The sequence below is a fragment of the Metopolophium dirhodum genome, unplaced genomic scaffold, assembly GCF_019925205.1.
Source record: "Metopolophium dirhodum isolate CAU unplaced genomic scaffold, ASM1992520v1 scaffold6, whole genome shotgun sequence".
Taxonomy (NCBI): domain Eukaryota; kingdom Metazoa; phylum Arthropoda; class Insecta; order Hemiptera; family Aphididae; genus Metopolophium; species Metopolophium dirhodum.
The window spans coordinates 165828-237916 of record NW_026869950.1 but is presented as its reverse complement, the minus strand read 5'-3'; the positions used below and the strand labels follow the sequence as shown (position 1 = coordinate 237916).

At 28.2% G+C, this 72089-nt stretch overlaps 3 protein-coding genes and 1 pseudogene across 3 annotated transcripts; 3 read left to right on the top strand and 1 right to left on the bottom strand.

The window, feature by feature from the left end:
• The first annotated feature begins 11422 nt into the window (after positions 1 to 11422).
• On the top strand, positions 11423 to 12088 carry LOC132953515 (uncharacterized; annotated as a pseudogene).
• Positions 12089 to 35770: 23682 nt separating this feature from the next.
• Positions 35771 to 41733, top strand: LOC132953529 (MATH and LRR domain-containing protein PFE0570w-like). The gene is given in 7 exon segments (XM_061025915.1): positions 35771 to 36622; positions 39208 to 39248; positions 40687 to 40780; positions 40868 to 40954; positions 41010 to 41206; positions 41557 to 41620; positions 41623 to 41733. Coding segments are annotated over 7 exon segments (1266 nt in total). The 5' UTR covers positions 35771 to 35950.
• Positions 41734 to 52373: 10640 nt separating this feature from the next.
• LOC132953525 (uncharacterized) lies at positions 52374 to 54877 on the top strand. The gene is made up of 3 exons (XM_061025911.1): positions 52374 to 52539; positions 52627 to 53173; positions 53259 to 54877. Exons 1-3 carry the CDS (start codon positions 52423 to 52425, stop codon positions 54734 to 54736), a joined length of 2142 nt encoding a protein of 713 aa, XP_060881894.1. The 5' UTR covers positions 52374 to 52422; the 3' UTR covers positions 54737 to 54877.
• Positions 54878 to 56439: 1562 nt separating this feature from the next.
• LOC132953524 (zinc finger MYM-type protein 1-like) lies at positions 56440 to 63671 on the bottom strand. The gene is made up of 10 exons (XM_061025910.1): positions 63524 to 63671; positions 62673 to 62729; positions 61985 to 62600; positions 60760 to 61895; positions 60534 to 60701; positions 60239 to 60452; positions 58721 to 58962; positions 57018 to 57164; positions 56809 to 56930; positions 56440 to 56496 (listed from the first exon to the last, which is right to left on the bottom strand). Exons 1-10 carry the CDS (start codon positions 63669 to 63671, stop codon positions 56440 to 56442), a joined length of 2907 nt encoding a protein of 968 aa, XP_060881893.1.
• Between the last annotated feature and the right edge of the window lie 8418 nt (positions 63672 to 72089).

Here is a 72089-nt window from a genome sequence, read left to right as displayed (position 1 = left end):
TAAAAATTTTTCTTTTTAAATCTAAGATTTGAAATGTAATACAAGATTATCCATAAGTTTATCTACCTTTATCAAAAAAAAAATATTTACAAAAAAGTCAAATTAAATTTTTATGATCGTTTGAAATTCATATTTGTACAACATTTGATATTCACTCTATTTCTCATGTAACGATTTTCTTATTTTGTTGTAATTAAAAAACGAATGACTGTAAAATACTTTAAAATTTCACTGAATAATTATATTAGCATTTTCTATACACGATATATCGTTCTAATAGCAGTTGATAAATATTAAAAATACATGGAAACAATTTTTTTTTATAAGCATTTAAACTTCAAAGAATTTTTATTCATCGATTTTTGATATTTTGTTGTAATTTAGAAACGAATAACTCAGTGTCCACAGGTAAAAACCTTGTTAATTTACCATGTGATATTGGACGATAGAAATACGATATCAAAAATCGGATTTCTTACGATTGTTAAAAAAGTTCTCCTCTACAATTTTTATAATAGGTAGTTTTATTGTAAACCGCTTCAATAAGCCGTATTACTTGAAGAACAAAAGTATAGTTTTTTATTAGTAGGTATGAAATTCGGATACGAATACAAAATATAAAACCGAACAAAATTAAATAATATTTATCATGAAATATAATATAATAATCATTTTCTTATCTGGGTTATTTATAAACTATGTACGGGCGCACGGCTGCGATAGAAAACCCGTTTTGACCTATGGTGCGGTACTGCTGTTATCGCGCGCGGGGTGGTGGTATGAACACCTAGTATCGAGCGCTGCCGCTGCCTATAATGTCATGACGAGCGTAATTAAATGTTTTTTTACCGAAAAACATGGTTTTGTAATTCCAGGAATACGGCTTATTGAAGCGTTTTACAGTATAAATACCTATTACAAAAATTGTAGAGGAGAATTTTTTCTAGAAACGTAAAAAGCCCGATTTTTGATATCTTGTTCCAATCGTCCAATATCGCATGGTAAATTAACACGTTTTTTTAAACTTTTTATCAATTAATTATTTTACTAATTAATAAGAATATCGAAAATCGGGCTTCTTACGTTTCTAGAAAAAATTCTCCTCTACAATTTTTGTAATAGGTATTTATACTGTAAAACGCTTCAATAAGCCGTATTCCTGGAATTACGAAACAATGTTTTTATGCCATATTTTGTCTACTAGTGCGCCCTCTTAATCATTGTAAATGTTTCTAAATGTATTTGTGTTCAATAATTCGTATATAATACGTATATGAACACTGCATTTGTGTTGGTTGACGTTGTGCCGTTGTAAATTATAATTATCTAAAAATAAAAACATAAAGAAGTTATTGAAAATATATCAAATCGTTGTCCTTGTTTATTAAATTATTGTTATTAAAAACCACAATATCTAAAATCTATAAACAGTAGTTAGTTTGATGGAAATATTATTTTAGTAATTTGGACGACGGTCGTAAATTTAGTGAAACTACCGACCGACAGTTTCAATCGCAACATCGTGTATAGGCTGTATAGCTAATATAATGTATTAGCATATATGCAGAGACGAACCTAAGGTGGGTCATTGGAGGTGTTACACCCCCCCCCCCCCCCCTCACAACTCGGCAATATTTGATTTTAGTCGGCAAAATGGAATTTATTTTCACCTGAATTAAACCAATTTTTTTGAGACGAGGAAAGGAAAATTAAATAAATTGTTTAAATGTTAATATTGTTTTAACTCAATATTTTCGTAAGGGGTTATGGAGCGGATTCGCTATTTAAAGTACATCGAGGACTGAGACACGATTGAGCATAAAACACCTTTTTGCATTGCATTTTCAAGCTTAATAAAATCAGTATCACATTTATGTCATCCCTCTTCACCACCCACTCCATAATCAAAAACTCTGGGTCTATGCCACTGCAGTCTGCAAGTATTCATTGTAATAACTAACAAGTAATACATTTAGTACTGCATTTTTTTATTTAGAACGGATTATTTTTGAATAATAATAACAGTAATAATAAGTAATAACAGATCGCCGGGACACGGGGCCTTGCCTTGCTAGAAAGAATAATTCAATTAAAAAATATAATTAGTATTATATATAATATGATATTAAAATATACAATAAGCGATGATCGACGGCCGGAAATAATTAAAAAAATAGCTAGATAAACCACAAAACCAGTCAATACATGTATGGGGAATTTGTCAAAATTAAGTGCGATCGTTGGCCACTAGGAGACACTCAACTGCGGCAAGGCGGTATTAATAAACATTATATTATGCCGCCGCCGCCGCGTAGCCGTTGAGGTTGACCCTTGCCTGAACATCATTCATTCTGCAATTTGGTTTTGGTCACGACGCCTATACAACTGAACACACAAATCGTAAGTACAATGTTGAATATAATTAAAACTATTTTATGAATACTTTAGTATAATAATATGATATATTTAATATTTTACGTACCTTTATACACCGATTAAATTTTAAATAAATATAATGATTTTTAAAAGAATACAATTTTACGAAATACATTTTCTAAAAATTAAAATATTATATATATATATATTTCTTAAGCATTCAATAATTTTATTTTGTAGCTTCGAGATTCCTTCAATTTATGGCAAGTGTTGTATTTTAAATTTAATTTTCCTTGGTTAATTTAAATTCAAATTTATTACATTAATTGTAAATAGGGTAACTAAGTATATATATAAAAAAAAAAACAACAGTATAATACCTAAAGAATAATGTAAACAATTTTTAATTTTAATGGGAACATTTTTTTTTTATTTAAGTTTACTCAATTAATTATTGTTTTATAAGTATAAAAAGCAGGGCCTTGCACCCGATTTAACCCGAACCCCTAACACCCCTAAACACCTTTAAAAAATCAAACACCCGAAACCCGTATAACCCGAATGATTCTGTTTTCAAAACACCCGTGTTAACCAAAACCCGAATAAATATTCGGGTTAACCCGAAATCCCGAATAATTTTTTTTCTCATTCTTCATGCGACATAATATCATTTCGTATGTATTTCTTGTGGTGAGTTCGATTTTGTGGAGTTAAATATTCAACAATAATAATAACAGGGACAATCTAACAAACAATCATAGGTAATTTCTTGAAAATAAAATCCATTAAAATGTTAAATAATTTAATTGATTCTGATTAAAATATTGAGTATTTAATTATTTATCATACCTATTATATGATATAATTTATTACTTTATTACTTTATTATTAAAATAAATCCAAATATAGCCAATAGCAATATAAAATAGACGTGGTCTCAACAAAACTGAAAGTATTGACAGCCGTGACCAAAATACCAAACACTAATAACTATAATAATAACTTGTGTTATTTCATTATTTGCGACGAACTTCCAAAGCGGAATTACCTATGTCCTATAATATCTAATTTAGTAACTCGAATATCGTAATACGCGGCTATATTTATTATTTACCAGTTTTTCGGTTAGGTTAGGTTAAATCACGAAATCATAATTTATATTTTATTTTATTTGTCTATGGCTCAACAGTCAGTATGGCCATCTATTTTAAACATTTTAATATTTTATTATTTATTATATCCATCGACTTGGCATGTGGGAAGTTGTACATTTGTAATTTGTATCACATTCGGTTTACGAGTCTACGACGTGCCTCTCACTATACGTACCTACTCAATTTTCAATTTTATTATTATTTCATCGTACGATTTGTGAATAGGTACCTATATATTTTTTATATTACCTTTTAGTTATAGTATAATAATATTATTCATAATATTTATAAAGATTATTTTTTTTAATTTTTAAGTCATCACAAAATAATCAATACCTATTCTGTTATATAATAGGTACGTAACATTATGCAAAATTAAAATATCAATCTGTTGTGACTGTTGATTTTGCAAAATATACCTATTCATTATGTTTTTGTATTTACTTTTAAATGGGATTAGGCTCTAGCAAGTTAACTATTTTTTGACCACAGAAAGCCTTGTAAACATTTTGATTTTTGATGACTGTTTTTTGTTTGCTTATCAAATAAAATTTTTCTGAATATTTTTAATAAGTACCTACAATTTTTTTTTTTTAAATATGCTAGTATGTTATTTAATTCCAGTACCTATTTAGATTTTAGACATGTTATATAGTAAAAAAAAAATGAGTTACGTGGACTCTAATGCCTATAATAAAACGAATAGGTAGTTAAATAATTACTTTCCCATTGTCTTATTTCTTATAGTTCATAGAAAAAGGTAACCACTGTACATTAATTAACCTAGTTTAGTTAAAAACAAACGTTGCGAATTTGGGTAAAACATTTATATTTTATTATAAATAACATAAACATGAACACTTTGTTTTTTTTTTTTTTTGGGGGGGGGGGGGTCATCAAAAGTTCTGTTTTATCCAGATTTCTCAGCACCCATATTAACCAATATTAACCCGAATAATAACAGTTTTGAAAACCCAAATATTTGTTTAAAATTTTTATTCGGGTGTTTGAACACCCAAATACATCCAGCACCCGAAACCCGAATAAATGATTCGGGTGCAAGGCCCTGATAAAAAGTATATAAATATTGAAATATTTTGTCTCATTTATTATTTAAACTTTATGCCTATAATTTAACTTATGTTTAGATGACAACATATATCTATAACTATGGCGGCGGTAATGGTGGTGGCGGCGGCGGTCGTCGTGGTGGTGGGGGCCGTGGTGGTGGCGGCAGAGGCGGTCGTGGTGGCGCGGGCGGCGGTAAGACTCCCAACAGGAATAGTAAGTATATAATATATTATCATATAATACCAACTAATAGTTTTAGATTCTGAGCGAAGCGATAAATGTATTGATTTTACAATGATGTGTGGTTTTTTTTTATTTTTTATTTTTGTGTCTGTCATCACCTTTTAGGACAGTAAATGTGCTTGGATTTTCTTCAACAGTAATTTTTCTGATAGGAAAGTGAATCTAGTTGGTACTTTGGGGGGGTCAAAAGTAAAAATTTCCCAGTAGTTTTCAAAAGTGACGTGAAAAACAAAAGAAAAATTAAGGAAAACGGGAATTTTTACGCAAAATCTGTTTTCGAGAAAATCGATTGTGGTTTTTGGTGTAACTCTAAAACAAATGACCGTAGGGACATGAAATTTTGACTGAATGTTTATATTAGCATTTTCTATACACGATAAAATTTTGAAAATATAACTTTTTTAAATGTTTACGGACATTGTCAGTTTTCAATTTTTTTATTTTTTTTTTCTATAAATACCAATAAAATTTTATTTGTTGGGTAAAAAAGCGTGAAATTTTAATATAAGGCTCCTGATATATCATTCTAATAGCAGTTGAAAAATATTGAAAATACATAGGCACAATATTTTTTTATCAAATTTATAATTTATTAATTATTTTGTAGTTAGTTAAAAATGTATAAAATGTTTAACTTTTATGGCTAAGGATTTAAAATTTAAAACAAGGCTCCGCGTAAATAGGTTATATATAAATTACTTTATTCACAATAATATCATCAAATATACTTTGTAATATCATAGGCTGACGTTTTTTTTATACAATGATATTATATCATTGAATTCAAATTTAACACCATCCATTACAGTGACCCACTTGTAACCTACTGTACAGCAGAGTGACATCCACTTATCCACCTTTTTATAGTCTAGTTCTATGTACGGAAAATTTATATTGAGATGCATCAATACGTCAATTTTACATGTAATACACCACCTTCACAATGCCTAAAACATGTGTAAATAATTTTTTCTTTAATACTTAGGTATTCAATATTTACTAAGTAGCTAATTAATTGATTTGAATTTTGAACTAATAACCATAATCTTTTATATAATTTATACGTATCACTGTATTCGGGGAAAGGAGGTTTTATCTATCTGTTAACTATCCATTTTTTTAGTAGACCTATACAAAATAACTTATTCAAAATGTTCCTGTATGTACTTTGGTTGCATTAACTTTGTTTTGGTTTCACACAAAGTTAAAATATTGATTTTTTATTTCATGTTTATTATTATAAATTAAACAGTGATGTTATTTAATTATCTAGTTACATTGATCTTCGTACATTATAACATTTTGTTTAAAATATGTTTTATGTCTCCCAATCTAAAGGAATGAAATGATTAATGTTTCTGAAATTGTCTAAATTAAAAAACAAATTAATATTTTATCATGGATAATATGTTTTAATTTCGATTCCTTTGATTTTCTAGAATGCCCCGTTTGTTTCAAGCGGGGCCATACCGCCGCCCAATGTCGTGCCGTGGATGCCGCCGCCACCAGAGACCCGGTCGCTGACGCTGCCGCTCGAGCAGCCAGGGCAGCTTCTGCTGCCGAAGCAGCTATCGCGTATGCCAAAAAACTACAAGAAGAAGCTGCCCTGGCTGCTCAGGAGCAGCAGGGAGAACAACAGCAGGAAGAACAACAGCAGGGAGAACAACAGCAAGAACAAAAAGAAACAAACTGAAGTTAACAAATTATACATAATATGGCATAAATGAACGATTTATTAATAAAACTTAAAACTTGTTAATAAAACTTATGTTAACTATAATTATTTAGTTAATACAATGTATGTATTAATCATATAAATGTAGTAACAAAAATATAATGAGAATACTGTAGTGATCCCACGTACAGTTGAATAGCTGTCAGGTATTAACACTTGAGTTACCATCCGGATATGATTAATATAACAAAATTATAATCGTTGAATTTTGCTAGTACTAACTATTTATTGTAATACTGCTAAGCCTTTCTGCCGATAATCATAGTATTGGGTTTTAAATATATATTATTATAATGTTTGCCTCCAGTACCATGACAAATACACTGATTAATCCAACAAATATTTCAATATGGTTTGTTGGTCTGGGGGAAGGTATAAATGAGTACGCTGTCAGATCACTGAAAATTAGGCCTCTCTAAGATAATATGTACATTAACAGAGATCCTGGGGATACCAAAATATATGCTAAATGCTTGATAGATTTATAAGGTCATCATATATCAGTGCTTCTCAAGCTGGAGGCATGGCTATTTTATTTAAACTATTTTCTTTAGGCTTTAAGAAAAAAGTATACTAAAAACATTAATTTACTATAATTTTAATAATTTATCTGTGTGAAATAGTAGGTACATGTAATTTTTGTATATAATCAAGAAAAAATAATTTGATTTGATTAAGGGGCCTTGACAGTTTTACATTAAATTTAGGGGATCACACGACAAAAAAAAAATGAGAAGCACTGTCCTAGATTAAACTGTAGTATATCTAAATATATATAATATGTATTATATACATATTCAAAAATTAAAGTCAAACATGTACAAGCATGTACAAGCATGTACAAGCATGCTTAAACTCTATACAACTCGGAATCTTATGCCTATTTAGCTGTCAAAACAATAATTTTACCCTAAACCTTATTCATTCAACCTTCGCATTGCATTCACAAAGCTGAAAACACATCTGTCTTCTAGTATTTTTATTTTTATTTTAAAATGCCAAACAAATGCTTTGTGCCTGGTTGCAGGACTGGTTACGCTTCTAAAAAAAATGAAACTGAGAAGATAAAATTAATTTCATTATTTAAGCCTTCAGAGGTAATACTTTTTAGTTGTTTTTATAGACAGTTTAATATATATTCTATTACATTTATTTATGCAGATTAAATTATTTTCAACATCAAATATAATATATATACAAACAATACAAATTTACATAAATCAATGTTTTATTTATATATTGATACTATTTGTAACAGGAGTTCATTGAAGTATGGAATAGAAAAATTGACTAAATTATACATCATAATATTTTATAATTGATGTCTACTTGATAAAAAATATTTAAAACAAAAATACAAATGTAAATTAAAATTATTAGATGCTAACTCCAAAAAAAATAACATTTGAATTCATAGTTTTAAGGCATTTTGCATTTAACAGTATGAAAAATTAGGCCTTCATAGGACAGGAAGCGCGCTCTGGTGTCTATAGGAACTGTGGTAAAAATTTCAATCAAGAGTTTATACGGATAGGGGTTCAGAGTGACGACACCTTATCAATACACCTTGACATAACATCAATAGTTGTTGTATGTACAATATTTAAATTGGTAACCGTCCCTAACCTTAACCACAATTATTTTTAATAATTTGTTATCAACGTTTAATAAACCAAGATTATTGATAAAGAAAGTTTTTTTATGTTATTTTTTTAAATTTGTATTATTTTTTGAAAGTAATTGGAGTCCTGGATAACTACTTGAATATTCATAAAACTGAATATTTTAATGAAATCTACGTACAATTCCCAATAACACTCCAGACATTTCAGCTCTTCCATTAACTTGTTTACCTAGTAAGTCATTATGATTTTGAATATTTTTCATAGAGATCAATTTATAATAATTATTTAATATAATATTTTTAAATATTGTATAGGAATACATGATAGTATTGACTACACTTTTTCTCCTAGAACATCAACATAACTTCCTAGTGAAAAATCTAGATATTTAGATTCTCCTTTGGGTTTCATAAGTCCTTGTAAGATTTAATCAAACAATTTTTTTATATGATTACTAAAATTATATAAATATGATTTAGATTCTTCAGTTTGGTATGAAGAAATACCCAGAAACGTTTTGTACGCCAACAATTGAAGAATGAGAAAGAAACTCAATTTTATCTCGCTGTGTGAAAAACATTTACTGTCACCCAGTAGTACAATCTCAAACAATGTGCAACGCGAGAAACCCTTGTGGACAGGTACACAAATTATATGAAACAATTAGCGTTAACAATCTACTTCTCATAAATCAAGGATAAAATGTGAGTCTATTTTGCAGTCAAAACTTATGATTACAATGTATTTTTAATTATTAATTAATAAATGTTACCAACCATTCAAAAACTGACAAAAACTAGTACTGAAAAAAAGTATTCGAATATGTATTCTGAATATATTTTTTAAGAAGTATTTAAATACTTATTCTGAATATTTTAATTCTCATTTATTCGAATATGTATTCAGAATACAAAATTAAAGTATTCTTTACAAGACTGACTTTAGGTCTTAATAGACAGACACCTAAGGTAACTAAATTTATCTTTTTAATTACTGATTAGGATTATCTATTTAACAAATTTCCACAAATTGTTCTAATCACATTTTTATTTCAGAATTGTAACTTCATCAAAAATGTATTTTGGAGATGTCAACAATTATGATTACCATATTGATTGTACCTTTTATATTGGATTGATCGTTGTTGAAATGTCTAGTGAGTATATTTTTAAACATTCAATATAAATCAAACAAATCAAAACACTTATTGCCGTCCCACTTGAAATATCAGACTGCGGACTGTCAGTTATGCATGAATAAATTAAATAAAAGCACGAACTGGTGTGGTTACAAATTGTGTTTTAAAATTATGTCTAGTGATTTGCATACTTATGTAAATGAGTGTTGGAATTAACTTATTTTACAAGTTACTGTAACAAGACTAGTTTGAAACAGCTAATAAAATTAATTAAATCTGGTATCTTTTTGTGGTTATTTCTTAATTTACTCTGTATATATATATTTTTTCATTAATTCCTAGAAACAATCTCAATAGCATTTTGACAAAACCGTGTAAATTTTTTTTTACATATTATAATACTACACTTGGTACCTATGTGTTGTGTAGAACATTTTCTTAGAATGCAAGAAATATAAAGTTATCCAAAATCTGTGATAATAATCTTATTAGATAGGTGCATTACCTGTTGTTTTAAATATATTATTACATACAAATAACTTCTTTTTTATAGATATTGTTTGAATATTTCATAATTTCTTAAGTGTTTTTATTTTACATTCACACACAAAAGACATTTGTTATAATAGATTACTAAGTAAAACACTAAATGCCGTCCCACTTTGAACCAGACTGCGGACTGTCAGTTATGCATGAATAAATTGAATTAAAAGTCAGATAATATATTAAATGCATTACTGGTGTGGTTACAAATTGTGTTTAAGCTATGTCAGATGATTGTGATGAAATTACTGTTACCACTAGGTTTAACTTATCTTTTGTTACCTAACCTTTCTGTGTAAAGTAATTTACACATACCTACTTATATAACGTATTGAGACATACTGTACCAGACATTTGTCATTATCTATTATTTATCTTATTGTGACTTGGGTAATGTTTTTAACATCTCAATAATTAAGATGTAATGAAAATGTTCATAAAAAAGTAACTCAAATAATTTAATTATAATTTTGATATGCAATTTGTAGCGTGCTTTACTCTATAGTCTAATAATTTCTATATATTTTCATTTCTTCATTTCTGACAGAAAAAACAGTAGAAATCATTGATTTCATAATTATCAATTCTGTCTTTTTTAGGGATGCAATTTATCGCTATCCAGCGGCAACACACAGAACATGACACCCATTCTACACAGTCATCTTCGGGGAGACATCGGTGCTTATTTGAATGTTGGCTACAGTATAAGCATACGTTTGTCATGTCTTCAGAATTTTTTAAGAGATAATTTTTTAAATATTCTCTGTACGTTTGAGGATTAAAGTCTAAACTGAACTCAGAACTGTCCATGATTTTAAATGCGTAGTATATTAAATAAATTCCACAATTAAATGAATCTTTTTGTTGTGGAACGTTTTTTAAAGGGCATAGAATATGTGATAACGGTGGACATTGTTGTCTGTCGCAACCGTACATTACATCTGATTTCAACATTTTACATACCTGTTTGAAACGAGCTATTGCTAATCGACTTTCTGTGTCATATGGATTAAATGGATCCATGATGTAACACTCTTTGGTTTTGAAATTTATAATAACTACTATAAAGTGACGAGTATTAAGTAACCATGGTAGAATAACCGTACTGTCCTGAGTAAAAGTAATTTTGTTATGCACTTCACCAATTTCTCTTTTTTCCAACAGCGATCTTGCACGGTTGACTGATAAAATGTGTGTGTTTTTTAAATCCAGCTTTTTAGCATATGACATCAAACAGATGTCTACAACAAAGTTACACAACCATTCTTCCCCGGACAATGTATCAAAATCTTGGAAGTAAAGGTCGGTCAAGATGTCACAATTTTGTTCTTTATCAAATATGTAACTATAAGTTCCAACTATATAATTATTATTCTCTGCCATTCGTTTGTAGTATGTCAAATCTTTAGGTAGCATATTTTTGTGTAAATCTATAGATTGCACTGATCGTTGAAACGGAGATTTAAGACTGCCAGGTGTCGAAACCGATTTCATTAAAAAAATATCGTCCAATGGCTTACTCAAATCATGTACAACCATGTCGTTGTTAATTGGCTCATCAACAGTGAACCTAGTTTCATTGTCACATTCTATAACCACAACGCTTTTGATACCATCGACCATTTTGGGCGAAATGTTATTTTTATCTGCCGTAATGGTCGAAGACTTTGGGATTTTTAACGACAGTGCTTTGAAAGGACGGTAGTTGGTGTGTTGGAGATGTTTGTGTTGTTTTTCTTTTTTTCCCCAACTTTCTGTTTCGTCTAAATGGTTAAGGCTAGACAATTCTGAAATTTTTCTTTTTCCATTTTCTTTAGTTGTACTCTGTTTAGACTTACTGTCAAAATCAAGCGCACGAGTGCAATTTCCTTTTCTAATATTGTATTTCATTTGTTTGTGTACATTCGTCACACGTTGTCTCATAAGTTTTAAAAACCGGCCGCATTTAAACCTACGGTCGCCTTCTAGTATGTCTTGTTTGACTGTTTTAAACCAAGATTCAACGGTAGCATTACTCTGGCGGATTTCAATGCCATTGTTGATTTTATTATTCATAATAGGCGTCCACAGTGCTAAGAAAGGTACACACTTTGCAATAAACTCGTGTAAATATGATTCATCATAATATTAATTAATGCTTATATTTTCAATATTTACAGACCAATTTAAGACTTCAGATTTAACCTGTTCTTTGATTGACTGAAATCTACAGAACATCATGGAATTACTCGTGTTGGATTCGCATAGAAATTTATTTATTTCCTCCAAGTGATCCTCACCTTCGTTGTTCGATTCATTTGGGAATTGGTATATATCATTACACTTGGCTCTCATTGTAGTAATGGCATTTTTTGTGTCTGCTGTACCATAAGGTGACAACAGTATTACTGAAAATATTTTGAACCATTGTTCAACATCTGTCAAACTGGTTGTGTTAAAAAGTATACATATCCAATCAATAACATGATTTCTTTTGGTTTTTTCTACAGTCTTACAATGGTTTTTCTCAAATTGAAAATATGTGTAGACATGGTTTACTATAATTTTTGTGTAATGATTTGCACATATATTTATGATGGTGACATTAGATCCGTCGTGGTTATCAACCAATACTCTGTAACACCAGTTAAGGTAGTCGAATATGGAAGTAAAACCATTCCATCCTATACACAAAGCATTCATTTGGGCATAACTGAAATCTGTCACTATATTTGTGAATACTGGCCAAGTCAGTTTGTGTTTCAAAACGAATGCTTTAAAAGCGTTCAGCCATTGTGAAATCGCAACAATGTCGTGGGCTGAACTAATCATTTCAACAACGGGACACGTGACACTTGAGTTTCTAGGTAATGGGACATTAACAACTAGAACATAGTACAGAACCCTTTTGCTGTTCTTGTCAATTTTCCTGACCACTGTACCAGTTGCATCCAAATACCCAGTTACTGGTTTTTGTTTTTTAATCAGATTTTTTAGTATGTCCAACTGCTCGTTACTATAACAGTGAACAGACGGTATGCCGACATGTTTTACAAAGTTGTTTTCTTTGTCATTACACATCAATACAATGTCATGAAAATCATCTTTATCATAATCATAAGCACTTAAGGCCTCTGATCTGATTTTTCTGACGACGTCATCTGATTTAATGCCTTGCAAATTACCACAATTCAACTGAGTGGGTGATGCCATGTCAACAGCGTCCGACCTGAAAGAAAACGCTTTAGTCTTTTTCAGCGCTTCTATGTACAAGTCTCGCTGAAATCCTTTTACGTGGTTCGTGAGACCATTGTCATCTGGATTGTGATGGTAATTTAAACCAGAACTATATACTTTCGCCACAAACTTTCCGTTTTGAGGCTGGACTTAAATTCTAAAAAGTTTACAACCCTCATGGCTACAATACATGTACACATTGCAATGATTTTTAAAATATCTAACCCTTTTTGCATTAACAACGCATGTATTGTTCACAGTTCTTATGCGCTTCCTAAACATAATAGGATATTTAGTCTTTTCCAAAAGTTTTTTACCATTAATATGTGTATATAACAAAAGAGACCACTCTTCACACGAAAATGTGAAAATTCCTTCAAAAAACGGACATTCGTCGCTATCGTATGGTTTTGGAAAACAATTTTTTGTTTCCAAAGGCAGCACAACACCAGCCTTAACTGGGGTTTTCTTAAAATAGGCATTTTTAAGGGGACTTGGCACAAGTCCAACATTTTTTCTGCATTCCAATTTACTCGGTGTGACAAAATCAGATTCAACCCTTATGCTTTGTGGTAGAATTGGAGTACTACAAGGTATTAGTGGATTTCTTATCATCCAACTGCAATCACTTTGGGGCGATACACTTGTGTATTCAAGTGAAACGTGGTCTTTATGCACAAGTTCAGGCTCTGTGTGATCAGAATATGAAATGCAATTTTCAATACCAGAATTTTCATTAAAATAAACACTATTTGAATTTATATTGTTTGTGTTATCTGATGGATTACACAAAGACATATTATCAAAGTGTTTTTTAAATTTCCTATACACTTTAGTACGGTTGACATGATTTGCAGCTACTTTAATGTGTTTACATATGGCATTTAGAATTATACTATTGTAATTTAAGAAATCACTAGACGTATAGTTACAATTTTCAATACATTTTATTATTGTACTATTCATTTCTGACCCATCACATAAATCAACATTGTTCTTACTTTCAATACGTTTATGAAGAGTTGAAGTTTTTCTATTGATAGCATTTGCAATTGATTTTTTTAAACTATTATCATTTTCTTTATTAAAGATGATATTGCAAATATTAATTACACAACTGTCAGAAACTGAGACATTTCCAAAATTTAAATTTGGATATTGAGTCTTAATATAATGAGCTACCTCATCCAATTTTTTTTCTAAACTCATTTTAAAGCTTATAAATAATTTTTTTTTGTGTCTGAATTACAAATTTATTCCCACTTTTATCTGCCTGAGGAAGACCTCTACGACTTTTTGCTGTCTGAGTTTACCCTCTTCGACTATTTTGTGTCGGAATTAACAACAATTCGTCGGCACTTTTTGCTGTCTGAGTTTAACCTCTTCGACTATTTTGTGTCGGAATTAACAACAATTCGTCGGCACTTTTTGCTGTCTGAGTTTACCCTCTTCGACTATTTCGTGTCGGAATTAACAACAATTCGTCGGCACTTTTTGCTGTCTGAGTTTACCCTCTTCGACTATTTCATGTCGGAATTAACAACAATTCGTCGGCACTTTTTGCTGTCTGAGTTTACCCTCTTCGACTATTTCGTGTCGGAATTAACAACAATTCGTCGGCACTTTTTGTTGTCTGAGTTTACCCTCTTCGACAACTAATATTATAACTAAAACTACAACTACAACTATACTTAGAACTACTTTTTTTTTTGTTAACTACAACTACCACTGAAAATACTTTTTTTTGGATTTTTTTTTTCTACTTTTTTTTGGGTTTTTTTTTGGGTTTTTTTTTCAACTACAGCTAAAACTAAAACTACAATTTATTTTTATTTTTAATAAAGACTACGACTACGACTACTTTTTTTGGGTTATTTTCTTTTTTTTAAACTACAGCTAAAACTAAAACAACTATTTTCTTTTAAACTACAGCTGCAACTATTTTTTTTTTTTTTTTAGGGGGGGTGGGAGAACCCTGTTTTTTTTTTTTTTATTACAACTATAGCTAAAACTAAAACTACCACTAATACTAACTACAACTATTATGAGAGTTGATGTGATGCTGCTGTAAATAAGGTAAGGCTGCTGTGCGGAAATCGTTTGGAAAAAGCAGGATCACAACACCTGAAAAATATAAAATAGATAGGTTTTAATTTTTAAAATTACAAAAATATATTATATTCAAAAATTATACACTCCTATTTTAATTCGCCATTCAGCTTGTGAATACTGTGACAATAGCAGACATAGTTATTACAATTAAAATAATTTAAGCATACAAATATTAAATAAAGTTGATTATTAATTATTACAAACAGATACAATAATGTCAAATATATTAAGTGTAGATCAGTATGCTATGATAATTAGTTCATATTTTCAAACAAACATAATCTAAGTTAATTTCATAATTTATTCATTCTAAAAAAATAACCACGTCTGTACTGACAAGTAACACTTTTTCAAACATATAAATAAGTATATAAATGTATTTATTTATTTATCAAGTAAAATTGAACTATTATGAAACCTCTCCCTCCATACTAAATTCCAGTCTACAACACTCGTCTGGTTAGGTTACTTTAGACTAGTTTGGTTACATTATTAATTATAATTATTTTTTTTGATAATACATATTTTGAATTCTTTAGCACATATTTTTGTTGTATAAATACCTACTTTGGTTATATAAATACATAAAAATCTGAGCCCTAGTAATTACCATTCTAAGTAATATGCTTTAATAATAATAACATTTTATAAAATGTGTTGCCTTGAACAATATAAATTTGATTCATGATTTTATAATCGTATGTATTAAATCTAAAATGTGAAAAGGATACAACAGTATTGTGTTTAATAACAGATTCAACGATGATTTCTTGTCATAGATCATAATGCTTTGACCAGTAAATGTATGGATAAATGAATTATTCTTGTAATCAAATTAATTTTGTAACAGCATATGCATTTTAATCCGCTATTCATGCTGAAACTCAATTAAAAAATATACATTTCTATAAGCTATAAAGTTACTCATCATATTTTACAGTATCCAATAATCATTTAAAAAGTAACTGTTATTAGTAATTATTCAATGAAATATTAATGTACAATGGATAAATGATCTTCATGTAGTATGCAAAAAACATCTTGGTAATATAATACTTACTGATACATACAAAATTGTATAAAACTATTAAGGATGTGTTGTTTTTTGAGGAAAAACAATTTAAGAGGTATGTCTCCCATATTTCCCGTGGTTTAGGCCTCTTAATTTGTTTTGCACAGGGGTGCAAAATGTCTAAATGCGTCACTGTACATAGTTGAATAGTTCTTAAGCATTACATTCTTATATTAAATTACAAATAAATGTATTAATACCATGTATTAATGTATTTACAATAAATATGGTTCTATAAACTGTGATGTAAACATACGACGGAAAAATCATAATACAGTAATTAGTGCCTCAGGTAACTACTCATCACATAATGAATAAAAGACTTACATTTCCAAACAATGGTTAAACTATTCGGTACAATAGACAGTAGTTTATACATACCTGTTTCCGCAAAAAGTGATGTTTTAAATAATTCAAGATAAATGACATGTTTAAACTCTTATTAGCTAATGTAAAGATAAACAGAACAATGTGTGTTAGATTGTATAGTCTTTAGAGGAATTTTGAATTTATAACCTAACTTTCCATTATTTTAAAATAACTTTTAAAACAATTTACAATTACTGTGTGACATAGGGCGACATCTATTTGACGGTTTCGGTGCAATACTATGGCACCCCTGAACTTATATGAAATGCAACAAAACGTACAAGGTGTCTTATCACTTAGTCGTCCGAGAATTAGTCCCCTAGCTTTGGTCCCCCAACTTCACACACGTAGCTGGTGCGTGCACGCAATGCGAGTAGACGGTGCGATATTTGACCGCACCGCACCTGATTCTAGTTCCCGCAAGCATGGCAAAATTGACGCATTCAAATACGCGAGAAAACGCTTACGATTTTTACTTAGTTACAACTGAAATATCGTGCTGAGAAGACGTATAGTGTTATCAACGTGTCAAGTTAATTAATACTCAGATTTCTGTTTGTGAATATAACTGTAATTTACTATTATGTCGTTAATTCAAGATCAACGAAGCTTACTCTTAATAGAAAATATTTATCTGAAGTATAAATTACTTAAAATGAGGAAAAAGTCCAAGAGATCTTCTCCAAATGTGATTTATAAAGATCGATTTATATTTGGAGAATTCCATCAACTGTATCCACAATTACGAAGAGATAAAATAATGTTTCGTGCATACACTAGAATGACTACAGACACATTTGACTACATTTCTCAACATATAACACCACTTTGTCAAAGAGAGTACACAAATTTTCAAGATCCAATCTCTGTTGAAGAACGACTGTTGATTACTATTAGGTAAATATTACATAGGCAACAGATGTCAAATTATTGACATTCTCATGATTATGGTAATCAAATTAAGTACTTCTATTGAAGATTAATTTTAGTCGATTTTAGTTTTTGGTGTAACTCTAATAAAAAAAAAGATGGGCAAATGGTTGTCGCTCTGCTGTACAGTAGCTTACAAGTGGGTTACTGTAATGGATATTGTTAAATTTGAATTCAATGATAATTGTATTGTATAAGAAAAACGATTCTGAGCGAAGACGGTCAGTCAGTCTACCTATGATATTACAAAGTATATTTGATGATATTATTGTGTATAAAGTAATTTATATATTATAACCTATTTACGCGGAACATTGTTTTAAATTTTAAATTCTTAGCTATAAAATTTGAACATTTTATAAATTTTTAACTACAAAATAATTCCGTGTTTTCTTAATTTTTCTTTTGTTTTTCACTGCGTTTTTGAAAACTACTGGGAAATGACCCTTTTGACTAGAGATGTAAGTGCTGTAAATTTACCAAGTAAATTTTTACCGGTAAAAAAATTTACGTAAATTTTACCAATTTTTTTTACCGGAAAATTATTTTTTACCAAAAAAAAATGTTGTGTGGCCCCTCTGATCAAATTAAATCAAAAACGCCTAGCCTGAATCGTAAAGAGATATCTTTTTTATCAACTGATACTGTGATATAATCATTTGTAATATTGATATACTTGTTATTGTTTATATAGTTTGTTATAGACTATAGTATCAATATTCTGTCACCCCATTTATATACTAGAACATTAAATATCAGTAGGTAATTAGGAAACATTTTATATAGGCAGATCTCAGATACCAAGAAGGCAGATAATGTGATATTGATAATATACTATTATTTAGTTAAGTTTAAATATAAATGTTTTGACTTAAAAAGAAATAAAGGTTATGTAAATTTTGATAGCTAAGTTTAATTTAAATTATTTATTAATTGTAATATGAATAATTAAGTATTCATATTTCATAAAATGTACTAATTACTAATGTCTAATACAGAACAATTTATTATATATAAATTATATATAATTTCAGATACATTTTTTGTTAATTATTGTTATTATTAGAAAGAACTAGATTTAACAAGTAGTTATACAACATTAGTACCTAATACAAATCGTATTTACTAATGTCTAATAGTAAAAAATAACAATGGCTCTAAGATTTAGCTATTTTACCATTTTTACCACATTAATGGTAAATTTACCGATATTTTTTTTTTACGTAAATTCTCCATCTCTACTTTTGACCCCTAAAGTACCAATTAAATTCAATTTCCTTCCAGAAAAGATACTGTTGCAGAAAATCTAATGATTTTTACTGTCCTAAAAGGTGATGACAGAAAAAAAAATTACCTTCATAAATATACACATATCATTGAATGGTATCTTAAAAATGGTTATTTTATTGAAAACATTAAAATCATATTAATAATCTGCTTTTATAAAAGTCAAAATAAAAAATCTACCTACCTTGGTAGTTATTAAATATAATATCATTTGATAATATAAAATAAAAAATATGTTACTTTAAATAGTTTAATACCTCGACAGATATAGGTAGCTCACCTATGTATTTAAAAATTAAAAATAATAATTATTACTGTAGGTAGGTATCTAATAAATAATATAAAAAAAAAGAATAATACTGTTTGTGAAACTCATGAACATTAAGTAATAATTTAGGTATGTAAATAAAAAGTATTTAAAACATATTAATAATATTACCATATTATTAAAAACTAATTAATTATAATTTGGTGGATGATCTGATTGTAATGATAAAGTCTGTTCTGTCGCTAAAGACTGCATAGGATGATTAATAGGTTGGAATGGCATAGGTTGTGATTATTGTATAGGTTGCACATGTATTGGAAATGTTTGATAAGGATAAGTTAAATTATTGTTATTCATAGGTTGAGATGATGGTGTAGATAATTCTCTCATAATCACTTCTTGGATTTGTGTCCTTACTCTCAATTTTTGTAGTGGAGTCATGTTACCGAAATAAGGATGAATGGATTTTAAGAAATACATGTCCTCGTCATCTTTTACTGCATTCTTTGATGAGTCTATAAAAGCTTCAATTTTTGTTTTTAAGTTGTAGTAATTGTTGTTCAAAACACATTTCATCCTGTTGTTTTTTCATTTTTTTTTGTCCACTCGATTTAATTGTTGAGATGTTTAACTCAGAAATAGGCGAATTTCTTCCAGATTGTGTGAAGTTAGTCTGTGCTTCAGTTTGAGGTAATAATGGATCCATAACTTCAAAACTATGTGTCATTTCCTTGTCGAGATCGTCCTCATTTTCTTGATCTTCGTTTGAATCTGATTTTTGTTCGTCTAAATGTCCTAACTCAGTATCCTCGTCACAATCATCGGAAAATGTACCCGACGTATTTCTAGGAGTCTCGACGTCTTTCAAAAATTGCATAGACACAAAATACGACCATTTCCCGTGATATTTTTCTAGGCCATCTTGTGACGATCCTGATTTCGGTTTTTTACTTTTTTAAGTTCTTTATTGAACTGATCTCTTAAGTTTCTCCACCTTTTATTTGCTTCATTGCCTATATAAATTAACATATAGTATACTAAATAACTTTATAATAACTAAAAAGAGTTACAATTAAATTTTTTTTTTTTAAATACGTATAATAAGCAGGAAAAAAACTCAAATTAAATGCAAATTCATGCTATTGAAATATTTCGTGTTGTCGTTGAACATAATATTATTATTATTATATTTATTATTAATTTTTATAACCACATTTATGTATATATTACGAAAATATAATCGTAATAAACTTTAATCATAGTTAAATATTTTATTTCATAGATATCTAGCCACTGGAATTGCGTTCAGACAAATTGCTATGAGTTTCAGAGTTTCTAAAACCAGTGTTAGTTATATTGTTATTGAAGTTTGTCAGGCAATTTGGACTATACTACGTCACGTACACATGCGAAGACCATCTATTACAGATTTTGAAAATACTGCAGATGCATTTTACAATAAGTGGAACTTTCCGAACTGTATAGGTAGCATTGATGGAAAGCATATACGAGTAAAATGTCAAAATAACTCTGGCAGTATGTATTATAACTACAAACAATTTTTTTCAATCGTTCTATTGGCTATTATTGATGCCGACTACCGATTTATGATGATTGATATTGGAGCATATGGTAAGGATAGTGATGGTGGTGTTTTACATAATTCAAAAATATACCATCATATTGAAAAAGGAACATTAAAAGTGCCTAACACGAAATTACTTCCGAATACAACAAATATGGCACCGTTTGTATTTATAGGTGATGAAGCTTTTCCTTTGCGAGAACATTTGTTAAAACCATTTCCGAAAAAAACAATTAGGTGACGAGGACAAATCGTATTATAATTATAGATTATCCAGAGCTAGAATGACAGTTGAATGCGCATTTGGCATAGCGGCATCAAAATTTCGTATTCTGCAAAAATCAATTGAAACGAAAATCGAAAATGCTGACCATATCGTCAAAGCTATTTGTATTTAACATAATGTGATTATTGATCTTTAAAAAAATCAGGTGGATTTAAAAACTATAGAAACTGAAAATGAAATATCAAGTACAAATTATTTGGATAGTATTCGAGGCGGCAGATTTACTAATAGAACATCTCAATCCGTTTTAGAGATATGAAATACATTTGTACAATATTTTAAGCAGAACAAAATATAATTTCAAACTATTTTTATTTTATAACAAAGACAAGACCAACACTGATTATTATTCATTTTTTATTTCATTGACAAAATTATATTATAAAAAATGTATACATAATATATATTTTATAGGTTCATTGTATTAAATTAAGTTTGAAAAAAGTTAAATTATATACTTACCAGTTATTCCTGTGACTTTTGACACTTCTGCCCATGCCTTGCCTGTTATGAGCCTATCTCTATATTTCTTATTTTTTTTATTCCACAAAACAGTGTGTTTTTGGATTTCAGAAATCAACATTTCTGTTTTTTCAATATCTGTGTACGACATAGCCATTAAAAATGTGATTAATTAATAAAAAACAACTTAAGTAATCAAAACAAATATACTATTGGTTGCGACGACGCATGTCGTATGCGGCGAAAAACAAACTATTTTGTATTTCAAACCTGCGACTGCGTTGCGATATCGTGAATTCAACGCATGCGTCGGCAATTAGGACAGACCGATCTATTTCTGAATGTTTGTTATTATTAGAAATCGCACGCGTTCATGCATATCGTAAGTATTAGAGCAATATCGATCAATCACCATTCACCAATGTAAGTTTGGATTAAAAATGATTGCAATTATTAATTTTCGTTATTGTGAAAGAGGTTAGGTATCATTTGACATTTTGAACATACTTTAATCAAAACAACAATTTGTTCATTGATTTGATAAACATATTATATTATAATGTTTATTAGTTCTATTTATAATTGTATTCTAACAATATATGTTTATACATGGAAAACCTGGTGATAACGAGAAATGGAAAATTATTTTTAAATACGTTGTTATGGACGTCTCCAAAACCGAGTTTGTTCGCTAATAAGAAATACGTGGTGTAGGAGTTATCACTAATACTTTATTAATATAATCAGTTGTACAGAATACTTAGATTTAAATAATTAGACTTAAAAGATTAACAGAGGTTCTGCTCGATGGTCTGACAGTACTACACTAACTCTTATACAGACAGCGAGACACGGTAGGGGCTCGCTCGGGCTCAAAACTGTCCACACAGCGAATTCCCTTAGTCCGTGTGACTGCCTGTTCACATATTAATATGCTTACACACTATTCTATATTATACTATTACTATATATCATGCTGTGTATAGCATACAGACAGGGGTTCACAACAACGTAAACCCACTATTAAAATTAAATAATATATTATAGTTGAATTAAACACACCATTGATGAAATTACATGCATGAATAGTTACTTCGTTAAATTTATTTTGTACTATTTAAACATTCTATTATCAAAACAATAATTTGTTTATTAATTTAATAAACTTATTCTGTTCATTCATAATATGATTACTTATTAAATTGAACGAACGAAGATTTTTATTTTAAGTATATCGTTAACACATTCAATAATGCTTTTGTAAATACGATACAATTATTATTATTTTAACAAACGTATAGTGTTAAAAAACGATAAATGTATATTATTAATTTTACTAATGATTTTTGGTTGAGTGTAAATGTCAAATATTTTTCACCCGAGTTTGGAATAATGCGTATGTCATTATCATTACAGCCTAAGGTGCGTACAATAAAATGACCGTCATACGAAAAATTTTGGAAATATACTGGTACAAATGAGGGGTTTTGGGCCGAAAAATTACAATTTAAGCATAAAGCTCTTAAATATTTCCCTGTAAGATGTGAGTGGTCTCTAACTTTAAATACGGTTTCATTATTAAATGATCTTAAACATAGTTCACATTTTTTCGAATTAATATATTGACTTTCTTCCTTTTTTGATAATTTATGCATTGATTTATTAGTATTATATAGATAATAAATTTTGGTAGAAATATCAATTATAGTTAACATAAAATGCTTTGATGCATTTTTGCCTCTATAAATTATTGGATTTTTAGGAATTTGAAATTGTTTTACTAATTTTTTTGGAACGATGCTGTAATCAATTTTAACATATAGCCCATAACTCATGGGCTTATGATAATGGGTGTTTTTAGTATTGACCGTTATGATATTATTAGCGGGTTTTAAAAAGCATTCAAAATCGGCATAAATTACTATAGGAATTCGGTCGGCCCGATTATATTTATTAAAATATATAAATTTGTCATCATGTGGATCAAGCATTACAGGCTTACAAAGTTTATGTTTTTGACAGATTACTTTATGTCTATCAAGACCATGCTGCCCCCATGGCTTGTTTTTATTTGGTTTAACATTAAAAGTCGTAAAACATCGCTTGCAAATAATTATTTTACTTTCGTGTTTTGTTCTTTGTGATCTAATCAGTCGTGAAAAATTACTTATGTAACAATAATGTGTTGTTGGTACATTTGAGAAAAAAAAAACAAATCACAATGATCGGATTTTTCGATATTATTTATGTGAAGTGGGTAAATTTGATTTTTATCATCACAACTATAAACATTAACGGATGTTATTAATTTTTTCAATTTTTTTTATTTGATTAATTGGGTAATCAATACAATTCAAATTAAGCCCACTTTTTTTTCCAAAAAATTAAAATATTTAATACTAAAATTAATTTTATTTTTTTTTTCATTAAATTTTGATCATTATATTTAAAACATCTGTTGTCATAATTCATTACGTTTATATCCTTGAACATAACATGGAACGCTTTGAAAATTAAATTTATAAGATTTGTCTCAAAATACGCCTGATTGATATAATTGGCACATTCAAATGAGCAAAATATATCGATAAAATTATTATCAAATGAATATCGAACTTCCCTCACGACAAAAGCTGAAACCAACTGCCGAAAATATTCATAAACTTCACGTTCACTGTGAGTAAATGGATATTTTGCAATATTATGTTGTATTGTGATCGGCGGTATATGACTAATTATATTATTGAGGTTGTCGTCGTCAGGTATCATCTCTGCTAAAAATTAATAAAATGATTATATTTTGAAAATCAAAATTTTATAATGAATTAACTTACAATGAAATATTCTGCTCGCTGTATGCGACCTTCTTGCTTACCAGCTTGCTTGTTGAGTATTATTATTATTTATCTAATGAACCCCCTATTTATAAGTAACATGAAAAAGCAGATTATAAACTGTATGCCAAAAATCGTTTGATATATCCATCACTTATTCGCACGGCACTATTTTTATTATTAGCACCTTATATGTTAATGTAAACATAAAATGCGATCAAATTTCAATTATAATCATTGATGTACAAAATACTAAAAATAAAAATAGTGCAGTGCGTAGAAGTGATGGATACATCAAACGATGTTTAGGCAATACCACATATGGTAAGCAAATAAAATATACAATTTTATGCTGGTATGTAGTCAATACCAAATATCTTTTAATAAATTCGTTGATCGTTAAAAACAATGCGTATATCAGTTTTTATTTATAACCAACACCGTGTGTAACAGACATTGACATGACTATTACTATATATCATAGATATTAGTTTATATAAAATAAAGAGACCGAATGTGAATTTCATCAGTTAATTTTAAACAATACGAGTGCATAGTAATAATGTCCGACATGAGTGTTGTTATGGACGTCTCCAAAACCGAGTTTGTTCGCTAAGAAATACGTGGTGTAGGAGTTATCACTAATACTTTATTAATATAATCAGTTGTACAGAATACTTAGATTTAAATAATTAGACTTAAAAGATTAACAGAGGTTCTGCTCGATGGTCTGACAGTACTACACTGACTCTAATACAGACAGCGAGACACGGTAGGCTCAAAACTGTCCACACAGCGAATTCCCTTAGCCCGTGTGACTCTGCCTGTTCACATATTAATATGCTTACACACTATTCTATATTATACTATTACTATATATCATACTGTGTATAGCATACAGACAGGGGTTCACAACAGTGTACAAAATTCAGCCGATGAAGAAATCAATGTAAGTACCTACAAGTAGTATATATATACCATTCCTGGCGCAGTCCATATTATATCAATAAAAGATCACAAAGAAAACAATGTGTAAAAAGATCAGAAAATCGAAATGCAATAATAATTAAAATATTTTCCGCAAAACTTAATTATTAAAAATAAAAATCGAAATGCAATAATAATTAAAATATTTTTCGCAAAACTTATGTTATTAATAATTAAAAATTGAAATGCCATGATCCCCCAAAATATTTTTAAGAAAATATAAATGCAATAATAATTAAAATATTTTTTAATATAATTGTTATATTAAAAATAAAAATCTAAATGCAAAAATGTATTAAAAAGAAATTTATATTTAACACTCACCCAAATGGGGCACACGTTATTATTATATATTTTTTCTAATCTTTTTGATTTTGATTTCTAATTAGTGTATTGAGATGGTCTACAAAATCATTTCTGTCTATTTTTGTTTTATAATGTCCCCAAGCTAATGTATCAATACCATTTTCTAAAATAAATCTTTTATCATCATAAACACTTAAAGCTTTTTTGTTTTGTTCTACAGTAAAAATATCATGTTTCTTAGTTCTAAATAAATTTTGTTTAACATATTTTGATTTTTTTAGTAGTAAGCAATTTTCAAAATCATTAAAACATATTTTATTTTCCACAACATTTTTTTTAACACCTTTAGCTTTTTTAATTTCTTTTTCAGAATCTAAGATTCGATGTGAATATAATTTGGATCTTAAACCTATAAATTCAGTCATAATTTTTCCATTTAATTCATCTTTAAACTTGCCTAAGACTTTTTTGTTAACTAAAGGTAAACCATAAATATTATCTTTTGGATAATCTGAAGTGTCAAAATGATCTAACATAATTTTCATATCTTGATAAAAATCATTAGTTTTTATTTCTAATATAAGTGAATCTGTATCTGTATATAACAATCTAACTCTATTTCCATATTTTTGTTTAATTATATTATAATAAAAATCATACATTAACATTTTAGATAAATCTAAAATACTCATTCCTACATATATTGGTTGATTGAAAGTTATTTCACATTTTTTCATATGTACTGCAGCTAAATTTTCAGTAAAAATTGTTCTTCGATCAAAATTTGGTTTTGCAATTAATTTTTCTACTTGGAGTGCATTAGAACATAATCTTATATCAACATGATTTCGAATATTCATCATAGTACGTCCATAAACACTATTATTCATTAATTTGAAAAATTCTTTTTCAAAATCATTCTTAGCTTCTGATCTAAGATTAGTATTAAAATCAATATAAACTTTTAACCAAGGAGATTGACTAAATTCTAAAACTCTGTGAATTTTCTCTATTTTTAAACCTAATTTAATATATAATTTTAGTGTTTCATAATGTATAATATATTTTTTCTTATCATACAAAGTTGTTAATAATTTTGGGAGTTGTTTGTCATCAAAATGTCTTTCCGGTGCTAAAGGGAAATCTGAATGTAGATCATGAAGTTCTTCAGGATAAGTTAAATCGACTTCTAAAATATAACCTTTAGATGATTTGTCAGAAATATTCATTACATCAAAATCATTTAGATTATCAACCCATTTGAAATCTCCAGTAGGTAAATATTTACTCATTGCCCAACCGTAAAGATTATTTGCATCCAAGTATTCTAAAAATATTGATTCCTCTTTTTTTTTAAATTTATCTCCCATATATTTATTATTTGCTTTTGAATATCTTTGACTACATTGAGATAAACCACCTCTGATTCCATTTTCAAACAACAATATTTGATCTATATCTGTTAATAAATCTAATTTTACATTTGTCATTCTTAACATACAATCCCATGCAAATCCTGGTGTTGTAAAATACCACATAGGATCTAATTTATAATTTTTTAAAGAAATATCTCTAAAATTTTCTATTATGTCTGTTAATAATAAAACATCGATCTTATTATATAAACTAGTGAATTCACGCATATTTTGTATATTAAACACTTTCCAAATTTTCTGTGAGTTTTCATATTCCTCTTTAGTTATATTTTTATCAATGAGAGAACTATAAAATTTTTCAATTGGAGGTAAACATGTTTCATTAAATTTTTCTTCACAATCCATATACTCATAGGTTAGGTAACTTTAAGCTAACTTTCTAGTAACTAAATCTAAATGTTCTTCAGGAAAATATTTACTAAGTTCTTTAAATTTATTTTTTAAATTTAATTTCGAATCATTTCTTAAATTATTTGTTAACTTGTCTAAAGAACTGGGTAAAAATTTGAATGAATCTATAAATCTTAATTCTGTAGATATTTTTATGTCTTTGCCATTCCTAGTAACTACACGTGGTATAATTTTTGAAAAAGAAATATATTTTTCCTCATTATTTGCGAGCATTTTTATTTGTTCATTATCGTTCCCAAATTCTTTTATAAATAGATGGGCATCATAACCTGAAAGATTATGAAAAACAATTGGAATAAAACGTGGATTTTGGTAGTTAAGATTACAGATAGAATGTGCTGCTCCTCTATATTCTCCAGTTAAGTGGTCATGATCCCGAAACTTTTCTCATATTTTTATTTTTATTTTCTATTTCGTTTTTAAGTTTATCTTCATACAATTTAAATTTTTTAAACATCATCAGTATTTTTATAAGATTCAATATCGTCTTTAATTATTTTAAGATCATCTTCATGCAATTTTAATTTTTTAACATCATCAGTATTTTTATAATATTCGATAGTGTCTTTAATCATATTTTTAAGTATATTTTTATACAATTTTAATTCCTTAACATCATCAGTATTTTTATAATATTTAATAGTGTCTTTAATTATTTTAAGTTTATCTTCATGCAATTTTAATTTTTTAACATCATCAGTATTTTTATAATATTCAATAGTGTTTTTATATATTTTAAATTTTTTCTCTAACATTGGAGGTATTTCACTTAAATATCTTTCACAAATATGACATTTATTAGATTTATTATAATAATTATTTAATTGTTCTGCATTCAATGATTTCATAGGAACTATTTTATCATATATTTCAGAAATACTTATTTCTTCATTTTTCATACATTCATAAAATACTTGAGCTACGTTTGGGACCAGAATATGTTACAGGAGGTTTATAATCACCATTACTATATTTAATATAATAACAAAAATTATTGGGTATATGTTTCTGATAACAATTAGTAAAAGACTCTGTATCATTTGGTTGACAAGTATATATTGGTTTAAGAGTACATTCATAGTCAGCAAAAACCACAAAAGGTACTCTTAAGGAATTATTATATTTTTCAAATACTAAAGTTTTATTATAGGGTTTTGGTAGAACTATTTTAGCAGCTTTATTATTAGCACAATAATGTTTATGTTCATTTAACTTATTTTCTGTATCAAAAACTATTTAAACACATTTTACATATTTTTCTTTTATGACCATCTTTTGTCATTTGACTTCCACAAAGTTTCCATAAATCCTTAATCCAACAATAATGACCTTTATTCTCATTATCCTCTCTTAAATACATCAAATCTATATGATTTGTTTTTTCATTTATAGTTACTTCTAATGGTACAATTATATGCTTATTTTTACTTTTTTCTTCTAGGTAGTAAATATTAACAGATAAATTGTTAATTAATTTAACAAATTTTGGAACATCTTTGGTACTTACTGGAAATTCTATTTTAGATTTTTTAATTACATCATCATATTCATTTTCCCATTTTTTATATTTTGTAACTCTTTGTCCATCTTTTTTAGCAGGATGTAAAGCTGAGAGTATTGCCCAAAGAAAACATTTATCATCTTCATTTTTAACATTTATAATAGCATGTTTATCTCCAATGTTTTTAGGTAATTCAATATATGAAGAACCCTTAAAAGGAACATATTTATTTATATTTTATTCCCAAACTTAAAATTTGATGAAGTCTCCAATCAGATTCTTTCATTATAAAATCATCTTCTTCTTTTAAAATTTTAATTTTTGCATTTGTATAAAATTCATTTAAGTTAGAATTTTTTGTTAAAATTTTATTTGCTGTTTTAAAATGTTTTTCCTCATATTCCATATTTTTTTTATTTTTACCTCTCTTATATATAGCAATAAACATAATATTAACTTTTAATTTTGTTTCTTTAATAAATGTTTAAGTCGTCCTATTACTGGTTTATTTAAACGATTTAAAAATGTTTGTATATCTTTAATACCCATATTATTTTTAATAATATAAGTTTCTAATCTACTTTCAAATGCTGTTTCTTTTTTTTTTAAAACAGGTCTAATCGTGTTGTTCTTTTCAAATATATTTTCATTAAAATTGAAAACTCTATGTGGTTTGGATATTCTCTCTTTTATTGGTCTTATACCATTATTTGTGATGATGAATAGACTGCAAATGTTTTAGACCAACTGTTGTATTTAACAGTTATCTTACAAATATCACAAGTTTTATCTGCAGGTCTTTGTATGCTCTCTTGTCTTGTTCTTACATTTGTTGTTGTTGTACCTCTGTATGTTCGTCTAAATCGAGGTATAATTGTTTGATCTGGATCATTGTTTTGATGTCGAATAGATTTCAAATGTCTAGACCAATTTTTGTAACTAACTGTTAAGTTACATTTTTCACAAGTTTTGTTAACCATTTTATTATTGTTAACATTTCCTTTAACTAAAGATTCAATTTTTTTATTTTCCATTCTTTATTATATAGAATATTATTTTTTTTTTTACATTCAATATTTTAATAAAAATAATTTTTATTAAAAATAATATTTAAATAATATTAAGATCCCATACTAAATTCACACATTTTAATATTTCCTAAATCTTGAATAAACTTAATATCATCTAGAAAATGGTGAGTATAATCACCTGTTGTAATAATTTGCTCATTAGCTATTTTACAAAGTTCTAACCAAGTTGGTGAATGTAATAGTTTAGAAACATAAGGCTTTCCATTTCCAAAACCATCATCTCCTTGACTAATAATGAAAATATTTCCATCAATTGGAATTTTATTTAGATTATATTTAATACTCTCAGAATATTCATAGTATTCAAAAGCACAAAATTTCACATAACATTTATTATTTTTTTTTTGTATACTTTTTTTTATTTCATTTCGCATCACTTTCAAAAAATTAAAATTTTTTAGTCTATATTGATTAATTGGTACACCATTATATTTTGTATTAACTCTACAAGGTAAAATTGTTTGATCTATATCATTTTTTTGATGTCGAATAGATTTCAAATGAGCAGACCAACTTTTGGAACCAATTGTTAGTTAAATTACATTTATCACAAGTTTTAGCAGGATATATTTTTTTATTTAATACATCCAATTTATTATTGATATCAATTTCTTTAACTAAAGATTCAATTTTATTTAATCCTTCCATTCTTTATTATAGAAAATATTATTTTTTTTTTACATTCAATTTTTTAATAGAATAATTTCTATTAAAAAATATCATTTAAAATGTTGTTTTTTGTAACTCTTGGTTATAAAAACTCCCTATAATCTCTTCATTGTTTAAATCTATAATTTTATAAGTAATAGGATTTGTGTATAAAATTTCATTAACTATAAATATTTCTTTTGTCCAATTATTACTATATTTATTACCAAATGTTTTTTTAGAAGCTGTTATTCTTACTCTATCACCTACACTAAATTTAATTTTTGGTTTAGGTTTGTTTTTTGTAGAAAATAATTTATGAAAAACATCATCTTCGTTAGATTTATTTACTTCACAAGGTCTCATACCAATAGATCGATGTATGTCTTTGAAATTATATTTATATATTAAACTTTTTAAAATTTTAATCCATTTTTTAGAATTTGTAACTTCAAAATGTAATCTCATTTTACTGTTTAATGTTCTGTTAAATCTTTCAATAATTGACGATTTTTCTTCATTTTGGGTGTGATACATTTTAATTCCATATTCTTGCAAAACTTTTTTAAAATGTTTATTTTCAAATTCCAAACCTTTATCTGCGTGGAGTAATTTTGGTGCTTGATGATTTTGTGATATAGCTTGTTTTATTATTTTTTGAAATGTTTCTGAAACATTAATTCCATCTTTCTTTTTGAGTTCTAAAGCCCAAGAAAATTTTGAAAACGTATCTATAACAGTTATTATATAAGAATAACCCTCATTTTCATCAAAATAATTTCTCATTATAACTAAATCAGCAGCCCATAAATAATCAATACCTTTAGTAATTATTCTTCGTTTAGGAAATTTTTTTTCTAACTGGTTTATGAAGTTCTTTAGCTAATATCATTTTATCTGGGTCATTTAATTTTTTATTGGAAATATTATGTCCAATTGTAGGATTTTTTATAAATTTACTTTTATTTGTGTTACATTTAAAACATATTGATGAAATTCTCCATCTACCATTAACTGTTTCAATTTTATTTGCATTAATATTTTTTGTTTGAATTTTACATTTAAGACAATATATAGTTTCGTTCATTTTTTATATTTATATTGAAAAAAATTTTTTAAATAGAAAATTTTTAAAAAAAATTATTGAAAATAAAAAAAAAATATATTTTCTAATATAAATAAGAAATGGAAATGGAAAACTTTAAAGATGCTTTAAATAAAATGAACAATGGATATACATTTATAAAATTTAATGATTTGGAACAAGGAAAACCATACAAAGTAAATAAGTTCATAATGATTGATACAAAGTTTGGAAAAAGAATAAGTGTTGTATTAAACGATGAATATATGTTAAATTTACCAGAAAGATATACAAATGAATTTACAGAAAACAAAATAACACGGTATAATACATGTTCGGAAACAAAATTGAATCTTATTTATAATTGTGAAAAAATTTTAAAGAATGGGAAAACAAGACATGATTTTGATTTTAAATAAAAAAATTAATTTACTTTTATAAATGGTATTTATAAAAGTTAAAAAGGGTTGTATTCATTTAAACAAACCTATTCACAATAATGATAGTGATCATTTTTTAGGTCTCTATTCATTAGTTTTGAAAGGCAACAATTTTATTAATATTGAATCAGAGTGTTGTATAACAATTAAACAGAATATAATACATATAAAAACAGGTAGATATAGTATTGAACAATTGAACAAAGAAATAGAACCACTTATTATATCATTTTCTGATGAAACTAATAGAATTACAATCAAATCTCCTTGTTATTATAAATTAGATGAAAAATTAAAAAAATATTTAGGTTTTAATGGTAATATAGATTTTTCAATGACAAGTGAGAAAAAAATGTATTTTCCTATTGATGGTGAATATTACATAAATATTGAAAAAGAATGTGAATTTAGATTAGGTCGAAATGGTCAAATCCCACTAGGTACAATATTTATTGGTATTTATTCAATAGGTGAAATTGAAAATTTATTTAATTCATTCGGAACTAAATTTGTGGAAAATTTTCCTAAAATAAATCTTGAAATAAATAAAAATTTATTAAAAATAACTGCTTCAATTGGTCTGTGGTTTGATGAATATTTATCAAATTGTTTAGGCTTTAATTTTATAAAAAAATTAATCCCTATTAATAAAACATGGCCTAAAGGGAAAGAAATTGAATTAGGTGTTGTGTATACAGCACCAGATATTGCTTATACAGTAATAGGAATAAAAACTCCACAATTTTACACTCAAGGTTTCTTAAAAGAAATAAATGGTATTATTTCTAATGAAAATAGTAAAACATTATTAAAAGGAAATTATTCAATTGAGCATTTAAATATCTTATTCAATTCGATTATGAAGTTGGAAAATAATGGTGATTACATTAAAATAACAACAAAAGATAATTTTTCATTTGATAAAGATTTAAATTTAAGTTTAGGATTGAATGATACAATACATACACATTATGGAGAAAATTCATCATTAAATAATAACAACAAAATATTAGAAGTACATTGTAATATAATTGAAGAATCTATTACACATCATATTGATGAGCTATCTCATTATGATGAAGTTTTATTTTTATTTCAATATAATTCTAATAGTGCTTTGATTAAACCTCATAAAATGATATATAGACCAGTGAGTAAAAATCGATTTCAAAAGATAAAAATTTATATTTTAGATTTGAAAGGTAATATTGTTAATTTTGATGAAGAATTTATTGGTGTTCTTGATCTAATCAAAAAATAAATATGAAAAGTTGCCCTCGGAATTCCGAGGGCAACTTTTTTTCAAGATAAAATATCTTGAAAAATTAAAGTATGGAACGATTTTTTTTAAAAACTTTCATCAACTATTCCTCTTTCAATATCAAACGTATACACTGCACTAGAAATTAAACAAACATAACAAATTGTGTTCTCAGTTAAATTTTTACTGAAATCTACGTTTAAAAATTAGTGTACAGTTGGTGACCGCAATTTGACTTTGATGTCTACTCATGTTAACAACAAAAAATGGTCTCTTTTTAAACATTTGTTTATCTAAATACATTAATGGATTTTCTTCATGTGATTTATAATAGGTTTTTTTATAACTCATATGATCTTCATATGCTTGACAAAATTTCATATCATTAAAATCAAGATTTTGCAATTCATTAGGATATTTTTTTCCATTAACTTTAAAAGAATAATTTACAACATTACAATCATCAAAAAAAGCAGCATTACTATCTTGATTGTCTAGTTTATTTTTTTGAAAATAAACAACACCAAAAAATGGATGTTTATTATTTCGATAATTAGATGATAAATCGTATCTTATATTTTTTCCAGTAAGATTTCTGATTTCAATACATTGCCATTTTTTAAAATCTAAAATAAACGGTTTCTTAATTAATTCATCAACTATTTGAATTTTTGTTATTTCATCATATTCTATATTTTGCATTTGAACTTTTAATTCTAAAATATTAACTTTACCACGTTTTGCTTTAACATTTTTTGACTCTGCTGTAGCTTCAGTGTTTGTTTCTAGAATCAATGCATCATCATCAGTGTTTCTTGTAAAAATTATTTCAAATCTAGCATTGTAAATTTGTTTTATATCTTTCATTGACCCTAAACCTAAGTGTGATAAAGGAATGATGAGCTCAACACTTCCTCCTCCTTCAGATGTAGATTGAAATCCTGAATTTTGTGTAGGACCATTTCCATCAACAGCATAACTCATATAACCTTTTACTGTACTTAGTCTTCCAGTATTCTCACTTTCATCTATAATTTTATTATTTAATTTAATTGTAATTTTTTGAAACGAAAATGCTCCACCATTATCAGATAACATAACATTAGATTTTGCTGGATATTTAGTACCATCTTCTTGTACATATTCAAGTAATCAATAAAGTTTTGAATTTTTAACATTCAGAAATTTATCTTTACCATCTACTATAACTATTGTATTTCGGTTTGGTTTATTTAATTCTGTTGTGATTTGAGGTATATAACTTTCATATTGGCTATTTATTATATAATTATCATATTTATTTAAAATATTTTCCATTTTCTTATTTATATTACCAAATATATATATTTTTTTAAATAAATGGATAAAGTAAAAGTAAAATTTTTTATTGAAGATGAAAATAAAAAAAAAATCTTTATTTGAATTACCTTCACGTGTTTTAATTATAGGACCATCTGGTTGTGGTAAAACAAACTTGTTGTATAATCTGATTATAAATTATTGGATTCCTTATTTAAATCTATGTATTTTTACAAAAAATATTGATGAACCAGTCTATAAATATATTAAAAAAATATTTGATGATATACCTTCTATAAACACACATTTTTCTAATGATGAAATAATATCTGTAGATGATTGTGAAGAAAATAGTTTAGTGATTTTTGATGATTTTCTAAAAGAAAAACAAGACATGATAATTGAATATTTTATAAGATCAAGATCAAAGAATATTAGTGTTATTTATTTAACACAAAGTTATACTTCAGTAGATATAAAAACAATAAGAAATAATTTGAATGTTTTAATTGTTTTTAATCAATCAAATTATTATATTGAAAAAATATGGTCCGATTTGATTAGTGAAGATGTACCTTTAGAAAAATTTAAAGAAATTAATAGAACTTATTGTAAAAAATATGATAAAAAAAGTAAAATAAAAACATATGGTTTCATAACAATAGACTTGATAAAAAATTTAATCTATGACAATAAAGGTAATAAGATTTTATATATCGATGAATGATTATGTTTTAATTTAATTTTGTATAATAAATGGATATCAAACAAATTCAAAAAAAATTAAAAAAAAAAATTAAAAAAAATGTTACATTTGAAGATCAAACACAAAACAATTCCAAGGTAGGAAATAATTTAAAAAACACATCAGATGTAAAGATTCAGACAATAATTAATAAGAAAAAAAAATTACAAAATAGGTTTAAAGATGTATTATTAAAACCTAATGAAAAAGAGACTGTTAGGTATTATAAAAAAAGATGATGAAGGTGAAGATGAAGATAATATTAAAAAAGAAAAAAAACAATTAAAATCTACAGATGTAAATAAAATAATTAATCTTAAAAAAGATTTACAGGGTAGATTTAGAAATACAGTTGTAAAACAAAAACATGTAATTGAAGAACAACAAAAAAAGTTTGGACCAATAATAAACGCATTAACAAATGTTAATACAACAATGAATGCAGTTAAAGATGTTGCTATTAAAACTGAAGGAGACATTCAAAAATTAAATAAACCCTATTATTATCAACCTAGAAATCCAGAATTAAAAAGATTAACAAGTTCAGAAGAGACTTTTGGAACTCCAAAATATTCTAGTCAAAAATCAACAAGTAATTCTCCATTACCTAAAAATGTTATAAACTTAGGTGCTATTTCGACAAGATATTTACCAACTGTAAAAGATACTAATTCTTTTGGAATATATTATAATAAAGAAGATGATATTCATATGATTGGAAAAGATAAAATAAATTTTGAAAATGATAATATAATTTTAAATGGAAAAACATATACAGGAACTCTAGGTTTGTGGAGATTATTAACTCATGTAGATACTACCAATCCGAAATTTTATACAGATGATGATTTTAATATTTATAAAAATATATTAATTGAAACTAATTCTATATATCAAAACAATGATCCTTCAACGAAAAGAGCTAAATCAAGTCGTGGTGAAAAATATAATGATATGATTAAAAACATTTGGAGAGAAATGAATGGAATTAAAACGAATGAAAATGATGAAGAAACTACGGATAATAAAAAGAAAGAAACTACTGATAATAAAAAAAATAATAAAAAAATTAATAAAAAGAAAGAAAATAATGATGATAATGAAATTATGGAAAAGAAAGAAAATAATGAAATATTAGCTGAAGATAATCAAATAGGGGAGGGTTTAAAGAAATACACAGAAAATCGTATTGAATATCGTTATATTAGTAATGTAAACCAAGTTATAGATAATTTACAGTTTATTTCTGCAGAGGAAAGAGCTGGAAATAATAATTTTAAAAACGAAAAACTTGGTATTCTTCATTTGTTTAAAATAATTATGGAAAACCATATTGATACTCCTGAAGGTATTGAATATTTACTAAAATATGTAACTTGTTTACCAAATGATGTGAAAAATATATCAAAAGAAAAAATAATTAAACGTATACATTATATATCAATTGAAGAAAGTACAGGAAATAATATTTACCATGATGAAAAACTTGATATTCTTAATATTTGTATTAGAGAAATGGAAAAATTAATTGATATACCTATTATTGGTGCAGATTATTTATCATCATATGTTTCATGTTTACCAAAGAAAATTATTACAGGTTCAGGAATTGTTAATTTTCTTTTGAATTGTTCAAGTTTACCTCAAATACATTGGCCTGGTTATAATTATTTAGGACCGGGAACAAAGTTAGAAAAAAATAAAAAACCTATAAACAAATTAGATGAAGCTGCGAGAGAACATGATTATTTTTATAAAGATAATAAAGATACTAAAACAAGACATATTGCTGATAAAATTTTAGAACAAAAAGCAATGGAAAGATTTTATGATCCTCATAGTTCTATAGGTGAAAAAACTGCAGCCATTTTTACAGCAAATGTAATGAATGTTAAAAGACGATTTGGAATGAATTTAATTTAATTTATTTTTTTTGTATTATAAAATGAATCTAAATTTAAATAAAAAACAATTTAATAAAATATTGGAAGCTCATAAAAATAATAAAGATGTATCAATTCTAATTGAAAATAATCAAATTGATAGTGGAAAACATAAATTTATTCTTGAGCCAGAACAAATAAGAAAATTAAAAAACGCTAAAAAAAATAATACCAGATCAAGATTAGAACTTAAACATGTTCAAATTAAAAAAGGTGGATTTTTACCAATAGCTATTGCTGTGATTGAAGGCGTAAGTGCTTTGGCTGCAGGTGCAAGTGCAGTTTATACAGCAATAACTGATGCTAAACATAAAAAAAAATTGGAAGAAGAAACAATTCGACATAATACAGAGATGGAAAAAATTAGATCACAAGGTTCTGGCTTGAAAAAAAAAAAATATTGAAAAAAAAATTGAAAAAATGAATAAATTTGAAATAACAACATTTAGAAATAATATTGAAAAATTTGAAGGTATTTATACACGGTTTTGGATTAAACAAAATAATGTAAAAATTGATCCATTGAGTAATATAGATATAAATTATTTTGGAAATAAAATAAAAAATTATAGAGGGTGTTTTATGTTAAATGAATTACCTAAAACATCATGGGAAAATGAATGTGGAGTATTTAATTTAAATGATTCTACTCAAAATGGTTCTCATTGGGTTGCATGGAAAAAATAAACAATACATTTAAAATATATTTTGATCCATTTGGTCATATAGTTGGCGAGCCACCAAAAGAACTTTTAATATATTTAGGTAAAGATAATCTTTTTTGTACTGTTTCCCAATTTCAATACTATAATGATCCACCTATATGTGGTCATTTATGTTTAGAATTTATTGAAAATTATAAAAAATTTATTTAAATATCATAATTTTTTTTAATAGAAATATTTCTATTAAAAAATAACGAGTTAACGAGTCGTTTTTTACGTTAACGAGTCGTTTTTTATGTTAACGAGTCGTTTTTTTACGTTAACGAGTCGTTTTTTTTTACGTTTACGAGTCTTTTTTTACGTTAACGAGTCGTTTTTTTACGTTAACGAGTCGTTGATGTACTCATATGTATGTTTTAATAATTCGATGTTAAAAAAAATATATTTATATTATAATGAAATTAAACTTTCACTAAACAAACTACGTAAATTAATACAAGAGGAATTCCATGATTCGAATAATAATAATTAAAGTGTAATGACCTAGTTTTAATAATAATATGTAACTCGACTGATTATTTTTTAACATCCTGTTGTGGAATGTTATCAGCTGACTACTATACAATGTGAAGTATACAGTGTGATGTATACAGTGTGAAGTATACAGCGTGGTATAATTATACTAGTTTAATTTTATTTAAATAGTGTTACATAGTATACATTACATGCCTAAGCATTGTGGAGCGGTGGGTTAAGGCGTGTGTTTTGAGACTGAACATATTAGGTTCGAATCTGACTGCAGCAGATTTGTTCCTACTGTGTTTGTTCTCGTAGTAGGATTTGAAATTATGTGGGGGGCATTATAAAGCCGGCAATTGTAGCGCTTCGGGCGATTGGTGATTTACATGCGAATGTAGGTTGTCACGTGGTGCGGCCTACGTTGTCACCTTGATTTGTATCTACCTCAGTCTTGTTCCAAGGCTGACGTATATAATGTCCACCTCTGACTTTAAATTCTACAAATAAATACCTGTCTAACCCACCACGTCACAGTGCTTAGGTAAAAAAAATATCTCTGTTGTACAGACAACCAGTTCAAAAAATAAAAAATAAAAAAATTAAAAAAAGTGAGAGGTGGCCACCATTCTGGATGTCTGTACAACACAGATATTTTGCAAATTTTTTGCATTTTTTTATTAATAATGAGTTCGTATAATTATACAAAGTTAAATATTACAAGTCCTATATTTCATTTAATATTTTATAAAATCAAGGCGGATCAACACAGATATGTTTTATATGCTTATCTACACTACATATTAAAAGTTTACCCCCCGCTTCATATTTTTCATTTAAGTATAACTCCGTTGCTATTTATGTTGGAATGTTTATTTTTACATCAAACATTTTTGTTTTTAATTCTTTATAAGTCCCCCTCATAGTATCATAGTGTAAAATCGTTTTCAAAGATTTTTGGATTTTAATAACGCGCACCCTATTCGGGTGCGCGTTAAATATCAAATATTTTTTTAATAGAACAATTCTATTAAAAAATTTAATTTATTATATTATTATATTCTAAGCATTTTGTGATCGGAATCTGTACCTCCCATACCAAGACAACATATTTTAATATTTCCTAAATCTTGAACAACACAAATATCATGAAGATATTTGAAAAAATAAGTACCAGTTGTATTTATTAAATCATTAGCAATTTTACAAATTTCAAGCCATGTTGGTGATTCTAGTATTTTAGAAGCATAAGGTTTTCCATTTCCAGAAATATTGTGTCCATGATCGACAATTAAAATATTTCCTTTAATTGGAATTTTATTTAGATTATATTTCATAATTTTAATATTTTTATTTTTATTAGTATTATAGTATTCAAATTTACAAAACTTAACAAAGATTTCATTATTTAATATTGAGTTTTCTATTTCGTTTTGCATTTCATTTTTTTGTAATTTATTAAAATCATTGATAGTTGTTTCCATTATTTTATTATTTATTATATTTTTAATTTTTAAATTAATTTTTTCAATTTCTTTTTAATACATTTTGCAATTAAATATGCTATTTCGATTTTTATTTTTGATAGAACAATTCTATTAAAAAATATTTTAATTATTATTGCATTTCGATTTTGAAAAAAATATTTTGGGGTGATTTTGCAAAAAATATTTTAATTATTATTGCATTTAGATTTTCTTAAAAATATTTTGGGGGATCATGGCATTTCAATTTTTAATTATTATTGCATTTCGATTTTTATTTTTAATAATTAAGTTTTGCGGAAAATATTTTAATTATTATTGCATTTCGATTTTCTGATCTTTTTACACATTGTTTTCTTTGTGATCTTTTATTGATATAATATGGACTGCGCCAGGAATGGTATATATATACTACTCCTACATTATTATAATAATTATAATATATTATTAATATACTTTAATTTAACACCATTTATTAACAATAAGTTTAAAACATAATTATTTAAATTTAGGATCATTATTCATATCGAAAAAATGTGCAAATGCAAAAAAAAACCAAAAATCACTATGAAAGCTAAACCAAAAAAACAGAAATTAATAATGGTCAACACAAGCGATCAAAATTCAGATGATGAAGAAATTGATTTATGTACACCGGTATTATTATTATTATATTATAAACTTTTTTCTTGATTTCCTTACATTACACATCAATATGTTAAAAACATGAGTATATAAATTTAGGAACTTTATAATCATCGGAAAAATGGGCAAATGCAGAATTCTAAAAAACCTGAAACCGTTATAAAACCTAAACCAAAAAAACAGAAAGTAAAATTTTGTTTATTTTAATAATAATTTATTTATTAATTAATATTGATTTTAGTTTCAGTCGCATTTATTAAAACTGGAACAAGAATATAACGGTTTAACAACTATGGTCAATGAAAACTGCATACGCGTAAAAAAATCAGATGGTGGAAATTTTTGTATCAAAATTCCCGAAATGAAAACAGCAAGTGATTATTTGGTTATTCAAAAATACAAAACTTCGGACATGGAAAAAGTAGAGTCAAAAGACAGGTAACTATTATTATTTTGTATTAACAGAGTATATTAAGATTTACACTAGGTATCATTAAAATGAAAAAGAAAAAAAATAATTAAGTACAATATTTGTAAATTATTTGAGAAACATATAATGCCATTTCCATAGTACTATTTTATAACCTAAATAGACACGATGCTTACAACCAAACAATTTTGTGAATATAGGTATAATGATGTTTCGTCGTTGATATTAATAATATTCACACAGTATGTAAAATATTTAACTGCTCAACAATTGTGTCATCTAGTTTATTTGATAAAATATTTATGATAATATGGAAATATATACATTTATAATATACAATCATTATTGTTTTAAATAGATGGAAAACCTCAACGTTCAACGCAAAAACTATGGTGAACAAAAAAGATAAAGCTGACAATACTTGATAATATCAGCATTTAATAATTTACAAGATTTATTAATGGATAAATGTATGTGTAACAACAAAAAAAAATTGAATCTTATAAATAATAACTATATGTTTATATTATTATAGTTTCACTAAATGGAACCCCGTCACTAATATTTGTGCATTTTTTATTTATTACCAAACGGTTAAAATATTTGTGTTCAATTTTATTTTAGAAAGCTTACAATTAATTCAGTAATGTATACAATATGATTATATTATGGAAAAATATTTTGGTTTATTTTGACCAGTTAACATTTACGATTATTTATAATATATAATATATTAATTATATTTTTATCATTTATTATTAAATAAAGGTATGCATTTGACAAAATGTAATACATATAAATAATGTTTATTATGAAAGTATAATCTAATTATTATATAGTAAGCTTGCCGTATATCATGATTATTTTGGTTTTATTGGTTGGTTATATCAGGCTTTAGTATAATGTCTGCAAACGTTCCGTGATGGATTTGTTGTAATTCAAGTAAAAATGACTTCTCTTCATCCTTCAGGTCATCCATTTTGAAATTATAATCTTTAATATATGTACTGATAAAATCATTTCTAATACAATCAGGTGATAAATATAAAATATCATACTTGATAATTATATATGCATTATTGACAACAGTTTGATACATCACTAATTTATTTGATAACTCTATGATATTTGCATTTATACATGATTCCAATAATTTCAATCGATTTAAATTATCACTGGATAATGTGATTCTGTTATTATTATGATATAAATTAACTGATTCAGATTTTGCACATATTTTATAATAAACATTATTATCTAAATGTAATCGTTTTGAATATTGAACAGTGGATAAAGAACGAACAATTACATTAAAACTATCATCAGATATAAACTTATTCCATTGAAATACATTTAGTATTATACATATATCGTTTAGTTACGTTACACATGAATAAAATAATAACAGATAAAGGTTGATCAACAAGGTATCCAATATAAATGTTTTTTTTATTCTGTTGATGTATGCTGAATATTGATTTGACTACTATGGCGTCCATGATGTGTGCAGTATTGATTTAATTATTGAATTCAAGATGATAATATTTTGGCTTCGATTTCACACTAGTGGATCTTCTACGGGTCTTCAATGTTTGTCAGAGTTGACGTACCGATTGATTGATTTTTATCGATTGAAATATATGTTCCAGTTTTAATTAAATTATTAGTACTTAAACAAATAAACAAAATACAGCATAGTCAACACTACTACACTGTAAAAACACAACTAAAATCAAATCTAAAAAAAGTCAAATAAAGTGTATTGGATAACATTTTGATCACATTATGAAACTTAAAAGTGATTATTTAACTAATGATTTTTGTTTATTGATCAATATTTTTTTCAGATCAATAAACAGATAATAATTGATAACAATGCACAAACATGTATCAGGTCCGCAATCACAATTTTGGTCTGACCACGCACATAAAGTAAAATGATTATTGTTTTTTTTTTCTGTTCCGCATTTAATAGCATAGCTTTTTAATTTTGATAATAATGTATAAAATTCAGCTAATTCCTTGAAACAAAATTGTGATGGATGAATTATACCCATTTTCTGAAATGTCTCTTTCAATTTCTTTTAATAAGTCCATTGTAAATAATAACGGTTACTAATAAACTGATACAGATTAAGCTGTGCGTTATTATAATATATTATAAACAGTTATTACAAAATATAACAACTCGAAAATTGAAACATAATTTATTATAAAATTAAAAATTTCAGTTTATGAAAAAAAAAACAGAAAAAAAAACAAAAAAAATGTAGACTTATTTCCTAGTGGACTATGACACTGGGTGTAGTATTAATATACATACTTACCCTAAATTCAAATTTATCAAACGCTACACTCAACGCCTTAGCCCACTAGGCCATAAGTCTACAAATTATTTAATTACTATTTGGGTATATAAGTTAAAATAAAAAAGTAAACAGTAAAAAACTTGGATAGTAAGCACCCACAAATCTGATCGTTCAAGGGGGAAAGTCGTGGATAACCGTTTTTAAATCTCCCTGTAACAGTAAAAAACTGGGATAGTAAGCACCCACAAATACTACCTACTTTGTTTAATGATCTACTTCGTTAAATCTCAATCAGACACAAGTAAATTAGGTTATGGCAGTCAGGGCCGTTCAGAGGGGGGGGGGGGCAACGGGACCATTTTGCCCCAGGCCCCATTGTTGGAATATTTTAGGGGGCCCCCAAAAAGTCTTGATGTATAATAATTAAAAACAAAGAACTATCACCGACCACCGTTATTGAGACAAAAAATATCTTCTTTGCGTCATCCACATAATATTAATACTTAAAATAAAATTAAAATATAATTTAACACTTATACAGTCATACAATGCGCGAGTATAAAAGCATGACGTCCAGTCACGTAGTCAAAACAATTTCCTCCACCTCTCGTCTATGCCACCGTTTCTACTTAATAATATTTTAATATATTAGTATAATGTGTATATGTGTGTAGTATAATGTGGATAGATCGCGATAACGATACTCGATTTGCTACGATAGGTGACGGTGCACGCAGCACGCCATATTTTTAGACAAAAACCTATAACCGATACATTGTAGAATTGATTATTCTGAATAGTAAACCACAACCTGCACGGCCGCACCAGTCGGTTGCTTATTACTCGACAGTAGACGTATACCACACTACCACAGTGTCACTGTATTTTTATAAATTTATTACTAGCACAGTAAATAGCGATTAGCAGAAACACGAATATTAGTAAGTAATAATTGATTAAAATATATACATATTATTCTTTATTTTTATTAAAATGATTAATTTTTAATATTTCTATTAGTCTTTAAAGAAGTATATCTTCGTATTGGGGCATTAAGCTATAGTCTGTATCATTATATGTACCTGTACTTACAGAATAATACTAAATTATACCTAATACGGTTATACCTATTTACATTCATAATAACATGTTAAATTTATTGAAGAAAACATTTTTTTTTTACTTGTTATCTAAATATTTTATAGCATTTTCCAGTGGCAGACTGGGAGAAAAAACAGTTTACATGTCTATAAAATTGTATTCTATGATTATCATAGTGGTTTACCCCTCGTAAATTAATTAAAAATTGAATATAATATATATTATAATAATATTATTTAAAAAATATAAAAATGTATTCATTTATATTTGTGGTTTACCTCTCGTAAACTAATTTAAAATTGAATAAAATATATCCTATAATATTATTTAAACGAGAGACTTTTTTCCGTTTACTGTACTCGATTACTTAATTTAATTTCTAATAATTTAATCAAATATATAAGAAAGGACTTCAAAATATACTACCTCAAATATGTATTTGTCTTCGAATACTTTCTACCATTCCCACGTCTGTGTCAACGGGAGAAAGATCTTTCAGTAAACTGAAATTAATAAAAAGTTATTTACGTTCAACTACAGAAGAAAACCGCTTAAATCATTTAATACTTCTCTCCATCGAACACAAGTTGGCAAAGACTCTAGATTATGATGATGTTATAGACAGCTTTGCTGAAAAAAAAGCTAGGAAAAAGGTGTTTTGATATACATTTTAATATTTTATTTAAAATAATAAAATAATATACGTAAATTTTTTTTAATTGTCTTAATCTACCTTATCTATTTATTTAATCCTATAAACATCCAAGTTAATATTTTCTTTGAATATTTATAACCATCTAGGAATAAATTGTAGTTTTTTGTATACATGGTAATACATTGCCAATAATGTATTGAATAATATTGATATAAATAATATAAATAATATTCAATTCTATAATGTAAGTATGTAATGCAGTAGGTACATGAATTTAAATGAGCTTGATTGGTTAAGGTTTGGAAAAATACGTTCATAAACATTTTGTTATTCTCAGTGAGTATTTTGTTTATCATATCTTATTATTATGGTCGAAGGGCCCCCAAATTAATTTGCCCCTGGCCCCGAAAAACCTTGGGACGGCCCTGATGGCAGTTTAGAAATAGGAATCGGAATAACAAAACATTTAGTTTTGTGTCGGTATTCCATTTCAAACCAAATATTTTATGCGCCACAAAATGAAATGGGGCAGTCTTGATTTTCTTAATAATTTCATTTAATGCCACAACACAAAATGTGGCAGTCTATTGTTTGCTTATATAATAAAAAGTAATTTTTTCACATGACACAACTAGGTACTAATTTACACAAGACATTTTTAAAAAATAATTGTTGCTATTATTGTGACTTGGTTGGAGTAATAACACATATTGTAATGCAAGTAATAACATTTAAATAAATAAAATTAATAATAAAAACTGAAAACTTTTACATAATATCATTAAGTAACGAAATTAAAAATTAAAAAATAAAGACTTTTCCCTCTTCTTTGGCGAATAATACTTTTAATAATAATAATAATAATAATAATTTATTTACGGAAATAAATTCCAATTCCAAAAATATTGTAGTGACAGTTTGTGTTAAGTGCACATAATATGGGTTACAACTTAAAAGTAAGGTGAATACAAATAACATAAAACAGAACAAAATAAAGAAAAGAACAAAAGAAATAAAGTATATGTAATCAAATCTTAAATATTAAATAACGATTTAAACTTAAAGATATTACATAAAAGCAGCATAATATGAATAAATAATTATATTGAGAGTATAGTGGTTATAAATGTAGGTATGAGAAATAAAAAGGGGGAAAATATGATATAGAAAGCAGAGAAATAGAAGAGGATAAGAGATGATTAGATCAAATATTAGACAAATTAAATAAGGTAGTGTTAAATAAATCTAAGTCTTTAGTTGAATTAGCTGCTGACATAAGTATATTTGCAGGGGTATATAGCATATAGTTTGAAGAGAAAGAGGAAAGATAAAAAGTGGAATTATTTCGGGACAATCTATAATATTATGTAATAATTTATATAAAAATGTACAGTTTAAGATAATAAATCTTTTATTTAGGGGCATTATTTTAACGAGATTACAAACGGTTTCATATCCAGAATGAGGAGTTCTTATATAATGATATTTATATGATAGGTATCTTAAAAAGTTATTCTGTACAGTAGATAGACTATGGTTTTGGATAATATTATTAGTACGCCGAATTATAGAGGCATAGTCAAAGTTAGAACGAACTAGCGTAAAGTACAAGATTTTTAGGGCTGATTCATCGTAAAAATCTTTACACATACGTTTTACTAAGCAAAGTTTCTTGTAGGATTTGTTTCTTATATAATTAACATGAAAATTGAATGAAAGTTTTGTATCGAAAAAAACACCTAAGTCTTTAATTACATAATTACGTGTTAAGATTGAATTATTTAATGTGTAATCAAAAAGTAAAGTATTCTTTTTTAAAGAAAATGAGACTATAACACATTTATCAATATTCAAAGACATATCATTTTCAATACACCATTGATAAAGGCTGTTTAAGTCACATTGTAGTTCTAATGCATCATTAGTGCATTTAATATTCTTATATATTTTTGTGTCATCCGCAAGTAAAAGACAACTTGAATGTTTTAAAATTGTATTAATGTCGTTTATGAATATCGAGAATAGTAAGGGTGATAAGTGATCACCCTGAGGAACGCCGGATAAAATATTAATTCGATCTGAAATATAATTTTCATATTTTACGGCTTGAGTGCGATTGGTTAAGAAGGAATGAATCCATGAAAGAAGTGGGTCATAAAAACCATAAGCTTTAAGTTTTGTTATTAGAAGAGAATGATTAACTCTATCGAAGGCTTTTTCAAAGTCCGTATAAATAACGTAAAATTGAGATTTGTTATTGAAAGATTCCAGATAAATGTTCTAAGTTCTAAATTTTATTTTATTTTGTTGTAATTGTATCTAAACTTAACTAAAAACCAATGGGTAATTCAAATTTGAATGTAAATATATTTTTTTTCAATAATTTATTCAAACATTTATAAATAATCATGTAAATTTGCAAGATTAAAATAAATTTGTATAAAACACTTATATTTGAAAAAAAAATTGTGTTATTAATTGAAAATATTCATTTAATTTCATAGAATATAATGAAAAAAAAAAAAAAAGAAAAAGAAAAAATTGAATAACGTATAAGTAGTTTAAATTTCGGGTCATTTTTGACCCGACAATACCAGTTACGTGAATACAAATAAGGATACCAGTTAAGGGTTAAAAAAATTGACTATCTCGGACCCAGAGGAAGTTTCTTCATCCAGATATGACGTTACTGCAGGTAACTGTAACGATAATTTTTGTGATTTATAAAATTTCCAAAAATGTTTTGGGTTAATTTTAACCGAGTTTTGAGTGTTATTAATATATACATTATAATCACGGTATCTGATATTTTTACATTGAGTTCGAAGATTAGAAAAAGTGATATATGACTCGGGTAAATTTAATGTTTTATAAGCAAGATGAGCAATTTGTTTTTGTTCGATTAAGATTTTTAATTCCTTACTAAACCATATAGGATAAATTAATTTATGTCTATGTTGTTTTGGGATAAAATGATTAATTGCAATATTAATATGTAAATATAAAAAGGAAATATCATCATTAATATTTGAATTAGAATTAAAATAATTGAACCAATTAATAGAACCTAGATAATTTATAATACCTAAGTAATTGCCTAAATTCCAGTTAAAAACATAATCATTGAATTTTAATTCACTAGAAAATAAATAATTATAAGTTATAGTTATTGGAGGATGGAGGGGGTCAACAGGAATAGTAGGAAAACTATTTTTTTCAACGTTTATGGATATTGAATTAGATATAATATAATCAAGTATTACATTATTTTAGTCAAAAATCTGATTGTACTGAGTAAAATTAAAATAAGATAATTTATCATTAAAGTGTAATTCAATGTTAGAATAATTGGCTGAGGGAAGATTATAATCACCCAATAATAAAATATCATGATTAGGATGTTTGTTATATACTAATTCTACATAATTTAAATAGTCTTTAAAAATATTAATATTAGAATGAATTGAAATATAAACTGAGCTTATAATAACAGAGCGATATGGTAATCGAATAATAACAAATAATAATTCAATTTTATTTTCATGTAACAAGATAGGTTTTGAGACTAATGTATTACGGACAGCAATTAGAACGCCACCACCTCTTGATAGAGAACTGGTTTGTGAGTTTCTGTCATATCTGTAAACTTCATATCCATGAAAACCCAGTTCAGATGTAGAAATGTTATCAGTAAGCCAAGTTTCAGTGAAAATAAACATGTCATATATTGAATTTGGTATAAGTCGTTTTAAACTATTGATATACAAATTATAAAACTTATACTTATACAAATGGCTATATTGTTATTAAAAAAGTAATTTAATTGTTTATGAATCACAGATAAAATTGAATATATTATAGTCTTATTTATCTTATATTATAAAATTATGTTTTCATAAAATAGTTTATTAAACTTAGTAAAAATAAAAATACTAATCACTGTTCTCGTCATGGACTTCAGCAACACAGGAATTTGATACTTTCAAATTTTCGAAAAAATAATGATAGTTTTCAGGAATCAATTTACTTTCACAAAGATGAATTAGGTCTTTTTTTTTTCTTTTGAAATACCTGGTGGTTCAGTGTAGAGTTTACTTAACTCTAAATCACAACTTTTTCTTTTGGCATTTCTTGTTTTGTTCATCACTATTATTTCACCAAAATCCTTCTCTTCATACGATGTTTTATAAAAAAAGTCTATCAGGATGTTCTTTAGAAACTTTCAATACTTTTACATCTTTCCAAACAACTTTTTGTCCTAATGTATTCTTGTTAAAATTGTTTTCCATATTAGATGTCAATTTCTTTAAATCAATAAAATGTTGATAGTTTAATTCATGGACTCTAAAAGGCTTTCCTGTTTTTTTTGCTGATTGAATAACAGTTAACCATTGTTGAGAAGAGTAAATATAACCGGATTTTAATAATCTTCTTTTTTGGTATTCTATAACTGGATGGACAGAATCCCCTTCGTTCTGGGTATGTCCAACAATTAGGTACTTATGAGTAATAGAAGAAATACTCAAGTATGTGACACATATAAATAACGAGTGGCCATACATTTATTTTTCTGCTGACCACTACAATTGTCAGAATAGAATATTGTATCTTTATTTAAACAATTTTCAATTAAAAACTGATACGACACATGTTGCAATTTCGTTAGCCCCACGCTTGGCCTGGTCTTCATTCCATAAATAGCAATGATCTTCAGTAATACCCATATTATAGACAGTAATAATATTATAAGTGGCAAACTTACGAGAGTAATAAAAATTGGATACTTGAGCAGAAGGTGCTGTCAAAATGCTTTGCAAATCATAACAGGCCACTATAATTTTTTCTTTATAATTGTTTCTGCCAAGTTCTTATCATTTTGTTTTTCATTCCTAGAAAGTTCAGTTTCAAGTTTGTGTCTGTGTTTGTCATTTTCCATTTTTAATCTGTCACTTTCATTTGAATTATTAAACGTTTCACAAAATGCGCATTGATCTTTTTTTGGTATAAAAAAACCTATGTTAATATGTGTATTGAAAATATAAGAATAAGTAATAAATTTGCAAGATACTTTTCCATCATCTTCACACTTTTTTAAAAATAATCGATATATTTCAGCAATAGTTAAAGCACCATCAATATATTGCCTTGTTGTTTGTTTTCTTGGGTAGTATGACTCAACACGAGGAAATTCATTTATATAGTCAGTGACTAGGGTTAATATTTTAGGACTTAGCTTCTTATGTTTCCCATGGTTTCCTCTTAGTTCACCTTCGACATATTCTTTGTTATAGCCACCTTTTTTTAAAGCAGTTCTTATTGTTCTATCACCAATATTGAGAGTAGCCATAAAAAAAAGTTTGCAAACCCTGTAGTTGATACCTGCCAGAGATAAAAAAAAATGCATTGTTAGATGCATGGTTACTATTTTCCTTTTTATACTGATGTTTAGGTTCAATAGTAGTTGTAGATTTAACTATAAATGCTCTTTGTCTTGTTTAATCCCCCATTGTCCAGTAGGCCTGTAGTATTCGTTCACGTTGTTCCTCAGACAAACTAGAAGAGCATTTATATTTGCAAGTAGAATTATAAGGAGGTTGCAATTTTCTTTTATCTATATTTTGTCCTTTAGAATTATGGTAAGACTCTCCTAGATTCCTTTTTGTTTTCCTAGTTTCTCTAGTCCAACTTTTTATACATTTAACTTTTTTGCGAGAATTTTGCTTACTTATTGCTGCATTTGTGGTTGTTGAGTCAATATTTTTAATTCTGGATAGTGGTTAGCTACAACATCTGTTTCAATATCTCCTGAATCTACTGATGAATCAAGTGATATTGAGTTTTTTTGCCTATTTTCAATCACCCAATCTTTATCTTTCAGTGGCGTAATTATAAATGTTTTATGGGAGGGGATATGAATATTTTGTAACAATAAAACAGTGGGGGGCTTTGCCCCCCACACACCCTTTCTATCTTACCACTAATTTACTTTTCAACATGATGCATTTTAAAATTAAATGATATTAAACAAATTTTTTTTATACATTTATTACATTATATTATTAACAAATTAAGATTATATCATTATATAACAAAATTTCCAATTTTCTTGGTTTTCGCGCTAATATGTCAAGTATTTCATTATGTTCCACTTCAATATCATTATGAATGGCCAACAATGATAGACCATTTAGACAATCCTATAAATAAATTAATAAATAACATAATAATATTATAGTAAATATTGAATTTTAGTTTAAAATAATTTTTCACCTCTGTCATACTATTTCTAAGGTATGTTTTAATTCTCTTTAAGCTTGAGAATGTTCTTTCAGGTGTTGAAGTAGAAACAGGGAGTGTGCATAAAGTGGGCTTCAACCTGTATTATATTAATTGAACAGTATTAAAAAGCATTTAAGATTATAAAATGTAACAATATAAAAGCAGCATTGCCATTGAGTAAAAATTATGATAAAGCATTAAAATATTAAAAGAAATACAATATAATATATATGCATCATTGGGCATTAATACTTATTCTAACCTTATTTGTTTCGAGAGTAGTTTGATTCAAATTTTCATCTTCAACACGAGGTGAACAATGACTTGTTTCATCAATGACCATATTATCATTTTTTACTATACTGTTATGGACTATCCTAAGATGTCCACACAAATAAAATAACAAACACTTCGGACTGGTTAACTTTCTGTATTTGATATTAAGAAGTAAAACGTACAACTATGTTAATGAAAAAAGGCTCTGAAGGTTCGGTACAAACGTAATGCTCTGTCTCCAATTCTGGACTGCCGCACTCGCGTTTTGTGCGCGAGGCGTCCGGCCCGGTCGTCGGGTCTCAATCGCTTCATCAGCACATCCCTTGAGACCAGTGTTGCCAGATGTACGGTTTGGATCGTACTTATACGGTAATTTAGAGCAAAGTACGATCTACGATCTTACTTTGAGGACCGTACATAAATGTACGATCTTACAAATTTCAACAGACCATTGACATTTATTTAGATCTATGCTAATCATACGCTATGGATGGGGCCATGCCCATCTCGACCGAGTAAACAATTTGAAGCACATATAAATATATAAATATATGAACATATTATATTATATTATGATAACTGATAAGATATAATATCTTAAATCATGATTTACCTTGTATTTTTTATTGTTCTTGATAAGAATACAATATTTTATATCTTTGTTGGTGTTGCGTCTTTATATTTTCTATTTACAATGTCGGACATAGAAGATACGCCAGAGGTTTGTTTAGATTTTATTAGTAATTTGATTAATTATTTATGTAATATATTTGAGATAAAATACTCCTAACCAAATTATTTACAATAGGTGTTTGAAGAAGAAGGACCGTCGACACCAAAAAAGAAAAGATCTCTAAGGAATGAACTTTCCAAACATGAAAAAGAAAAACACAGAAAGCAAAAATATAGAGAAGAATGGGAGAGCAATAAGGAATTTAAAGGTTGGCTTAAACCTGAAAGGGATAATCCCTTTAAGGCTAAATGTATCATGTGCAACGTGAGTTTTGTTTCTGAACTGAGTTGCATTAAAAAACATTGTAACAGTTCGAATCATATAAAGTCACTAAAAAGTTCGTCTCACTTTAAAAATATTATGTTACATTTTCAAGTTATGGCGAAATCTAATCCTTTAAATAATTCTGTCAAAACCGCAGAAATTAAATTGTCTGCTCTTTTAGCTGAACATAATGTAGCATTTTCATTAATCAACCATTTAGAGCCCTTATTAAAAGAAATTTTCCCAGACTCTAAAATTTGTAAAGAAATGAAATTGAAACGAACTAAAGCTACAAACATTATTACAAATGTAATTGCGCCTGTGGAAAAAGAAATGTTAAGTCTAAAACTGAATAAAAGTAAATTTTCAATTATGATTGATGAGTCAACCGATGTTGCTTGTATATCTACCATGTGTACTGTAGTACGGTTTTTTTGATACAGAGTCCAAGATTATTGTTACAAGGTTTTGGGACTTAGTACAGGTCTTTGATGTAAAAGAACCAGAGACAGTTGATAAAGGAGCAACTTCAGAAAATCTGTTTAGTAAATGTATTCAGTCATTTGAAAATCATAATGTTGATGTAAAAAACATTGTTGGATTTGGTTCTGATGGCTGTTCGACAATGATGGGGTCTAAAAATTCTGTTTCAAGCCGGCTGAAAATCACATTCCCGGGAATCTTCGTAATGAAATGTATTTGTCATTCTCTTCATTTATGCTGCAGTGAAGCATGCAAGTCCTTGCCCCGAAGAATTGAAGATTTTGCTCGGAATGTATTTAATTTTTTCAGCCACAGTAGTAAGCGACAGAGCCAATATATAGAATTTCAAAACTTTTTCAATATTTCTGTACATAAATTGCTGCACCCATCTCAGACGAGGTGGTTGTCGCTATTTGCTGTTGTCCAGCGTATTTTGGAACAGTGGATGGCTTTACATTCATATTTTAATGAAAAGTGGTTTTCAGAAAAACTTGTTGCTGCAGAAAATATTTATACCCAGCTGAATGACCCTTTTACAAAAATGTATTTTTTTTTCTTGGAATGGGTGTTGCCAAAATTTAGTGCATTAAACCAGTATTTCCAAACTGAGCAAGTGGTATTGAATAATTTAAATGAAAAAATGGAATTAGTTTACAAGGAATTATTACTATGTTACATGAAAAGGGACTATGTTCTCCAAACTCCATTAGCTACATTGAATCCTGCCGATCAAAGTAAATTTATGAGTCCTTCAGAAGTTTATTTAGGAGTTAAAGTCCTTACTCATACAAAAACCCCAGCTATAGTACAAAGGCCAGATTTGCTAAAAGAATTTATTTCTAGATGTGTTGATTTTCTGAAAGTTAGCTGTGTACAAATAAAAAAACGTTATGATTTTTCTAACCCAATTTTACGATTATTAAATTTGTTAACACCAAAGGTAGCTCTTTCTTCAAAAACTAGGATTGAATATCCATCTGTGTTATGCCTTACACAACTACTGCCTAGAATGGTGAATCAAGATCAAATTCAACTTATTGATGATGAATGGCGAACATTACCATTAGTGGCTTTACCAGAAAATATTAAATTAGAAAATCAGCCTGATAAATTTTGGTCATTAATACTTGATTTGGAATCAGGTCAATTCAAAGAACTTGCTACATTTGCTTTGAATGCATTTTGTCTGCCTCACTCTAATGCTAGCTGTGAACGAGTTTTTAGTAAAATTAATTGTATTAAAACAAAATCTAGAAATAGATTGATTGTTAAAACGGTAGCTTCTACAGTTATAGCTAGTGAATGCATTAAAAAAGAAAATGGGAACTGCATTACATTTCAACCAACTAAAACAATGGTAGACAGTATGACATCATCTACATTGTACCCAACAACAAATAAGACTGATACCTTTGAAGACTTTTTTCTAGAAGACTGAATTATTATTTAAAATCTTTATTATAAAAAATGTTTTTTCACCAAAAAAGAAAAGACTGTTAATTTAAAATTGTTTTGTTTTATACATTTATAATCATGTTATAAAAACATAGTTATTATAAAATATGTTTTTTTTTATCAAGGAAGATAATACTTTTAATTTGTTTTGTTTTATACATTTATAATCATGTTATAAAAAACATAGTTATTATAAAATTTGTTTTTTTTTTTATCAAGGAAGATAATACTATTAATTTGTTTTGTTTTATACATTTATAATCATGTTATAAAAACATAGTTATTATAAAATTTGTTTTTTTTTTTATCAAGGAAGATAATACTATTAATTTATTCTGTTTTATACATTAATTATAATCATGTTATAAAAACATAGTTATTATAAACATTGAGGTATATAATATAGTTTATATACCTCGATGATTATAAAATATGTTTTTTTTTTTATCAAGGAAGATAATACTATTAATTTATTTTGTTTTATAGATTTATAATCATGTTATAATAAACATAATTATTATAAAATATGTTTTTTTACCAAAAAATAAAAGACTTAATTTAAATTCTAAAATCAGAACTATTTTCGATTTTGCGAGATCTAAGTTAAATTTTTGTGTACGGTTTTGAACCAGAAAAACGAACTTGGTTGTACGGTTTTGAACGAGAAAAAACGAACTTTTTGATAAGACTGTACGATCGCTACAATTTCATAATCTGGCAACACTGCTTGAGACCGACGACGGCTCGCACATATACATATTACAATATTACACATATACGTATTACTTACTAGAACAGTGGTTCTTAACAATACCCTTGAATAATAAAGAAGAAATGTAATGCTGTAATAAAATTAAATAAACTAACAAATCATTTTTAACTAACTGTTTGATTTTTTTGGTGAGTGAGTGACGGTAATTGGTAGGTACGATAATCAATTTTTTAAAGCATGCTGTCAAGTATTTAATCAATTTTAAATTGTTAAAAATTGGTGCACAAATGGTAAATGCAAGCATATTTTATACGTTTCTACAATATTTAATATTGGGCCCTAATAATAACATTTAGAATTTTTATTAATTATACATAGTAATACTTACTTCAGGCCCAGGCTTCTTTTTGAAAAAATTTAATATTGTATTCCAAGGTTTTCTTTTATTATTTTCCATTTTTCATATATAAATGTATAAATATTTAAAAAGCAGTTAAAGAGTATACTTAGAGAGATATAAAAACTTTACAAATGTATTGAACAAACGTTAGAAACACAAGTGAAAAGACTAGTGCGCGGTGCGATGACGTGATTTATATTGCTTAATTGCTCAATATAATAATACAATGGTCGTAGATTTCAGATTTGTAGATAAAAGATCGGTCAAATTGTAAACTGCGCTGTATACGTTGTATATATCGTCTGTGTAGATTGTTGATAGTGAATAGGCACAGTAATAACTAAAAATAGCTCGGTGCGTGACAAACGACGAACGCTCTTATGTTTATAAAATTATAAATAAATAAATATTAGAGATAACGACAAAACTATAAAAGTGAAATCCACTGTTTAACATTTATTTTGGTAATACAGTAATATAACTTTTTTTTAGTAATTTGTGTTTTGTAAAACAACAGTGTATAAATACAGCTCATGGGGGGGGGGGATCTATCCCCCCATATCTCCCCCCGTAATTACGCCCCTGTTATCTTTGTCACTGTCATCAAATTCAGAGCGGCTGCTACTGTATTCTATGAATTAAAATAAACAGTTATTAAATTATGATTCAAAAGAAAATATTTAATGTTTAAAATATTTACCATTCAAATTTATATTTTGTGTATCTGGTTTTGAAGTTAATAATGAAGCAGACTCTGCATTTTGTAAATCAGTACAACTATTATTTTTTACCATTAGATTATCAACAAAACGTGTAATGCCAGTTTGTTCTATTAAGTTAAAAAAATAATATAGTTTAATATAAAAATATCATTAAGTAGTATCATAAGTAGGTACCTCCCTACCAAACAACTAAAACAGTATAATATTATGTTACCTATTGCATCGTTTAATTTGTTTTCAATTGATTTTGAAGTTAATAATGAAGTTGTCTCATTTTGTAAATCAGTATAATCATCATTTTTTACCATGACGTTATCAACACAACTTGTAATAGTAGATAGTTCTATGAAGATACAAAATAGAATTTTATCTTAAAATATAATTAATTATCTATCAACCAATTGAAATAAAAAATATATAAGTTACTTACCTATAGCATCCTTTGAATTTTTTTCACCAGGATTTGAAGGTAATAATGATAAGGACTCTGTATTTTGTAAATTACTCTGAAGCCTTAGTTGGACTTTAGTTTTATAGCTTTGATCCATAACATGTATGTTTTGTTCTGACAACAATTCTGTATAAACCATAATTAATTACAACTAATAAAATATGACGTATTTACTATGCATGGAAAAAAAATTATATGACATACCGGCTCTTTTAGCTGACTGAATGTATATGTTATTAATTTTATGTTGTTTTGTAGTAACATTGGTTACGTTATTATTATCTTCATAAATTGTATTGTTAGAATTTTGCACGATATTAATCATTTTGGAGCTACGCGTAAAACGTTTTGCCATTTCGACGTTTAAGTACAATATAATTTATAATATTAGAATATTCGATGATTCACTATTAAAATAAAAATTATGAAATGTTTATCATATTTTATCAATACAGTTTTTATACCATTGTTTTCAAACCAAAGTTTAATCATATTAATAGTAACTATACATATTTTATAATGTTATTAAAATAGAATATTATCTAAATCCACGTTTTTGAATTTATTACTTTGGTCACGGTTAGGTATAATCATTGAACTATATAATAACTGGAACGCTCACCACGCAGTGTGGCCCGAGCGAGGATGTTAAAAAGAGATAGCGTATATATTAGGAGTATCTATCCTTGTTTAAATACGGCGCCAATTGCCAAATCACAATTTTATTTTATATCGCTATTTATGCGGCTTGACGCTTGAATCATAATTATTGGACTACGAGATATCTATTTATAATATAAATATACGTATATATACATATTATACAATGCATATTTGGATTAATTAGCATTAAATATTACCTGCATTCAGAAATTAAACTGTCCGCTTGATAAATTAACAACCAATTTATATTTTTTTTACCAATAAAACTGTTGTTGATATATTTAAATTATTTACTTATTTATTTATTTAAAAAATGTAATATACAAAAAAATGAAATACAATTGTCCAAAGTATGAAAAACCTAACTATGTAATTACTTATCCATTCAATATTTATTAGTTTTTATAAAAAAAAATTAAATGTAATAGTTAATAATATTATATAAAATATTTGCTGTATGTTGTGGGGGGGGGGGGGGGGGAGTTGAAAAATTTATTTTCGGCAGGTGTTAGGTGGCGAAGAGGGATTATGGGTAAGTCAGGTTTATGATTAAAATCTGAAAATTACAAATTAAATGGTTTAGAATTTATTTATAGATGATGCATGTTTAGGGTGACCATAAAAATAAAATAAAAATACGGGACACTTAAGTTACTTAACTAAATATATAAATATAAAAAAAAACAAATTAAATGTACTATGCTGTATAATAGTTTTTAAATACAAATAAAATATTAATAAATATAATATGTACACAAAAATCCCAAAAAAAATTGTTTTGATGACTATGGCAGGAAATGTATTCTTTTGATGTTTTTGTATACTTTTGTGCTGAACTGATTTCATTGAGTAACTTAGTTTCTTTTAATATACTATTATAAAACTCATTATAAGATAAGTTTTTAAAATGTGTTTTTACAATTATATATGATTTGATAGTTTCAACAAAATCGATTTTTTTTCATCTGTCCACAACACATTAATGGTTGAAAAAATCCGTTCTACTGCAGCATTTGTACCCGGAATTTCCGAAGAATATTCTACAATTTTTGATATGTTAGTTGTATCAATGTCATGAGCTTTAGTGTATTCAAATATTTCACACCACTTAACTTCTACTTTAGCTGAATTTTTAGTTGGTAGAGTGCGAGAAATTTGGCTACAAAACCGCGGAGCTCGATCATTTGGATGCGCGAGCGAGTAGCGTTCTACCGGTGGTACGAGTATAGATTTAAAATATGTTCTATTGAATACTGTGATACTAAAAAGATTGTAGAATAAAAAAAAAATAAATAAAAAATTATAAATTAACAATAAAGAGAAAAACGGGATTATACGGAACGTATGGTGATTTAGACCTTCAAGTAATAAACATAAAATAATATTATTTAAAATTCTAAATTAAAAAAAATTAACATATTTTTTTAAATTTTTAAACAATATAATTTATGTTGCTATTTACATATTTACTAAAATTTCTTTTCATAATATAAAATATTATATTGATAAATATTTGTATAGGATGAATTAGAACAAGCTCAGAGTTGCACAAATGCTTCAGTTGTTTCCAACAGAACTGGAACAGTTAAATGCACTACAAAAATTCACCATTTTCTAATTGTACCTGTAGACTAGAATATAAAATATTAACAAACACGTCAATTCAAGCAGAAAGAGCAAAAAGTTGAAATTGACGGACGTCGATCACAATATTCACAATATTTATGCCGGTAAACATTTAAAATGAATACGGTACGACGTATTATCAATAAAGACGGAGATAGAAATACCTAAAGTATTCGCTACAGTGGCGCCGGATCGCCAAAATAAAGGTGTGACAACATTTCATTATGACACACACCCACCTACCCAAAGGTATATTTTCGTGAGTGTTAAAGACCCCCCCCCCCCAAAAAAAAAAAAAAAATTGCTAGCCCCCAAAAAATCAAAGCTGCAGTATAGGCCGCAAAGGTTAAAAATTGCAATCTCACAACTTCAAAACTCAAATTACTCATAACTGTTGAATTTAAATTAATTTTAAATTGCAGTTATGTTATATTTTACTTATATAATTAATAGTTACTTTATATTATACATTTATTTATTTATTTAAAATTAGGGTACAGGCAAATACTAAATTAATTGTTTATTACATTTATGATTAAATATTATTTAGGTACCTCGTACCTACCTAGTGGCTAGTGCCTACTAATACATTTTATAATTTAACTTTCACAAAAGATACAGTGAAATAGTGAATATTATTACTGAATCAAATTAATTCATTACATGACTTCTAAGAAACAAAGTTTTATTTCTTGAATCAAATGCAGCAATTTGAAACACATATATTAAGGTATAGGATTAGAATAGTAGATTCAACTCAACTTTAACAAATAAAGTAAGCACTATAAATATTATTCAAGTAGTAGTAATAGGAGTAAAATAAAAGAATATTTTGATAAAATTTATCAAATAAACGTATAATAAAAAAACTGTTTTATCATGGACATAAACTTTTTTAAATATATTATTACAATAATTTTTTTAAGATAATACTGTTGTTTGAAAAAGTGTTAATAATTTCATCTGGACATAAAGTAATGTCCTTTTCACAGGATATCAACATTAGAGATTCCAGCCGCTCTTCACCCATAGTACTTCTCAACCTAGTTTTGATCAGCTTCAATTTCGAAAATGTCTTTTCGGGCGATGCACTTGATACCGGTAGTGTTAGAGCAATTGACAACGCTTCATAAACAGAAGGAAATACATCCTTCAGGCCATTTAAATAAAACACGTTATAAGTATAATTTATTGTGTTTTTAGTACAAAAATGCTTTTCGTTGTCTTCTTCGTCATTGTCAATGTCCTCATCATCAGTTTCATAGTGTATAATTGAATCAATGTCACCATGAAGTTTTTTTGGAAGTTTTGTCAATGGTTCAAATGTAAGATATATATTTACAAATTGTAAATATTCACGCCTTAAGTCTTTAGCTGAAATAAATTTTTTTATAAATAGCTTCCAACCCATTAAAAGCATCAAATGGCATACTAGAATTATTTTCAGCAATTTCCTGAATTCTTGTTCTTTGAAAAAGTGAAAGATCTTTTAATAATGGTGATGAGTTTTCATTAAAGCGTTCCTTTATTTGTGTCGTGATAATATCTAAGACGGTGTAGTATGTGTTGACTTTAAATTGATCGGTAGGGTTATATATTGGTACATCTAATGACTTTTCACCTGGCATTATTTTAATACGTCTAATACGTTTATTTTGTCTAATTGGAGTGAAAGAAAAATCATTTTTCTTCGATTCAATGAATTTGTTTTTATTCTTTTGTAATTCATCAAACTGTATGTCACATCGAAGGTCTTCTATTTTCGTGAGTGCATCTTTTACATAATTAACAGCAGCTAACAAATCAGCATTTTTACCTTGAAGAAATTTATTCAATGGACTTGTAATATTAAAAATATTGGTGAACAACAAACTTGTTAATATAAAACGCTCAGACAACATATAATCCATTAAGCTACTTGCTTTTACACAGCAAACACGATCAGTGGTGGGATCATTTTGTAAATCATCCAGTGTATCAATTAAAGCATCAAATGTAACAATAACAGTTTCAAGAGCAGATGAGTGAGATGACCAACGTGTTGTGGTGACTCTTTTTAATCGCCGTTGAGGGTTCCCAGGGTAACGGATTTTTTGAAAATTAGAATAAAGACCAATTCTTTTTTTACTGCTTCCAATAAAATCAAACAGTAACTCCAGGTTCCCAAACAAATCACGAGCTTCAAGGCAACTACTTACAGCGTCAACCACAACCAAGCTAAAACGATGTGCATAACACCAAACATATATTGCACTTGAATTTTGTTCTCTAATAAACGCTTGAAGTCCATTATAAGTGCCTCGCATTGAGGCAGCTCCATCAAATGACTGACCAACAAGATGCTGTCTCCAGTTTAACTTCATTTCTTCACAAATATCATTAAACACAGCGAAGAGATGTTGCCCAGTTGTAAGGAGCGTCTCACGTACTGCGACGAGTCGTGCACATATGATCCCTTTATTAATATATCGAAATACGAGAGATAACTGTTCTTTCCTTGATATATCAAAAGTAGTGTCCAACGAAACACTGAAATATGTAGCACTCAATAGTTCTTGTTGAATGCTGCTACGAATATTTGTTGAGATAGCTTGAATTAATTGATTTTGCCTTTGCCAGGACAAAAAGTTATGTGTTTTTCTACCTTTTATTTCAACTTTAGCGATGCTAAGGCTGGAGAGTATTTAGCTAACAGTGCAGCTAGATCTTTGAAATTTCCTCGAATATCCTCATTTGTATTCTCTTTATGTCCCCGAAAAGACAAACAATGTCTGCTAAGAAATAAAGTAATGTCTATTAAATGTCTAATTATTTCTTTGTTGTGTGCAATATGTGTCTTGTTATTTTCTACCAAAGAAGGTATTAGTGGAAAAGCTGCTTGTCTGTATGCTACTTTAATAGATGCCATAATATGTTTTTCAGTTGTTTCATGTAATTTTATTCTCATGTCTGCATTTTGAAAGTTACTATAGCCTTTTTTAACCCAACTTGTTTGACCAGTTCGACCAAAAAGTGCGCAATAATGACAATAAATACTATTTTCTAACTTGGAATAAGATAGCCATTTTCTTCTAGTAATTTCTCCACTTGGAGATTTTTTCCAGTACCAGTTTTCACGAAATGATCTTTCTGAACTGTTTTTAGGAAAACATTTGTTGGAAAAATCATTTGATGATGGTTGAGATGATCCATTTTTAAAAAAGAAATCTATAAGCTCAGGTGTAAGATCATTTAACTGACTGAAAACTGCCGGATCATTTCCAAATCTTAAAACTAAAAATCATTCTGTTAACAATTGTAACCTATTAAAACAATAAAATTGTGTTTAATTTTATTTATTCTTACTTTCATCATCAACATCAACATCAACAATTGCTGAACTCACAATATTATGATCTTGATCTATGAAATAAAGTTATCAAATGTTCAATAACATCATGATAAATAAATAATTAGGTACTCTGGATACCAAATATAGGTATTAAAAGTCATAATAAATTAAATACTTACCAGTTTCTTTGTCTTGACTGTATTCTACATCAACATCATTAACAACTACTGTACTCACAATATTATGATGTGCTCGCTATATTATGTTCTTGATCTATGAAATACATTTTTCAATAATATTATGATTAATATATATTAAGGTAGGTAAGCACTCTAACAAAATATAGACACTTAAATAATATGGAAGTTAGTATAGGTACTATAATCAATGCATAAATTGCGTTACTGATTTACTTCAAAATGTATCTCTAATAATAATAAAAAAATTAAATAATCTCCAAACATTTTGTTTTATTGTACTATCCCTACAAATAATTATTTGTATATAATTATTATGAACAACAAAAATGCCCAAGGACCAAGGTTTCATTTGAGACATAACATTTCTTATATTTTTAAAGCATAATATTAAATGTATTTAATAATAGATATATTTAACTAAATTAAATTAAAATTTCAGGGATAAGTAATAGGTAATATAACAGATAACTACATTTTATTTAAGTTAAAATACTTAAAAAATTAAAATATGTACCTAAGTACTTAATAGATATATTAAAACAATTCATGAGACTAATATTAATAAATAATAAAATGTTGAAAGTATTTACCACCTACCTACTTCAGAAAAAATTTAACGCTGAAAATTCATGGACTCATATTTAGCAATAATAGTTAATAAATACCTGTTACTCGTGAAGACTTGAAAAACTTAGCAATACTTATATTGTTTGAACAGGATTTTCTTTTTTTGCATTTATTTGCATGACGCATCCAATTTGTATTATTGAGCCCTCCTCGCTCTTTGCCACACACACAAATTTCTGAGTTCATTTTTATTTGATATTATAAATTATAATTATTTTGTATTAGAAATAAATCAATACACCAGAATTTATTGAATTTAAATATTAAGCACAAAATAGTAAAATGTTAATTTAATCCTTGCACCAAATACAACAAACACTGAAAATAGGAGTATTAACAATGCACTAACAACAATGGGAAAAATGGAAATAATATGTTTATAATTAAAGAGCACAATATTAAATCATGGACAGCAAGAACTATAACGTTGCCAGTGCCCAGTGTTATCCTTAGAAAACTATGTTGTAACTTGTAATCTGATAATCGTAATTATTCTTAAATACGATTTTCGACTAGGCTATTTATAAACATTTTTTCCAGTTATCGCTGGGTGCTGATAGTCGGTTGTTATCAATAGTAAATTAAATGAAACTATTATGACAAAATAGAAAGATACAACGGCGAATGCACAGGTCACCGAGACCGTCCTGCATGTTATTTATATACCTTATCCGCTTATTGTATTACTAATAGAATACAAACATACTAACTGTACACAAGATATCTTAATTTGTGGCTATTACTATATACAATGTTAATATACTATTAGGTATTACTATTTTTGTATTGCATAAGTGACACCTAACAGTAGTATGGTACCTACGCCTACCCACCCACGACCCACCCCTTAAAAAGGTGTTACCGCTGTCACACCTTTATACCGTGTTCGGCGCCACTGCATACGGCATACCCATATGCTCCTGGTATCTGAGAGAAATAACCAGTTCGCACACGACAATTATTAATGTAATAGACAAATGTAAAGTAGGTAATTTCTAACCATTTTACTATTTAAAAATTTGCAATATTTTTTAAAAATGTAAAATATTTTAGTAGGGGGTGCGATCGTCCAGTCGTCCAAACAACGAGCCGCCACTGGACTTATATCATTGATTATAAATACTAGTATTTATAATCAATGGTTATATGAATGTTTCTATTTATAGTATGCGTATAATATTATAAACTCTGTACTGTGGACTTACTTGTCTTAGCTATACATGTATAAACATAAATATATGGTTAGGTTAGTCTTGTGTTTGGATGTGCTTGGATTTTCTTCAACAGTAACTTTTCTGATAGGAAAGTGAATCTAGTTGGTACTTTGGTGAGTCAACAGTAAAAATTTCCTAGTAGTTTTCAAAAGCGACGTGAAAAACAAAAGAAAAATTAAGGAAAAACGGGAATTTTTACGCAAAATCTGTTTTCGAGAAAATCGATTTTGGTTTTTGGTGTAACTCTAAAACAAAAGACCGTAGAGACATGAAATTTTGACTGAATGTTTATATTAGCATTTTATATACATCACAAAGTTTTTCAAATATTTTGACTCTTTTTGAGTTGTTTACGGACATTGTCAGTTTCCATTTTTTAAGTTTTTTTTTTCTATAAATATCAATAAAATTTTATCTGTTGAGTAAAAAAATGTAAAATCCTTAGTCACAGTTTTTATTTATAAGCATTTAAAGTTCAAATTTTGAGAAAATACGGAAAAATCACGAAAATTAGCAAATTATTTTGAGTTGAGAATTCATAAAAATTTTTCTTTTTAAATCTAAGATTTGAAAATGTAATATTATAAGATTACTCATAAGTCTGTCTACATTTATCAAAAAAAAAATGTCTACAAGAAACTTAAATTATATTTTTATGGGCGTCTGAAATTTATATTTTTACAACATTTGATATTCACTCGATTTCTCATGTAACAATTTTCTTATTTTATTGTAATTAAAAAACCAATGACTGTAGATACTTGAAAATTTCATTGAATATTTATAATAGCATTTTCTATACACCATAAAATTTTAAAAATATTTTGACTCTTTTTGAGCTGTTTACGGACATTTTCAGTTTTCAATTTTTTTAGTTTTTTTTTCTATAAATATCAATAAAATTTTATTTGTTGGGTAAAAAAGCGTGAATATTTAATATAAGGCTCCTGATATATCGTTCTAATAGCAATTGAAAAAACATTAAAAATACATAGGCAAAATTTTTTTTTATAAGCATTTAAAGTTCAAATTTTGACAACATTTATCAAATTTATAATTTATTAATTATTTTGTAGTTAAAAATGTATAAAATGTTTAACTTTAATGGCTAAGGATTGAAAATTTAAAACAAGGCTCCACGTAAATAGGTTATATATAAATTACTTTGTTCACAATGATATAATCAAATATACTTGGTAATATCATAGGCTGACTGACCGTTTTCGCTCAGAATCGTTTTTCTTATAAAATGATATTATATCATTGAATTCAAATTTAACACCATCCATTACAGTGACCCACTTGTAACCTACTGTACAGCAGAGCGACATCCACTTATCCACCTTTTTTAATTTGAATATAAATGGAGCGTCTCAATCTCATTTGTTTCAATCAGTCGAAGTTACGATCAGACGAGTACATCCACTTGCGTCACGCCATCGCTACTGAAGGAGACGCGGCCAACATTGCTCGTTTGACCATTCTCTCAACTACTCATATTGGAAACCCACGCATGATGCATTCAATCGCGAATTGCAACGGGAGCAAGGCTTTGATTGAGATGAGCTGGCTGAAAGAGTCGAACAAACGTACTGAAAAAAAGACCCAAACACCATCTTCCTCTTTTGTTTAACTTAAGCACCATTCACTGGAAAACTATACCAATAATTATACCACTAAATAGTTGAAATATGGTGAAACTTATTTACTTGATGATGGTCGCATATTTGATCTTGGTGGTATTAAGAGTAAATCTCAATATTTTCTTAAATTGCACTTACTGCTGCGAGTTACATCCAAAAGGATTTGAACAATCACAATTTTTTAAAGGGTTGTAATTTTTTAAGGGCAAGAAGTGCACAGGGTCAGCTAGTATCTAATATGGTTAAGTATTAGCATTAAGGTGTACACTGTACATTGTACTCATAAACGAATAAATACCATAACAATGAACAAATTTGTGGTCTTACCATTGAATAAATATACTATATAAAAGTAATTAAATATTAAATGATTATAAATTATTACAAGTTTATGAATTTGGTTAGGATACTGATTAATTTTATAGACAAATAAATAATTATTTTATTTTTAAATAATTTGTTAATGTAATATTTAAATACTGTAGTGCTCTTGTGCTACATATAATATTATAAATATAATGATGGTATGAAATATAAATCCAGAAAATATGTTCAAAAGTTTATAAATATTTGTGTTAGCACTTCGCAGTTAGCAGCCATTATTCAATACAAAAATATTTGTCCATCATTTTTAATTTTCTTATTTTCACCACAGAATAAATAAATAATATACATATAGTTTTTAAAAAATGTATAGTTTATATTAACTAAAGATTGTAATTTAGAATAAATGCAATAAAATATTACTATTAAACCAGGGCTTCTTGTTAGCTGTAAATTTATAAATCTAAATATTAGATTTATGAGTGTATAATTATTTTTTATACACTAATAAAATATTAACAAACAATTATTTTCAGGCTTACAATTATACTCAGAAATCATAAGATTTAATTATTGTACAATACGTATATAAGATATATTACACATATAAAAGATAAAACTTAACATTTTTATTATAATATAAATACATTGCGTTTTCAACACGTTTTGGAACATAATATACCTAACACAAATCTTATTAAATTAATGAAGTTATCAAATAGATCAAAGTTTAGGTCACAATTTGTTTATAAGCATTTATGTAATATAGTATAATATATATAATACATTTGTATAATTGTATGAAAAAAAATATTTTTCCTCTAACAATTTTATTTAATTTTTTATAATTTCAGAAGCGTACGCCGCACGGACTTACAACTTTTCACCGTAAAGTAAATAATTTTCTTTACACAAATACATTTTAAAAGTGTGACGTACTATAGGCATGTGGTTTAATGGATGACATGATAAGCATTGCACAATGCACATGGTGTGCAAACAGCATTTTAATTCAAACGGTGTTTGCCCAGGGGACCAACACTGCTTCAACTTCACCCGATGTTATTTGTGAGATGACATCTTAAATTAAGTGCACTAAATTCAGACTGCGTATAGTTATAATTTCTGGTGATCTAATAATACCTACTGCCACAGACAAAAACACCAATCCAACAGCTGACAGCCAAAGCTGGGCTAGTGTATGATATTTTTTAACTCAGTTAAGTGACTTGGAGTGGCCGAGCGAACTACGACGTCGGTTGTAACGCGTACCGTTGCCGGTTCGAATCCCGACCACCGGCGGCATCGCTCTCTGGGCAGGCAACTGTCTAGACGGCGAGAACGCCATCCCCCAAACAAGCATGGCAGAAACCTACCGGTGCCCAAATAAAAATTCTGCCAATAGGCGTCCAAACTAAGCCTTCGGGCCTACTCCCGGGCATTGCGCCATACGAAAAAAAAAGTCATATAATATAAATATGCTACGTAAACTTACATAATATAGCAGTTAAAAAATTAACAGAAAGGGTTAATATTATTGAAAAAATATAGTGTCCACCCCTGGATTTTCAAAAGATGAACGCCCTTGTTTGAAGCTATTAAAAATTAAAAACTTAAAATTTGCAAAAAATAGTTTTGTATACGCGTAATTCTCGTTTTAAATACATCAGTATTGCAATGCTTCAGTATATTTTGGTTTTTAACAATAACATGTATGTAAAAGTTGACGCGGTCCCGCGTAATAGCTGTTTGAATTCAAATAGCCTTTTACGCGGAAAGCCGCGCAACGCTTCTCAAACAAACCGCCAATCGACGACGGACGACGCCGGCGCGCGACACCCGCGCTGTGAACCGTCGGCCGGCCGTTGGGTGAACCGGATTGTAAAAGTCACTAGTTTTTCGACGACCGATACGAGAGGTTCAACCCGCGGCCCGAGATCGTGCATCAACCATCGACCGTTGTTTTTTTTTTTGTTTTTTTTTTCTCTTTTATAGAGTTTTACAGTTTGTTCTCTGTTACATATTTTTTTCTTTTCTCTCGTTCGTTATTTACGATGCAAAAATAAACACGCCGGTTCAAACCAAAAACCATCGGTATTTTGTTCTTCATTTTTGTTTCACTTGTGTTTCACGTGGTCAGTAGACCTTCCACCACCTCACCCTCGCGACTCCTCACAGGACCGCGACAACTGGCTCCCCGCACAGGAATCACCGGTAAGTGAAAACTTATTAACTTACCCCTTACTACCACCATCATATACCCTTCCCGTTGCGCGACTTGGAAAAAAGTCCCCGACGCGATCCGACAAAAACGTGGTTAGCTGGCGAAAACGGAAAAACCGGCGTTACGTAATATATTACATAAGGACGTAACGACCAGCCGCGCCGCCCGATTTACGGACGCACCGACTACACCGCGCGCGACGCTCCAAAGTCCATACACACACGACGTAGGTTGGTAGGAATGCAAGAGCGCGAGAGGGCCACACCACCACCGCCCAGCACCACCACCGATAACGTCAACACGCGATTACTTGGGACAGAAATACCACATAATCGGACTGCCGCCGCCGCCGCTCAAAGCGACAGCCGCCGTCTTCCTTAATCGCAGTAGTGGGCCGAATAACGCACACACGTGCATCCGTGACAACACTCTGCGAAAACCGGTTACTGTGATCGCCCGGCAAGCGGAATAACAAAACAATAACAACCCACTGACCTACATCCCGTACGCAAATAAACACCGATAAACGGTCAACACAGCTGATCGAAGGAACGCGACGACCGTTCCACCGACAACAGCCACATTTTATATTTTCCCGTAAACAACACCGGAAAATATATTGATGAGTTGACCGCCGCGGAGTTGCGCTACGAATGCAGGCAGCGCGAGTTGTCGGATACGGGCGCGAAAGATGATCTCGAAATCCGGTTGATACAACACTTCACGGACCTGAACCTACAGGCCAACGAAGTCCGGTTTCCGCCTATGGAACCCACCGGACATACCGGAAACAACCTGCCAACGGGTCAGATGCTTGACGCCGGACAAAGGGAAAACCAACCGGTAGAATCATCACCCGCCCAGCCACCGAACATCACCACCAATAACCCACCCACACCCACACACCAACAGGCTATGGACATGATTCAAGCGAGTCGTTCCATAATTAAGGAGGTACGGCAAGCGGCGGAAAACTCGGCGCATGGGCACAGTCTGGAATCGCGACTGACCATGCTCGAGGACTGCATGGCCCGCTTTGGCGACGACCAACGTCGCATTGCAGAAACAATGCGACGCCTGGAAATGGGTATGGCACGCCAAGCACCGGAACACCAACCGGAAGGGACAGCACCGACCCACCCCCCCCCCCCCACACAGGATCATCGGACCACACGGAATACGGTACGAGGTACTCCGCGGCACGCGAACCGCCGTCCACGGGTAACCAACACGCCGACCGTTCGGTACGGTTCGATGACACGCCAAATTTATACCATGCCCCCTCCTCCACACACACCTATGCGTCACAACAATCGACGCTGATACCATACGACGACGTATGTGCAACGAAACATTCGCTGCCGGAGTTCCTCGGAACAACGCCTGAGGACCCGGTACGATTCATACACAAGGTGGAATCGATATTGTACCAAACGCGTATAGATAGGTCGGCCTGGACTAATATTGTCACGCGGCAGCTGAAGGGTGCAGCCAGTACATGGTGGAACACCATCAGACTACTGGACCTCACCTGGGATGAGTTCCGCGCCGAATTTTTAGAAAAATTCGACAACGTGGAAATACAATCACGACTGCGGGCCGAGATAGTATCCGTCCGACAAACACAAACGCAATCGCTTACGGAGTTCGTGACACAAAAAAACCAACTCGCGCGCCGCGTCAATACCGGGCTATCTGAAACACAGCTAGTCGGTACGATAGCCGGTCTAACGCGCAACGAATACCGCATACATATCCGATTGCAGAGACCAGCGACTTTCGGAGACCTCCGCCGGGTCGCTGGAATCCTGGAATACACACCAGACGAAACGCCCACACAACAACAGCAGACACCGGCGTACAAAACATATTCCCAAACCCGCCCGCCCCAACCGAAGCCACAACAGCGTACACGGGACGGTACTGCAGGTAAACCGCAACCGCCCAACCCGTGCAGGTACTGTGGAGGTCCTCACTGGAACAGTGACTGCCCCGGGAGCATATTAACAAAACGTACATGATTTCGGCACCAGCATAATTCTCATTGGTCGGTTCAAATCGACTTGTTTTCCCGCGCTAATAGTTATCACATAGTTATATATCTGTTATCGACAAAATATAACAAAAACTTGCAATAATAGTTTTCAACTTTTAAGTTTCTTTCTTGCATATATTATTAATTGTATAACATATTAGGTAATTAAAATGATTAATTACAAACATCTTCCTACGTCATTTATTAATGAAATTGTAAGCTGCAAAAATGAGGAATATGAGATTCGATCTAATATAAAAGATTTTAATTCCTGCCAAGAATGGGTAGACGAGTTTTCAGAAAAAACAAAAACAAGTTGGGTGGTTAGAAATACTAAAAGGGAAGGACAATATAACATGATGTAACGTTTTATGTCAAATTTGATTTTATAATACTACCTAGTACCTAGTACTTACCTATTTATCCTTGATTGTTGGATTGTGAATAAGTAATAAATAATAATATAATAATTTGTAATTGGCCCAGCCCTCCACATCAACATTTGACAACTACCACATATTTATAATTGTTTAGTAATGATTATTAATTTTCAATCAAGTATGTTATACAATTAATAATATATGCAAGAAAGAAACTTAAAAGTTGAAAACTATTATTGCAAGTTTTTGTTACATCATGTTATATTTTACCAATATCCACTTACTTGCAGACAAAACGTTTTAGTAAAGACGTACCATTGGTTTATACATATAGATTAGCATATCAATTATAATATAGGTTATATGAATGTGTCTATTTACAGTATACATATAATATTAAATGTGTACAATTAGTGAACTTACTTTTTTTAGCTATAAATATATAAATATAAGTATATGATTAGTACTTTTTGATGTAACATAACAATAAGTACGTTTTGGAATAAATTGTTGAAATAGTTAGTTTTGGTACTTAACCAGGTAGCGTTGGTATATTATACTTCATACTAGTACAATACTTCATAATTTGGTATATTGACCCGATCGGTCACATACATGCATTACATAATCAATAATATACCTCCTATCCGTTTTTCTGAATTATGATATAAGAAAAATCAACGCCCGTGTATTGTAGTATTTTTTAAAAATTTTGTATTGTGTTAACTGTTGTTGCAAAATGTGGTTTCTTGTAACGTAACCAGATTTGTTTATTAAATTATAT

Bases quoted from the DNA above. Each gene is read 5' to 3' on its own strand.
- LOC132953524 (XM_061025910.1), bottom strand. From the start codon at position 63,671: ATGAACTCAGAAATTTGTGTGTGTGGCAAAGAGCGAGGAGGGCTCAAT. The intron at 61,896-61,984 runs GTTGAAATAAAA...AAATATTCGTAG, and splicing joins CCAGCCTTAGCATCGCTAAA to CAGCATTCAACAAGAACTAT. The intron at 56,931-57,017 runs GTAAGTAACTTA...GTATCTTCATAG, and splicing joins AAATTCAAAGGATGCTATAG to AACTATCTACTATTACAAGT.
- LOC132953525 (XM_061025911.1), top strand. From the start codon at position 52,423: ATGATTTACCTTGTATTTTTTATTGTTCTTGATAAGAATACAATATTT. The intron at 52,540-52,626 runs GTTTGTTTAGAT...TATTTACAATAG, and splicing joins ACATAGAAGATACGCCAGAG to GTGTTTGAAGAAGAAGGACC. The intron at 53,174-53,258 runs GTAAATTTTCAA...TTTTTGATACAG, and splicing joins AAGTCTAAAACTGAATAAAA to AGTCCAAGATTATTGTTACA.